The sequence below is a fragment of the Manihot esculenta genome, chromosome 12 (assembly GCF_001659605.2).
Source record: "Manihot esculenta cultivar AM560-2 chromosome 12, M.esculenta_v8, whole genome shotgun sequence".
NCBI lineage: Eukaryota > Viridiplantae > Streptophyta > Magnoliopsida > Malpighiales > Euphorbiaceae > Manihot > Manihot esculenta.
Window position 1 is genome coordinate 26,656,300 of NC_035172.2, and position 72,089 is coordinate 26,728,388.

The 72,089-nt window shown below is 40.4% G+C and overlaps 3 protein-coding genes across 5 annotated transcripts; 1 reads left to right on the forward strand and 2 right to left on the reverse strand.

The window, feature by feature from the left end:
- The first annotated feature begins 35,576 nt into the window (after nt 1-35,576).
- On the forward strand, nt 35,577-36,559 carry LOC110627781. The gene is made up of 2 exons (XM_021774143.2): nt 35,577-36,117; nt 36,214-36,559. Exons 1-2 carry the CDS (start codon nt 35,679-35,681, stop codon nt 36,294-36,296), a joined length of 522 nt encoding a protein of 173 aa, XP_021629835.1. The 5' UTR covers nt 35,577-35,678; the 3' UTR covers nt 36,297-36,559.
- A 3,353-nt stretch (nt 36,560-39,912) lies between these two features.
- LOC110627899 lies at nt 39,913-44,559 on the reverse strand. 3 transcript variants are annotated; one of them, XM_043948568.1, is made up of 5 exons: nt 44,179-44,559; nt 42,460-42,901; nt 42,259-42,351; nt 41,597-41,785; nt 39,913-40,602 (listed from the first exon to the last, which is right to left on the reverse strand). In XM_043948568.1, the coding sequence occupies exons 2-5, from the start codon at nt 42,658-42,660 to the stop codon at nt 40,561-40,563; spliced, it is 525 nt and encodes a 174-aa protein (XP_043804503.1). In that variant the 5' UTR covers nt 42,661-42,901; nt 44,179-44,559; the 3' UTR covers nt 39,913-40,560. The 3 variants fall into 3 exon arrangements, 1 of the variants encoding a protein (XP_043804503.1); XR_006347884.1 differs by lacking the exon at nt 41,597-41,785 and having other exon boundaries at nt 40,419-40,602; XR_006347883.1 differs by lacking the exon at nt 41,597-41,785 and having other exon boundaries at nt 40,424-40,602; nt 42,259-42,901.
- Nucleotides 44,560-63,977: 19,418 nt separating this feature from the next.
- Nucleotides 63,978-65,292, reverse strand: LOC122725287 (cell surface glycoprotein 1-like). The gene is made up of 2 exons (XM_043962324.1): nt 64,548-65,292; nt 63,978-64,051 (listed from the first exon to the last, which is right to left on the reverse strand). The coding sequence occupies exons 1-2, from the start codon at nt 65,290-65,292 to the stop codon at nt 63,978-63,980; spliced, it is 819 nt and encodes a 272-aa protein (XP_043818259.1).
- Nucleotides 65,293-72,089: the final 6,797 nt, after the last annotated feature.

A 72,089-nucleotide genomic window follows, 5' to 3' on the forward strand; every position in this document is an offset into this window, starting at 1 on the left:
TAAGAGAAAGTCCAGGTTGTACCCATTCTACGTCCCTGGCACATTGGTATGTATGATATGTTATGTTAAGAGAAAGACCGGTTGTACCCATTCTACGTCCCGGCACTTTGGAATGTAGAGGACTATCGGTGACAATACCATCCGAGATGTGATTTATTGTGATGTGTTGCATTACATGATGGCATGAGGTTTTAAATGATATTTTCTATTATTCTGCTCACTGGGCTCTTGTAGCTCACCCCTTTTCCTAATCCCCCAGGATTGCAGGTACGGGCTAGACAGAGAAGTCAAGAAGAGTAATGAAGTCTTATGTATGTAATAGTTAGAATGTGGACATGACAAATTGTATAATGATGTATAGATGTGTAATGTAATGATATTGAGGTTTAGAAGTGTGCTTGACCATAGTTATTGTAATCCCTTTTGATATATGATCTTAATGTTTATTGATGACTATGTTTAGCCAACTCAACACATGTTATGCCACCCATTGGGGGCATTGATGAGATCCCACAGAGGGGTCAAGTTTATGATCATGATTATATTTAGTGCATGCACAGGTTGAGTTTGGTGTATGAGGAATGAATGAAGGAAAAGTTTTAATTTTTATGTATGATTGTAGATCATGTATGGGATTAAGCAGGTTTATAGGTTGCATGTCAGGCTTGCTACGGGTCCCGGTGGCCTTAAGCCGATCTGGATCCTAGCGCCGGTAGCGGTCCGATTTTTGAGTCGTTACAGAATGGTATCAGAGCCCTTGGTTCATATGGTCGGACCTAGAGTGTCGGGCTCATAGAGGTTAGAGAAGGTCAAGCACAATAGGAAGATCATGTCCACTAGGATAGGATGTGGAGTCCTGTCTTACATGATGATGTGAAATGCCATGATTATATGCATGTGCATTAATGATATGTGATGTATGTGATGAGGGTTCATGTGTGCCCACATGAACCATATGATGCTAATGTTTGCTTGTTATGTGCTGCCTTTCAGAAAACAGGATGAGAGGAACTCGTCGATCTGCACGATTGACTGGAGTACCACCTGAGGATGAGGGCACAAGCGCCCGTCCTCCTACATTGCCTAGGGCAATGTCTAGTAGGTCTAACAGAGAAAGAGCAGTAAGAGACCCTAGAAGGTCTCTGGATCTGGGTAGGAGCATATCAGTGAGGGGAACAATTCAGGGAGGAATGTCAGAAGACATGGGGGATGATATGGATGTAGAGCAGAGGAGGGATGGCAGTTTGGGAGTTAGCATGTCAGAAGAGGGAATGGGAGAGTCCCAAGGAGGCACTCAGGCCTCGGGATTTGTTCAGCCACCCCACTACCCACACTTCTCACAAAATCCCGGGTATTCGATGGGAGGTACATCGGATTACCCTAGCTTCACCCCTTATCCCACACAGATGCCATACCCACCCTACTACCCACCATATTCACAATACCCAATGTATCCACCCCCACCTTACTATCCAAATCCAGCAAACCCTACCTCAGAAAATGTTGCACCACCTCCACCACCTACAGAACCAGCAGCCCCAGCTACCCAACCTTCTAGACCTAGCTCAGCCACTGTGTAATACCTGGCTGGAGTCCGGCATCGGAATTCTACCTTCTGGTGGAGTCCGGGATGTCGGAAGTCTCTAGAAGGGTTAAATGTATGTTTTTCTTCAATGTTTTGGTATGTTCATCCGTTTTAAAGCCTAAGGAAATGAGTTTTTGAATGAATTGAACCAAGGCAGAAAAGCCAGGTTCGGCCGCCGAAGTTGAGGTTCGGCCGCCGAACATGCATGGCTTTCGGTTTCACGATAGGCCGCCGAAGGTGGTCTGGCCAGCCACCTATAAAACGGCCCTCAGTCGGTTGAAGCGGTAAGAGCACCGTTTCTTTTGTCTTATGAGGTGAGACCCTGTCCTTAGTAGAGTTTTCTTCATGTTTTCATTAAATCATGCACATATTTGATTAGTTTTGATGGTATTTTGAAGGTTTTAAGCAAAAACTCAAAGTTGTGAAGTTTTGAGAGTTTGAAGGAGAGTTGCTCCAAAACTCCACGTTAGGATCCTTCATCTACTTGATTTCCAAAGGTAAGTGAAGATCCTGAGCTTGTTTTTGTAACGCCCCGGAAATCCGGACCGCTACCGGCGCTAGGATCCAGATCGGCGTAAGGCCGCCGGGACCCGTAGCAAGCCTGACATATAACCTGTAAACCTGTATAATCCCATACATGATCAACAACATGCATAAAAATTAAAACTTTTCTTCATACATACTCTCATCAACTAACTCAACCTGTGCATACTCTGAACATATACATAACATAGTCCCTCTGTGGGATCTCATCAAGCCTTAAAGGCAAAACAACCTGTGTTGAGTTAGTTTACATAAACATCATAACATAAGATCATGTATATACAAAAGGGGTTAACAATATATTATGGTCAAGCACAACTCTATCCTCAATAACCTCATTACATAACATCCTGAATATTTTTACTTTTCATCATAATACAATTGTCATGTCCACAAACTAACTATTACATACATATGATTTTTTCTCTTCTCGCCTTCTCTATCTATCCCGTACCTGCAAACCTGGGGGTTAGGGGAGAGGGGTGAGCTAGATGCCCAGTGAGCAGAATAGTGAAAAACATTATATTTTATTTCATGCTTACATGAAATGCAACACATCACAAACATATCACATCAAAGGTAAACCTGTCACCAACTAGTCCCATCGTCATACCTGATGCCAGCGGCGTAGTCAGAGGCTCACTGGTCTTCCATTAAACATAGCATTACTTACACTGCCCCAAGGCCTTATCAGGCACTTGGTCTTGGTGTTCCATAGTGCCAAGGGCGTAGTCAAAGGCTCCCTGGTCTTCCATTTTCTAGTGCCAAGGGCATAGTCAAAGGCTCCCTGGACTTCCATATCAAGGACTAGTGGATCATCCAGCATTTACCCACATCAACAACATAATATGCAATGCAACATATTCGTGAATTCTAATGCAACATCCTAAAAATATCTCATGGCAATCGTGATGCATGAACATGCTCAAAATTAATATTTCATTAATTTAAAATCTTAAGAGTTTATTCTACTCACCTCTGGCTAGCTCTGACAATACTCTGTAGCAGCTGACTCACTGCTGGGGTCCTCGGTTCCTCGGGTCCAAACCTACATAGGTGGACTCCAATGAGGGACCAAACATACATAAACATAGCTCTACTATACTCCCCAAAAACCCCCTAAAACATCATGAAATAATCATAGAAAAATATGCATGAAATGGCTGAACAGGGCACTTTCGGCGGCAGGTTCGGCGGTCGAAAGTCCCTCCAGAGCCGAAGGTCAGGCAGGTTCGGCGGCACTTTCGGCGGCCGAAAGTCCCAGACAGAGACGAAAGTCTCTTTTCGGGGGCACCTTCGGCAGCCGAATGCTGCCTCCACAAGAGGGGTTCGGCGGCCGAATCTCCCTTCGGCTGCCGAACCTGGTTTCTGCCAAACGGGCAGAAACTTGGCTCACATGAGCCTCTTGCCTCCCAAAACCACAAATCATGCATAGACTTGTTCTAAAACATGCATACATCACACACATAACGCCTAGGGGTCTTAAACTAGCATATACCCCAACTACAACACTTCAAACAACACATTTCCAACATACATTGCTCAAAAATCACATAAAACCTAACATAGCTCAACTAACTTAAACATGCATTTCTACCCCAAAAATCAACTTAAAACTTACTTAAAACATGCATTGAGCTTAAGATCGGCTCTTACCTCTTGAAGATCGAGAGAGAGACGATCAAAACTCGGAGATCCAAGCAAATGAGCTCCTGAGTTCCCAAAGCTCCAAAAGTTGTCTTAAATGCTCAAAACTTGCAATGCAAGCTCAAGACTTAAGAAAAATGGTGGGGATTTGGAGGAAGAACAAAAGATTTGGGAGAGGGAGGTTGGAAGCTAGCTGTGGCCGAAAATGGGAGAAAACTCACCCATTTCGACTAAGTCCCCTCTTTATAGGTGGCTGGCCAGGCCACGTTCGGGGGCCGAATGTGCCTCCGAATCCATGCAATGTTCGGCGGCCGAACTTGACTTTCGGCGGCCGAACCTGGACTTCCCTCACTCATGCTTTCGGGGGCCTAACGTGCCTCCAAAACGTATGCATGTTCGGCGGCCGAACTTGACTTTCGGCGGCCGAACCTGAGTTTTCCTCCAAAGACTTTTCATGCAAAAACTCTTTTAAAATCGTATTTAAAATCATTAAAACATGAAAACATTTCATGAAAACATACTTTTACCCTTCTAGAGGTTTCCGACATCCGAGATTCCACCGGACGGTAGGAATTTCCGATACCGGAGTCTAGCCGGGTATTACATTCTCCCCCCCTTAAGAACATTCGTCCCCGAATGTTCCTCAACTAGTACATACAGAGCATAAAGCATATCATACATACTAAACACATAGCACACATAGATACTAACCTTTTAAAAGAGATGGGGATATTGCTGGAGCATGGACTCCCGTGTCTCCCAGGTGCACTCCTCCATATTGTGGTGGTTCCAAAGGACTTTCACCATCGGGATTTCCTTGTTCCTCAACTTTCTGATCTGTGTGTCAAGAATCCGTACTGGCTGCTCTACATAAGTGAGATCCTCTTGGATCTCCACATCAGGCTCACTAAGAACCTTGCCTGGATCTGACACAAACTTTCTCAACATGGAAACATGGAAAACCGGATGGATTCTTTCCATTGAAGCAGGTAAATCCAGCTTGTACGATACACTCCCAATCTTTTGCAAGACTTCGAAGGGTCCGATGTACCGTGGAGCTAGCTTACCCTTCTTACCAAACCGAACCACTCCTTTCATTGGAGACACCCTGAGCAATACTAGATCCCCCTCCTGAAACTCTACCTGTTTCCTGCTGATGTCTGCATAACTCTTCTGCCTGCTAGTAGCAGTTTTGATCCTTTCTCTGATCATGGGCACCACCCTGCTGGTGATCTCTACAAGCTCAGGCCCTGCTAAGGACCTCTCTCCAACTTCTTCCCAGCAAACAGGTGACCTGCATTTCCTCCCATACAAAGCTTCGTATGGAGCCATCCCTATGCTAGCATGATAGCTGTTATTGTAGGCGAACTCCACCAAAGGTAGATGCTGCCTCCAAGAACCGCCAAAATCTAGCACACACATCCTGAGCATGTCCTCTATTGTCTGGATGGTCCTCTCTGACTGTCCATCAGTCTGGGGATGGAAGGCAGTACTGAAATCTAGCCTGGTACCCATAGCACTCTGCAGACTTCGCCAGAACCTGGAGGTGAACTGGGGCCCTCTATCTGACACTATCGAAACAGGCACCCCATGCAGCCTTACTATCTCATCCACGTACACCTGCGCCAATTTATCCACAGAGTAGTTGCTCCTAACAGGAATGAAGTGAGCAGATTTAGTGAGTCTGTCCACTATCACCCATATGGAGTCTAATCTGTTGGATGTTGCCGGTAACCCCACTACAAAATCCATGGCGATATTCTCCCATTTCCACTCTGGAATCGGTAGTGGGTTAAGCATTCCAGCCGGCTTCTGATGTTCCAGCTTCACCCTCTGACATACTTCGCAGGCTGACACAAACTGTGCCACTTCTCTCTTCATAGCTGGCCACCAATACACCCTCTTCAGGTCTTGATACATCTTGGTGGCTCCAGGGTGAATGCTGTATCTTGCATTATGAGCCTCCCTCATAATGTCTCCTTTTAACCCGATGTCATCTGGTACACATAGTCTGTTCCCATAACGGAGGATCCCCTTATCATCAAATCTGAACTCACTATCTTTGCCTGACTGAACAGTCCTGGCAATCTTTACTAACTCTGGGTCCTCATGCTGTTTCTGAGCCACCTGCTCCAGAAACACTGGGGTCACTTTCATCTGGGCTATCAAAGCACCTGTACCAGACAACTCCATCTGTAGACCTTCATCAATGAGCTTATAAAACTCCTTCACCACTGGTCTCCTCTCTGCTATGATGTGGGATAGGCTGCCAAGTGATTTCCGGCTTAAGGTGTCAGCCACTACATTAGCCTTACCCGGATGGTACTGTATCTTGCAATCATAGTCACTGAGCAGCTCTACCCATCTCCTCTGCCTCAAATTCAGCTCTCTCTGGCTCAAGATGTGTTGCAGACTCTTATGATCTGTGAAAATCTCACATTTTACCCCATAGAGGTAATGCCTCCACATCTTGAGTGCAAAGATTACTGCTGCCATCTCAAGGTCGTGTGTGGGGTAATTCAACTCATGCCTCTTCAGCTGTCTAGAAGCATAAGCTATCACCCTTCCATTCTGCATTAGCACACAACCCACACCTACTCTGGATGCATCACAGAACACTGTGAAATCCTCATTGCTGTTTGGCAGAGCTAACACCGGTGCTGAAGTCAACCTCTTCTTAAGCTCTTCAAAACTCTCTTGGCACTGATCGGTCCATATGAACTTCTGATTCTTTCTGGTTAATCTGGTCAAAGGAGCTGCAATCTTCGAGAAGTCCTGAACGAACCTCTTGTAGTAACCAGCCAAACCCAAGAAACTTCTGATCTCTGTCACTGTAGTGGGTCTAGGCCAGTTGGTCACAGCTTCAACTTTCTTGGGGTCCACCTCTACTCCATTCTCTGACACAATATGCCCCAAGAATGAGATGCTCCTTAACCAGAACTCACACTTGGAGAACTTGGCATACAAGCCATGTTCCCTCAAGGTCTGCAGAACTATCCTCAGATGATGGGCATGCTCCTCTGCATTCTGGGAGTACACTAGGATATCATCTATAAAGACAATAACGAAGTGATCCAGGTACTGTCTAAACACTCTGTTCATGAGATCCATGAATGCTGCAGGGGCGTTGGTTAACCCGAACGGCATCACAAGGAACTCAAAATGCCCATATCTGGTCCTAAAGGCTGTCTTCGGCACATCTTCTTCTCTTATCCTCAGCTGATGGTACCCAGATCTCAGATCTATTTTGGAGAAACAACCCGCTCCTGCTAGCTGGTCGAATAGATCGTCGATCCTTGGCAACGGGTACTTATTCTTGATGGTGACTTTGTTCAACTGCCTGTAGTCGATACAAAGCCTGAGGGATCCATCCTTTTTCTTCACAAAGAGTACTGGAGCACCCCAAGGTGAGGTACTCGGTCGGATGAAACCCTTATCCACCAGTTCTTGCAACTGTTCCTTAAGCTCCTTCAACTCTGCTGGTGCCATCCTATAGGGAGGGATAGAGATAGGCCTAGTTCCAGGCATCAGCTCTATTTCAAACTCTATCTCCCTTGCAGGTGGTAGTCCTGGAAGCTCGTCTGGGAAAACATCTAAGAATTCTCTGACTACTGGCACTGAGGCGGGCTCTCTAACCTGACTGTCTAGCTCTCTCACATGAGCTAAGTACCCCTGACATCCCTTCCTAAGCAACCTACGAGCCTGAAGAGCTGATATCAGACCTCTAGGTGTACCCCTTTTGTCTCCTCTGAAGACGACCTCTGACCCATCCTAACATCTGAACTTAACTACCTTGTCTCTGCAGTCCAAGGTAGCACCATGGGTAGATAGCCAATCCATCCCTAGAATGACGTCAAAGTCTGTCAAATCTAGAACCACAAGGTCGGCGGATAAGCATCTTCCCTCTATAAAAACTGGACTACACTGGCAGACTGACTCTGCAACTGTCGGGTCACACTTGGGTCCACTGACCCATAGGGGACACTCTAACCCAGAGACCATCAACCCTAACCTCTGTACGGCTCTCGGTGCAATAAAAGAATGAGATGCACCCGGGTCCATTAATGCATACACATCAAAACACCCAATGATGAGATTACCTGACACCACGGTGTTGGATGTGTTAGCCTCCTGCTGTGTCATGGTGTAGATCCTTGCTGGAGCTGACGGACCCTCACCTCTGAACCCTGCTGAGGAAGAGGCTGACCCTCTCCCTCTGCCTCTGCCACTGGCCTGTGTCATGGCTGGAGCTGTTGGCTGTGCCACACTGCCTGAAGCTGTCTGCTGAGGCTGTGCTGTAGGAGCTGCTCTAGGACACTCCCGTGACATATGTCCCTGTTGCCCACATCTGTAGCAGGCTGTGGTCCCAAACCGGCATACTCCCCAGTGTGGCTTACCACACCTAGCACACACCGCATTATCTGCACCTGAGCTCGAGCCACTGCCTAATCCCAGACCTGACTTAATCTTGCTCCAAAACTTGTTCTTCTTTGACTTCTTGGGGCCTCTGTCCCACTTTTTACTGCCTGAAGCAGCTGCACTCAAAGATGAAGAGCCTGGAGTCTTAGAACCAGAAGGCTGTGCCACTGACTGTTTTACTCTCCCTTCGATGATAACACTTGCCTCCATCCTCCTGGCCATATCCACTATGGCGTGGAAACTTTCTCTATCTGCCGACTGTATCAAGGAGGAATACCTGGAATTGAGCTTCATGATGTACCTCCTTGACTTCTTCTGGTCTGTATCAAGGTTCTGCCCAGCAAATGGCAGCAACTCCAAAAACCTGTCAGTGTACTCATCTACACTCATCTCTTCTGTTTGCCTCAACTGCTCGAATTCTATCATCTTCTGTTCCCTTGAGCTATCAGGGAAAGCCCATCCAGCAAATTCAATAGCGAACTCCTCCCATGATAGACTATCCACCCTCGGTTTCACATAGCCCTTGAACCACTCACGGGCCTTCTTGCATTTTAGCGTGAACCCAGCCATCTGAATGGCTCTACTGTCATCCGCCCCTATCTCATTCGTTATGGTCTTGACCCTCTCCAGATACACAAACGGGTCATCACCTGTTTCATATTGGGGAGCACCCAACTTCATGTAGTCGGTCATTCTCACCTTGCTCCCTCCAGATGAGCTAGGTTGAGGTACTTGGGTTTCTGGTTCTGCTGGGGGTGGAGGAGGTGCAACATTTCCTGGGGTTGGGTTTGCTGGATTGGCATAGTAAGGCGGGGGTGGATACATTGGGTACTGGGAGTATGGTGGGTAGTATGGTGGGTATGGCATCTGTGTGGGATAAGGGGTGAAGCTAGGGTAATCCGATGTACCTCCCATCGAATACCCGGGATTTTGTGAGAAGTGTGGGTAGTGGGGTGGCTGAACAAAACCTGAGGCCTGAGTGCCTCCTTGGGACTCTCCCATGCCCTCTTCCGACATGCTAACTCCCAAACTGCCATCCCTCCTCTGCTCTACATCCATCTCATCCCCCATGTCCTCTGACATTCCACCTTGAACAGTCCCCCTTACTGATCTGCTTCTACCCAGATCCAAAGACCTTCTAGGGTCTCTTGCTACTCTTTCCCTGCTTGACCTGCTAGACATTGCCCTAGGCAATGCTGGAGGACGGGCGCTCATGCCTTCATCCTCAGGTGGTACTCCAGTCAATCGTGCAGATCGACGAGTTCCTCTCATCCTGTTTTCTGAAAAACAGCACATAACAAAGCAAACATTGGCATCATATGGTTCATGTGGGCACACATGAACCCTCATCACATACATAGCATACATAACATAGCATTTATGCACATGCATTCTATCATGGCATATCACATCATCATAGCAAGACAGGACTCTACATCCTATCCTAGTGGACATGACTTTTCCTATTGTGCTTGACCTTCTATAACATCTATGAGCCCGACACTCTAGGTCCGACCATGTGAACCTAGGGCTCTGATACCACTCTGTAACGCCCCGGAAATCCGGACCGCTACCGGCGCTAGGATCCAGATCGGCGTAAGGCCGTTGGGACCCGTAGCAAGCCTGACATATAACCTGTAAACCTGTATAATCCCATACATGATCAACAACATGCATAAAAATTAAAACTTTTCTTCATACATACTCTCATCAACTAACTCAACCTGTGCATACTCTGAACATATACATAACATAGTCCCTCTGTGGGATCTCATCAAGCCTTAAAGGCAAAACAACCTGTGTTGAGTTAGTTTACATAAACATCATAACATAAGATCATGTATATACAAAAGGGGTTAACAATATATTATGGTCAAGCACAACTCTATCCTCAATAACCTCATTACATAACATCCTGAATATTTTTACTTTTCATCATAATACAATTGTCATGTCCACAAACTAACTATTACATACATATGACTTTTTCTCTTCTCGCCTTCTCTATCTATCCCGTACCTGCAAACCTGGGGGTTAGGGGAGAGGGGTGAGCTAGATGCCCAGTGAGCAGAATAGTGAAAAACATTATATTTTATTTCATGCTTACATGAAATGCAACACATCACAAACATATCACATCAAAGGTAAACCTATCACCAACTAGTCCCATCGTCATACCTGATGCCAGCGGCGTAGTCAGAGGCTCACTGGTCTTCCATTAAACATAGCATTACTTACACTGCCCCAAGGCCTTATCAGGCACTTGGTCTTGGTGTTCCATAGTGCCAAGGGCGTAGTCAAAGGCTCCCTGGTCTTCCATTTTCTAGTGCCAAGGGCATAGTCAAAGGCTCCCTGGACTTCCATATCAAGGACTAGTGGATCATCCAGCATTTACCCACATCAACAACATAATATGCAATGCAACATATTCGTGAATTCTAATGCAACATCCTAAAAATATCTCATGGCAATCGTGATGCATGAACATGCTCAAAATTAATATTTCATTAATTTAAAATCTTAAGAGTTTATTCTACTCACCTCTGGCTAGCTCTGACAATACTCTGTAGCAGCTGACTCACTGCTGGGGTCCTCGGTTCCTCGGGTCCAAACCTACATAGGTGGACTCCAATGAGGGACCAAACATACATAAACATAGCTCTACTATACTCCCCAAAAACCCCCTAAAACATCATGAAATAATCATAGAAAAATATGCATGAAATGGCTGAACAGGGCACTTTCGGCGGCAGGTTCGGCGGCCGAAAGTCCCTCCAGAGCCGAAGGTCAGGCAGGTTCGGCGGCACTTTCGGCGGCCGAAAGTCCCAGACAGAGACGAAAGTCTCTTTTCGGGGGCACCTTCAGCAGCCGAATGCTGCCTCCACAAGAGGGGTTCGGCGGCCGAATCTCCCTTCGGCTGCCGAACCTGGTTTCTGCCAAACGGGCAGAAACTTGGCTCACATGAGCCTCTTGCCTCCCAAAACCACAAATCATGCATAGACTTGTTCTAAAACATGCATACATCACACACATAACGCCTAGGGGTCTCAAACTAGCATATACCCCAACTACAACACTTCAAACAACACATTTCCAACATACATTGCTCAAAAATCACATAAAACCTAACATAGCTCAACTAACTTAAACATGCATTTCTACCCCAAAAATCAACTTAAAACTTACTTAAAACATGCATTGAGCTTAAGATCGGCTCTTACCTCTTGAAGATCGAGAGAGAGACGATCAAAACTCGGAGATCCAAGCAAATGAGCTCCTGAGTTCCCAAAGCTCCAAAAGTTGTCTTAAATGCTCAAAACTTGCAATGCAAGCTCAAGACTTAAGAAAAATGGTGGGGATTTGGAGGAAGAACAAAAGATTTGGGAGAGGGAGGTTGGAAGCTAGCTGTGGCCGAAAATGGGAGAAAACTCACCCATTTCGGCTAAGTCCCCTCTTTATAGGTGGCTGGCCAGGCCACGTTCGGGGGCCGAATGTGCCTCCGAATCCATGCAATGTTCGGCGGCCGAACTTGACTTTCGGCGGCCGAACCTGGACTTCCCTCACTCATGCTTTCGGGGGCCTAACGTGCCTCCAAAACGCATGCATGTTCGGCGGCCGAACTTGACTTTCGGCGGCCGAACCTGAGTTTTCCTCCAAAGACTTTTCATGCAAAAACTCTTTTAAAATCGTATTTAAAATCATTAAAACATGAAAACATTTCATGAAAACATGCTTTTACCCTTCTAGAGGTTTCCGACATCCGAGATTCCACCGGACGGTAGGAATTTCCGATACCGGAGTCTAGCCGGGTATTACAGTTTTTATGTTTTCTGAAGGTTTTATGGGGTTTTGGGGGAGAGTTGCATGAATAGGTTAAAAAGAGAGGTTTTGATGATTTTGTGAGCAAAGCTTGTATATGTGTTGTATGTTATGTGTTGTTAGGGTTTTTAGGTAGTTGATGACCCTTTTGAGCATATACATGAGTGTATGCAAGTTGAGGAATTGAGGTGGTTAAGATTGAGAGGGTTTTGGTGCTTTTGGCGAGAGACAGGGCAAGTTTCTGCCCTGCTGATGAACTCAGGTTCGGCCGCTGAAGGTACATTCGGCCGCCGAACCCATGAGGAGGTGGCTTCGGCTGCCCAAGCTTGCCCCCGAGCTTTTGGACTTTCGGCTCTGGAGGGAAGTTCGGCCGCCGAAGGTTAGAGACTTTCGTCTCTGGAGTGCCTTTCAACCTCCGAAACTTGCCCCCGAAAGGGTTCGGCTGTCGAAAGTAGAGATTCAGCCGCCGAAGGTGCTTGAGTTTCGTCTCTGGAGAGGACTTTCGGCCGCCGAACCTGCCGCCAAAAGTGTCCTGTCCAGCTTTCCTTTGCATGCTTTGCATGGATAGTAGAGTAAATTTAAGGGGATTCTTGGGGAGTTTCTTAGAGTTGTTCTTGAGTTAGTTTGGTCCCTTATTGGAATCCATCTGTATAGGTACAGACCAGAGGAACCAGAGAGAGCAGCAGTGAGTCCTACTCAAAGGTTTTCAGAGCCTGCAGAGTCAGTCCAGTTAGCCAGAGGTGAGTGGAACTAAACTTAATCTTTTAATTGTGAAATGAAATGCTTTTAGCATCGTTCATGCATCATGAGTATATAGTAGGTTATGTGCATTAGACTTCATGAATATGTTGCATTGCATTACCTAGTTATGTGTTGATGTGGGTAAAGGCCGAATGATCCAATAGTCTCAGACAGGAAGTCCAGGAGCCTTTGCCTACGCCCTGGCAGGTATAGAGAAGTCCAGGAGCCTTTGACTACGCCCTGGCAGGTATATAGTAAAGACCAGGAGCCTTTGACTACGCCCTGGCAATGGTAAGTACAGAGGTGTTATATACACATATACATATATGACAAGAAGACCAGGTGCTCGATTCTACGCCCTGGCATAGAGTTACTGGGACTATGTGGTGACAGGTTTACCCTTGATGTGAATTGTCTGTGATATGGTGCATTCCATGAGATCATATGTTAATGAGATATTTTACTATTCTACTCACTGGGCTATAGAGCTCATCCCACTCCCTTAACCCCAGTTTTGCAGGTTCAGTATACAGTGTACAGGGACAGTCCAGCAGAGTACAGAAAGAATAAAAGAGCTTGTAATAGTATAGAGTGGACATGTACATTTTAAAGAGATGTAATAGTTGTGTATAAAGTTAGAGTTGTTCTTGACTTAGTTATTTTATGTTGTAAATCTTTTGTTATGTACATGATCTGTATATGTATATATGTTTTACTACCAGGCTTAACAGGTATGAGTTAACCCATCTAGAGCAAGCTCTAGTCAGGGGTACAGAGTACAGAGTACAGAGTACAGAGTACAGAGATAGTGCATGCACAGGTTAAGCCTTGGTACAGAGAAAAGAGTTTTTATTTTCACAGAAAATGTATGATCATGTATGAGATTTACAGGTACACAGAGAGTATAGCAGGCTTGCTACGGGTTCTGGCGGCCTTAAGCCGACCTGAATCCTAGCGCCGGTGACGGTCCATTTTGGGGTCGTTACAGATTGGTAGCAGAGCCCTAGGTTCACATGGTCGGACCTATAGAGAGAGTGTTGGGCTCCTAGAGGTTAGAAGTGGTCAAGCACAATAGGAAATCATGTCCACTAGGATAGGGTGGTGAGTCCTATCTATTTACTGCCATGAGTTATGCATGTGCATTATTGTTATGTGATGTTACTATGTTAAAGTGCTATCTTTTGTGTTGTTTTCCAGAGTTAAGATGCGAGGAACTCGTCGATCAGCTCGATTGACTGGAGTCCCACCAGAGAGTGAGAGACCAGCTGCTCGTCCTCCTGCATTGCCAAGGGCAAGGTCTCAGAGATCTAGCAGGGAAGGTATGTCAATAGACCCTAGAAGGTCTGTAGACGAGAGCAGAATAGGTACAGCTAGGGGAGAAAGCTCAGAGGAAAGGAGGGAGGCTATGGAGAGTGACCAGTCTAGAGATGTTAGCATGGGTGTTGAGGAAGGTATGGGAGAGTCGCAGAGAGGCATTCAGGCCTCAGGTTTTGGCTATCCAGCCTTTCCGCAGGACCCAGAGTATCCGATGGGAGGTATGTCGGAGTACTCTAGTTTTGTCCCATATCCTCCTTATATGCCATACATGCCTTATCCTCCTTATTATTCATCATATCCGATGTATCCACCTTCCCCTACCCATCCAAGTGCAGCACACCCAGAGCCAAATGACCCAGTACCACCACTATCAGAACCAGTAGCCCCTGTTGTTGAAAGACCTCAACCTAGCTCATCTGGAGGTAAAGTGCAAATGACGGAGTACTTGAAATTGGATGCTCCTAAATATAACACGGGAGATGATCCATTTGAATACCTCAGATCAGTTAGGATGATAACTAGTGAGTTGGGAGCTGATGATAGTAGGGCCATTGAGATGGCGGGGTTTACACTTAAATGTAAAAAGGCCAGAGAATGGTTCAAGAATTATGTGGAACCCAGGATGAACAATATGTCTTGGGGAGAGTTCGCCAATGAATTTGCAGGGTGGGCTTTTCCTGACAGTTCTAGGGAGATGAAAGTAATAGAGTTTGAACAGTTGACACAGACAGATGAAATGAGTGTTGATGACTTGACAGATAAGTTCCTGGATTTGCTTCAGTATGTGGGTCAAGCCTATGATACTGATCAGAAGAAGGCAAGGAGATATACGATGAGACTGCATTCCAGGTATTCTTCCTTGATTCTTCCAGCAGAAAAGGAGAGTTTCCACACGATAGTAGACGCAGCCAGGAAAATGGAAGCTAGTGCCAATATTCAGAAACAGGCAAAGGCACAGGCTTCGGGTTCTAAGGCCCCCAGTTCAGGCACGTTAGGCAACAAGAGATGGGATAGAGCAAAAGGAACAAAGAGTAAGTTCTGGAGTAAAGTCAAGTCAGGTCTGGGAATAGGTAGTGGCTCAAGCTCTGGCACAGCTCCAGTATGCAGAAGATGCGGAAAACCACATGGAGGAGTTTGTCGGTTGGGATCTACAGCTTGTTTTAGATGTGGACAGGAAGGGCATATTGCTCGGGATTGTCCTCAGGTGACTTTTGCACCATCCCAGCAGATGAGTTCAGGCAGTGTGGTACAGCCAGTAGCTCCAGTCATGCCTCAGACTAGTGGCAGAGGTAGAGGGAGAGGGGCAGCCTCTACTTCCGTAACAGGTTCCCTAGGTAGAAATCTGGTAGCCCCAGCACGGATTTTCACTGTGACACAGGAGGAGGCTAACACGTCGAACACAGTGGTGTCAGGTAATCTCATCATTGGGTGTTCATATGTGTATGCTTTGATGGACCTCGGTGCTTCTCATTCCTTTATTGCTTCGAGAGCCATAGAGAGATTGGGTTTAATCAGTTCTGAGTTAGAGTATCCTCTCTGGGTTAGTGGACCTAAGTGTGACCCATCGGTGGCAGTGTCAGTCTGTCATTTCAGTCCAGTGTTCATAGAGGGTAGATGCCTTCCAGCTGACCTTGTGGTTCTAGACTTGACAGATTTTGATGTCATTCTAGGGATGGATTGGCTATCTGCATATAGTGCTACTTTGGACTGTAGAGAGAAGATAGTGTGTCTTAGAGATTAGGATGGGTCAGAGTGTGTCTTCAGAGGAGACAGGAGAGGTACACCCAGAGGCTTGATTTTAGCCCTTCAGGCTCGTCGTTTGCTTAGGAGGGGTTGTCAGGGGTTTCTAGCTCATGTGAGAGAGCTAGACAGTCAGGTGAGGGAACCAGCCACAGTACCAGTAGTTCGAGAGTTTCTCGATGTTTTCCCAGACGAACTTCCAGGACTACCACCTGGTAGGGAGATAGAGTTTGAAATTGAATTGTTGCCTGATACCAGACCTATCTCTATTCCTCCCTACAGGATGGCGCCAGCAGAGTTAAAAGAGTTGAAAGAACAGTTGCAGGATTTGGTAGATAAGGGTTTCATCCGCCCTAGTACCTCACCTTGGGGTGCTCCAGTGCTCTTTGTCAGAAAGAAGGATGGATCCCTTAGACTTTGTATCGACTACAGACAGTTGAACAAGGTCACTACCAAGAATAGGTATCCTCTACCTAGGATTGATGATCTATTTGACCAGCTAGCTGGAGCGGGTTGTTTCTCTAAAATAGATCTGAGATCCGGATATCATCAGTTGAGAGTCAGAGAGGCAGATGTGCCAAAGACAGCTTTCAGGACCAGATATGGGCATTATGAGTTCTTAGTGATGCCGTTCGGGTTGACTAACGCCCCTGCAGCATTCATGGATCTCATGAACAGAGTTTTCAGTGAGTTTCTGGATCACTTTGTCATTGTTTTCATCGATGATATTTTAGTGTATTCCAGAGATGCAGAGGAGCATGCCCAGCATCTGAGAATAGTTTTGCAGACACTGAGAGAGCATGGTTTATATGCCAAGTTCTCGAAGTGTGAGTTTTGGTTGAGGAGCATTTCCTTCTTGGGACATGTGGTATCAGCAGAGGGTATTGAAGTAGATCCCAAGAAGATAGAGGCTGTAGCTAACTGGCCCAGACCCACTACAGTGACTGAGATTAAAAGTTTTCTGGGACTGGCAGGGTACTACAGGAGGTTCGTTCAGGACTTCTCAAAGATAGCAGCTCCTATGACCAAACTGACTCAGAAGAACCAGAAGTTTGTCTGGTCAGACCAGTGTGAAGAGAGCTTTGAGGAGCTCAAGAAGAGATTAACAACAGCACCAGTGTTAGCTCTGCCTGTCAGTAATGAGGATTTCACAGTGTTTTGTGATGCATCTCGAGTGGGATTGGGCTATGTTTTGATGCAGCGTGATAGGGTGATAGCTTATGCTTCTAGACAGTTGAAAAACCACGAGTTGAATTACCCCACCCATGACCTAGAGATGGCAGCAGTTATTTTTGCACTCAAGATGTGGCGGCATTACCTTTATGGGGTTAAATGCGAGATCTTCACTGATCACAAGAGTTTACAATACATCTTGAGTCAGAGAGAGCTGAATTTGAGGCAGAGAAGATGGGTAGAATTGCTCAGTGATTATGATTGTACGATCCAGTATCATCTGGGTAAGGCGAATGTTGTGGCAGACGCCCTAAGCTGGAAGTCACTAGGCAGTTTATCCCATATCGCAGCAGAGCGAAGACCAGTCGTGATAGAGCTTTACAAGCTCTTAGAAGAGGGGTTATAGTTAGAGTTGTCTGGTACAGGTGCGTTGATAGCACAGATGAGAGTGACACCTGTGTTTCTAGAGCAGATAGCTCAGAGACAGCACGAGGACCCTGAATTGATGAAAATTGCCAGGACTGTTCAGTCAGGCAACAGTGCAGAGTTCAACTTTGACAGTAAAGGGATCCTCCGTTATGGGAGTCGACTTTGTGTACCAGATAGAAGCAGTGTGAAGGAAGACATTATGAGGGAAGCTCATAATGCGAGGTATAGTGTTCACCCAGGAGCCACCAAGATGTACCAGGATCTGAAAAGAGTCTATTGGTGGCCAGCCATGAAGAAGGAAGTGGCGCAGTTTGTGACAGCCTGTGAGGTTTGCCAGAGGGTGAAACTAGAGCATCAGAAACCAGCTGGAATGCTTAACCCATTGCCGATTCCAGAATGGAAATGGGAGAACATAGCCATGGATTTTGTCGTGGGTTTACCAGCAGCGTCCAACAGGATAGACTCTATATGGGTGATTATGGACAGACTCACGAAATCTGCTCATTTTCTTCCAGTACGGAGTAACTATTCTGTGGATAAGTTGGCACAGGTCTATCTGGATGAGATAGTGAGATTACATGGAGTTCCAGTGTCTATAGTCTCAGACAAAGGACCTCAGTTTACCTCTAGATTTTGGCGAAGTCTGCAGAGTGCGATGGGCACGAGGTTGGATTTTAGCACTGCTTTCCACCCACAGACTGATGGACAGTTAGAGAGGACCATCCAGACCATAGAGGATATGCTTCGATTGTGTGTGTTAGACTTTGGCGGTTCTTGGAGGCAGCATCTACCTTTGGTGGAGTTTGCCTACAATAACAGCCATCATCCTAGCATAGGGATGGCTCCTTATGAAGCTTTGTATGGAAGGAAGTGCAGATCCCCTGTTTGCTGGGAAGAGATAGGAGAGAAGGCTCTTGCAGGGCCAGAGTTAGTAGAGATTACCAGTAGAGTGGTGCCCATAATCAGAGAGAGAATCAGAATAGCTCAGAGTAGATAGAAAAGTTATGCAGACGTTCGCAGAAAGCAGTTAGAGTTCCAGGAGGGTACTTGGGTATTGCTGAAAGTGTCTCCAATGAAAGGAGTGGTTCGTTTTGGAAAGAAGGGTAAGTTAGCTCCACGGTACATTGGACCCTTTGAGATTGTGCAGAGGATCGGAAATGTGTCGTATAAGCTAGATTTACCTGCTTCTATGGACAGAATTCACCCGGTATTTCATGTTTCTATGCTACGGCAGTTTGTGTCAGATCCAAATCAGGTTCTGAGTGAGCCTGAGGTGCAGATTCGTACAGATCTCACCTATATAGAGCAGCCAGTGCGGATTCTGGACACACAGATCAGACAGCTAAGGAACAAGGAGATTCTGATGGTGAAAGTGTTGTGGAACCACCATAATCTAGAAGAATGTACATGGGAGACACGAGAGTCTATGCTCCAGCAGTATCCATATTTGTTTTGAGGTTAGTTTCCTCCTTTTTCTGTGTTACTTGTTTGTTTTAGGAACATTCGAGGACGAATGTTCTTAAGGGGGGAGAATGTAATACCCGGCTGGAGTCCGGCATCGGAATTCTACCTTCTGGTGGAGTCCGGGATGTCGGAAGTCTCTAGAAGGGTTAAATGTATGTTTTTCTTCAATGTTTTGGTATGTTCATCCGTTTTAAAGCCTAAGGAAATGAGTTTTTGAATGAATTGAACCAAGGCAGAAAAGCCAGGTTCGGCCGCCGAAGTTGAGGTACGGCCGCCGAACATGCATGGCTTTCGGTTTCACGATAGGCCGCCGAAGGTGGTCTGGCCAGCCACCTATAAAATGGCCCTCAGTCGGTTGAAGCGGTAAGAGCACCGTTTCTTTTGTCTTCTGAGGTGAGACCCTGTCCTTAGTAGAGTTTTCTTCATGTTTTCATTAAATCATGCACAGATTTGATTAGTTTTGATGGTATTTTGAAGGTTTTAACCAAAAACTCAAAGTTGTGAAGTTTTGAGAGTTTGAAGGAGAGTTGCTCCAAAACTCCACGTTAGGATCCTTCATCTACTTGATTTCCAAAGGTAAGTGAAGATCCTGAGCTTGTTTTTATGTTTTCTGAAGGTTTTATGGGGTTTTGGGGGAGAGTTGCATGAATAGGTTAAAAAGAGAGGTTTTGATGATTTTGTGAGCAAAGCTTGTATATGTGTTGTATGTTATGTGTTGTTGGGGTTTTTAGGTAGTTGATGACCCCTTTGAGCATATACATGAGTGTATGCAAGTTGAGGAATTGAGGTGGTTAAGATTGAGAGGGTTTTGGTGCTTTTGGCGAGAGACAGGGCAAGTTTCTGCCCTGCTGATGAACTCAGGTTCGGCCGCCGAAGGTACATTCGGCCGCCGAAGGTACATTCGGCCGCCGAAGGTACATTCGGCCGCCGAACCCATGAGGAGGTGGCTTCGGCTGCCCAAGCTTGCCCTCGAGCTTTTGGACTTTCGGCTCTGGAGGAAAGTTCGGCCGCCGAAGGTGCCGCCGAATGTTAGAGACTTTCGTCTCTGGAGTGCCTTTCAGCCTTCGAAACTTGCCCCCGAAAGGGTTCGGCTACCGAAAGTAGAGATTCGGCCGCCGAAGGTGCTTGAGTTTCGTCTCTGGAGAGGACTTTCGGCCGCCGAACCTGCCGCCGAAAGTGTCCTGTCCAGCTTTCCTTTGCATGCTTTGCATGGATAGTAGAGTAAGTTTAAGGGGATTCTTGGGGAGTTTCTTAGAGTTGTTCTTGAGTTAGTTTGGTCCCTCATTAGAATCCATCTGTATAGGTACAGACCAGAGGAACCAGAGAGAGCAGCAGTGAGTCCTGCTCAGAGGTTTTCAGAGCCTCCAGAGTCAGTCCAGTTAGCCAGAGGTGAGTGGAACTAAACTTAATCTTTTAATTGTGAAATGAAATGCTTTTAGCATCGTTCATGCATCATGAGTATATAGTAGGTTATGTGCATTAGACTTCACGAATATGTTGCATTGCATTACCTAGTTATGTGTTGATGTGGGTAAAGGCTGAATGATCCAATAGTCTCAGACAGGAAGTCCAGGAGCCTTTGCCCTGGCAGGTATAGAGAAGTCCAGGAGCCTTTGACTACGCCCTGGCAGGTATATAGTAAAGACCAGGAGCCTTTGACTATGCCCTGGCAATGGTAAGTACATAGGTGTTATATATACATATACATATATGACAGGAAGACCAGGTGCTCGATTCTACGCCCTGGCATAGAGTTACTGGGACTATGTGGTGACAGGTTTACCCTTGATGTGAATTGTCTGTGATATGGTGAATTCCATGAGATCATATGTTAATGAGATGTTTTATTGTTCTACTCACTGGGCTATAGAGCTCATCCCACTCCCTTAACCCCAGTTTTGCAGGTTCAGTATACAGTGTACAGGGACAGTCCAGCAGAGTACAGAAAGAATAAAAGAGCTTGTAATAGTATAGAGTGGACATGTACATTTTAAAGAGATGTAATAGTTGTGTATAAAGTTAGAGTTGTGCTTGACTTAGTTATTTTATGTTGTAAATCTTTTGTTATGTACATGATCTGTATATGTATATATGTTTTACTACCAGGCTTAACAGGTATGAGTTAACCCATCTAGAGCAAGCTCTCGGCAGGGGTACAGAGTACAGAGTACAGAGTACAGAGATAGTGCATGCACAGGTTAAGCCTTGGTACAGAGAAAAGAGTTTTTATTTTCACAGAAAATGTATGATCATGTATGAGATTTACAGGTACACAGAGAGTATAGCAGGCTTGCTACGGGTTCTGGCGGCCTTAAGCCGACCTGAATCCTAGCGCCGGTGACGGTCCATTTTGGGGTCGTTACACAGTGGGAGTAAGGTCAAGATGACCGACTACATGAAATTGGGTGCTCCTCAGTATGAAAAAGGGGATGACCCATTTGTGTATCTTGAAAGGGTTAAGGAGATCACAGATGAGATTGGGGCTGATGACAGTAGAGCCATTCAGATGGCTGGGTTCACGCTTAAGTGCAAAAAGGCACGAGAGTGGTTCAAGAACTATGTGAACCCGAAGGTGGACAGCATGTCTTGGGAAGAGTTTGCAAACGAGTTTGCAGGATGGGCTTTCCCAGATAGTTCAAGGGAGCTGAAGATGGTAGAGTTTGAGCAGTTGAGGCAGACTGATGAGATGGGTGTAGAGGAGTTCACAGACAGATTCTTGGAGCTGTTGCCATTTGCAGGGCAAAATCTTGACTCGGATCAGAAAAGGTCAAGGAGGTATATCATGAAACTCCACTCCAGATATTCCTCCTTGATCCAATCAGCAAATAGGGAGAGCTTTCATGCCATAGTGGATATGGCCCGGAAAATGGAGGCCAGTGCCATCGTTCAGGGAACAGTCAGGCAGTCTGTGGCACAGCCTTCTGGTTCCAAGACCCCAGGCTCTTCTTCTTTGAGTGCAGCAGCTTCAGGTAGCAAAAAGTGGAGTAACACCACTAGGAAGCCCAAGAAGAACAAGTTTTGGAACAAGGTCAAATCCAGTCTGGGACTAGGGAGTGGCTCGAGCTCTGGTGCGGATAATGCAGTTTGTGCAAAGTGTGGTAGGCCACATAGGGGAGTTTGCCGGGCTGGGACAGCAGCCTGCTTCAGATGCGGGCAAGAGGGACACATGGCTCGGGAGTGTCCTAGGGCAGCTTTTGGAGCACAGTCTCAGCAGACAGCTTCTGGTAGTGTGGCTCAGCCAGCAGCTCCAGCCATGACACAGGCCAGTGGCAGAGGCAGAGGGAGAGGGCCAGCCTCTTCTTCAGCGGGTTTCAGAGGTGAAGGTCCATCAGCTCCAGCACGGATCTTCACAATGACTCAGCAGGAGGCAGATGCATCTAACACCGTGGTGGCAGGTAATTTAGTCATTGGTTGTTCAGATGTGTATGCCTTGATGGACCCTGGTGCATCTCATTCTTTTATTGCTTCGAGAGCCGTCCAGAGGTTGGGGTTGATGATCTCTGAGTTAAAGTGTCCTCTCTAGGTCAGTGGACCCAAGTGTGACCCATCAGTGGCAGAGTCAGTCTGCCAGTGTAGTCCTGTGTTTGTTGAGGGAAGATGCCTTTCCACCGACCTTGTGGTTCTAGATTTGACAGATTTTGACGTCATTCTAGGGATGGACTGGTTATCTACCCATGGTGCTACCTTGGACTGCAGGGACAAGGTAGTCAGGTTCAGAGGTCAGGATGGGTCAGAGGTTGTCTTCAGGGGAGACAGGAGGGGTACACCTAGAGGTCTGATATCAGCTCTTCAGGCTCGTAGGTTGCTTAGGAAGGGATGTCAGGGGTATTTGGCTCATGTGAGAGAGCTTAGCAGTCAGGTTAGAGAGCCCGCCTCGGTGCCAGTGGTTAGAGAGTATCTAGACGTCTTCCCAGACGAGCTGCCAGGTTTACCACCTGCTAGGGAGATAGAGTTTGAGATAGAATTGATGCCTGGAACCCGACCGATCTCTATTCCTCCCTACAGTATGGCTCCAGCCGAGTTGAAGGAATTGAAAGAGCAGTTGCAAGAGCTGGTAGAAAAGGGCTTCATCAGACCGAGCACCTCACCTTGGGGTGCACCAGTCTTGTTTGTGAGAAAGAAGGATGGATCCCTTAGGCTTTGTATCGACTACAGGCAGTTGAACAAAGTCACTACCAAGAATAAGTACCCATTGCCAAGGATCGACGATCTATTCGACCAGCTAGCCGGAGCAGGGTGTTTCTCCAAAATAGATCTGAGATCGGGGTACCATCAGTTGAGAATCAGAGGAGATGATGTGCCAAAGATAGCTTTCAGGACCAGATATGGGCATTTTGAGTTCCTTGTAATGTCGTTCGGGTTAACCAATGCCCCTGCAGCATTCATGGATCTCATGAACAGAGTGTTTAGCCAGTACCTGGATCACTTCGTTATTGTCTTCATAGATGATATCTTAGTGTATTCCAGGAATGCAGAGGAGCATGCCCATCATCTGAGGTTGGTTCTGCAGACTTTGAGGGAACATGGCTTGTATGCCAAGTTCTCTAAGTGTGAGTTCTGGCTGAGGAGCATTTCATTCTTGGGGCATGTAGTGTCAGAAAATGGAATAGAGGTGGACCCCAAGAAGACAGAAACTGTGGCTAACTGGCCTAGACCCACTTCAGTGACAGAGATTAGAAGTTTCTTGGGTTTGGCAGGTTACTACAGGAGGTTCGTTCAGGACTTCTCAAAGATTGCAGCTCCTCTGACCAGGTTAACCAGGAAGAATCAGAAGTTTATGTGGACCGACCAGTGCGAAGAGAGTTTTGAAGAGCTTAAGAGGAGGTTGACTTCAGCACCAGTTTTAGCTCTGCCATCTAGTGATGAGGACTTTACAGTCTTTTGTGATGCGTCCCGTGTGGGACTAGGTTGTGTACTGATGCAGAATGAGAGGGTGATTGCTTATGCTTCTAGGCAGCTGAAGAAGCATGAGTTGAATTACCCCACACATGACCTTGAGATGGCAGCAGTAATCTTTGCACTCAAGATGTGGAGGCACTACCTCTATGGGGTAAAATGTGAGATCTTTACAGATCATAAGAGCCTGCAGTACATCCTGAGTTAAAGAGATTTGAATTTGAGACAGAGGAGATGGGTAGAACTGCTGAGTGACTATGATTGCAAGATTCAGTATCATCCGGGTAAGGCGAACGTCGTGGCAGACGCCCTAAGCCGAAAGTCACTTGGCAGTCTATCCCACATCACGGCAGAGAGGAGACTCGTGGTGAAGGAGTTTTACAAGCTTTTTGATGAAGGTCTACAGTTGGAGTTGTCTGGTACCGGTGCTTTAGTGGCCCAGATGAGAATGACACCTGTGTTTCTGGAGCAGGTGGCTCAGAAACAGCATGAGGACCCAGAGTTAGTGAAGATTGCCAGGACTGTTCAGTCAGGCAAGGACAGTGAGTTCAGATTTGACAGTAAGGGGATCCTCCGCTATGGGAGTCGATTGTGTGTACCAGATGACATAGGGCTAAAAGGAGACATTATGAGAGAGGCTCATAATGCAAGACACAGCGTTCACCCCGGAGCCACCAAGATGTATCAAGATCTGAAGAAAGCTTATTGGTGGCCAGCGATGAAGAAAGAAGTGGCACAGTTTGTGTCAGCCTGCGAAGTGTGTCAGAGGGTGAAGCTGGAACATCAGAAGCCGGCTGGAATGATTAACCCGCTACCTATTCCAGAGTGGAAATGGGAGAATATAGCTATGGACTTCGTAGAGGGGTTACCGGCGACGTCCAACAGATTGGACTCCATATGGGTGATTGTGGACAGACTCACCAAATCTGCTCACTTCATCCCTGTCAGGAGTGGCTACTCTGTGGACAAGCTGGCGCAGGTATATGTGGATGAGATCGTCAGGCTGCATGGGGTTCCTGTTTCAATAGTGTCGGATAGAGGACCCCAGTTCACCTCCAGGTTTTGGCGGAGTCTGCAGAATGCCATGGGTACTAGGTTGGATTTCAGTACTGCCTTCCACCCCCAGACGGACGAACAGTCCAAAAGGACCATCCAGACTATCGAGGATATGCTTAGAATGTGTGTGCTGGACTTTGGCGGTTCTTGGAGGCAGCATCTACCTTTGGTGGAGTTTGCCTACAATAACAGCCATCATGCTAGCATCGGGATGGCTCCATATGAAGCTTTGTACGGAAGGAAGTGCAGGTCACCTGTTTGCTGGGAGGAAGTTGGAGAGAAGGCCTTGGCAGGGCCTGAGCTAGTAGAGATTACCAGCAGGGTGGTACCCATAATCAGAGAGAGGATCAAGACTGCTGCAAGCAGACAGAAGAGTTATGCAGACATCCGCAGAAGACAGGTAGAGTTTCAGGAGGGGGATCTGGTATTGCTCAAGGTGTCTCCAATGAAAGGAGTGGTTCGCTTTGGGAAGAAGGGTAAACTAGCCCCACGATACATCAGACCCTTTGAAGTCTTGCAGAAGATTGGGAATGTGTCGTACAAGCTAGATTTGCCTGCTTCAATGGAAAGAATCCATCCGATTTTCCATGTTTCCATGTTGAGAAAGTTCGTGTCAGATCCGGGCAAGGTTCTTAGTGAGCTTGATGTGGAGATCCAAGAGGATCTCACCTATGTTGAGCAGCCAGTACGGATCCTAGATACCCAGATCAGAAAGCTGAGAAACAAGGAAATCCCAATGGTGAAAGTCCTGTGGAACCACCACAATATGGAAGAGTGCACTTGGGAGACACGGGAGTCCATGCTCCAGCAGTACCCTTATCTTTTCTAAGGTTAGTTCCTTGTGAGTTTTATGTGCTTTGCATGTATGTTATGTGTATGCCATGCTATGTGCTAGTTGAGGAACATTCGGGGATGAATGTTCTTAAGGGGGGGAGAATGTAATACCCGGCTAGACTCCGGTATCGGAATTCCTACCGTCCGGTGGAATCTCGGATGTCAGAGACCTCTAGAAGGGTAAAATCATATTTTCATAAAATGTTTTAATGTTTTTGATGATTTTAAATGAAAAGGAAATGAGTTTTTGTATGAAAACAACTTTGGAGGAAAACTCAGGTTCGGCCGCCGAACCTCAAGTTCGGTCGCCGAACATGCAGGCATTTCAGGTGTGCCTTAGGCCCCCGAAAGCATAGGTTGAGGAAAGTCCAGGTTCGGCCGCTGAACCTCAAGTTCGGCCGCCGAACATGGCATGCATGCGGAGGCACGTTCGGCCCCCGAACGTGGCCTGGCCAGCCACTATAAAAGGGTCCCTTAGCCGAAAATGGGCGAGCTTTTCTCCCCATTGTCGGCCAAGGTGAGTTCTCCGCCGTTCCTCACCAATCTTGAGTCTATTCCTTCAGATCTTTCAAGATTTTCACAAGTTTTTACTTTCCTTTGAAGATTTTCAAGTTTTGAGCAAGTTTTGGACTTGGAGGCCCAAGGAGCTAAATCTCTCCCAACTCCAAGTTAGATCGCCTCTACTCTCGATCTTCAAGAGGTAAGAGTCGATCTCGAGCCTACATTATGTTCTAAGCAAGTTTTATGCAAGTTCAGGGGGTAGAAAATGCATGAGTAAGCTTAAGTTGACTTTATGGGTTTTTGATGAGTTTTGAACAATGTGGCTTGTAAATGTATGTTTGATGTGTTGTAGTTGGGGTTTAAGGTAGTTTGAGACCCCTAGGAGCTTGTATGCATGTTTTGGTTGAGCTAAATGCATGATGGTATGAGTTTGGAGGCATTTGTGCATGTTTGAACCAAGTTTCTGCCCTTCGGGAGAAACCAGGTTCGGCAGCCGAAAGGGCTTTCGGCCGCCGAACCCTCTTGTGGGAGCAGCCTTCGGCTGCCGAAGCTTGCCCCCGAAAGAGGACTTTCGCCTCTGTCTGGGAGTTTCGGCCGCCGAAAGTGCCGCCGAACATGCATGAGTTTCGCCTCTGTCTGGGAGTTTCGGCCGCCGAAGGTGCCGCCGAACCTGCCTGACCTTCGGCTCTGGAGGGACTTTCGGCCGCCGAACCTGCCGCCGAAAGTGCCCTGTCCAGCCTTTCTTTGCATGTTTTGCATGGATGTTTTGAGGTGTTTTTGGGGGTTTTTGGGGGATGTTTTTAGAGTTATGTTCTAGTTGTTTGGTCCCTCATTTGAGTCCACCTGTGTAGGTTCGGACCCAAGGAACCGAGGACCCCAGCAGTGAGTTCAGCTGCTTCTGAGTCAGTAGAGCTTCAGCCAAAGGTGAGTAGAATAAACCTTTATGTTTTAAAGCAAATGAATTATACAATTGAGCATGTTCATGCATCATGAATGCCATGTGATGAATTAGGTTGTTTGCATTAGAATTCACGAATATGTTGCATTGCATTTATGATGTTGATGTGGATTGGTTATTGAATGATCCTTTAGTCCTCATATGGCATGATGATGTTACGGCATGATATGGTATGGAAGTCCAGGTTGTACCCATTCTACGTCCCTGGCACTATGTAAGAGAAAGTCCAGGTTGTACCCATTCTACGTCCCTGGCACATTGGTATGTATGATATGTTATGTTAAGAGAAAGACCGGTTGTACCCATTCTACGTCCCGGCACTTTGGAATGTAGAGGACTATCGGTGACAATACCATCCGAGATGTGATTTATTGTGATGTGTTGCATTACATGATGGCATGAGGTTTTAAATGATATTTTCTATTATTCTGCTCACTGGGCTCTTGTAGCTCACCCCTTTCCCTAATCCCCCAGGATTGTAGGTACGGGCTAGACAGAGAAGTTAAGAAGAGTAATGAAGTCTTATGTATGTAATAGTTAGAATGTGGACATGACAAATTGTATAATGATGTATAGATGTGTAATGTAATGATATTGAGGTTTAGAAGTGTATTTGACCATAGTTATTGTAATCCCTTTTGATACATGATCTTAATGTTTATTGATGACTATGTTTAGCCAACTCAACAATGTTATGCCACCCATTGGGGGCATTGATGAGATCCCACAGAGGGGTCAAGTTTATGATCATGATTATGTTTAGTGCATGCACAGGTTGAGTTTGGTGTATGAGGAATGAATGAAGGAAAAGTTTTAATTTTTATGTATGATTGTAGATCATGTATGGGATTAAGCAGGTTTACAGGTTGCATGTCAGGCTTGCTACGGGTCCCGGCGGCCTTAAGCCGATCTGGATCCTAGCGCCGGTAGCGGTCCGATTTTCGGGTCGTTACAATCCATATAGGCTTCCTCCCTTCTTTCGGGATCCATTTTTTATGCCACTTTTCAAGCCTTATACTACCCGAGAGTAGCCTGCAGCCTTTAGATGTACTGGAGTATCTGTTCATTGTTTAAATTATTGAGCTTTGTTTCATTGATAACTGGGAGCATTCTGTTTCATTGACAACTGGAAGCATATTTTCTGTATTGTCAAGGGTGGAGGAAATGATAACACCCTCGTTGGTAGCCATATTAGTAGCAACTCGCGAACTTTAGGCCATCTTAAGAGAAAAAGGAGAGATTTCTTTCTACGAGTAAAAGGACAGAAGACCAATTGTAATCCAAAATAATAGTGAGAATTCCATGGATTTCCCGGCAACTGCCTCAAATGATGTTACTGAGATTAGATGGGTGACATGGCCGGAATGGAGTTACGCTGTGATTAGTTATGACCTACGAAAAAAAGAAAGTGAGGTGGTGGTAGGTGTCCACGACAGCCACTCCGATACTCAAGTCAGTATATCGAAAAGTAGAGAAAATGTAATGAATTGCTTAGAGTTTTTGTGTCAAAGAATAGTATACCTTTATTTCTATGATCCTTCTCCTTTTATACAGTAAGAAGGTGGAAGTAAATATGGCATTTTCCGATAATCTAGCAGTGATGTTGTTAGCTGCTTGATATGGAATATCGCTAGCTAATAAATTAGTAATTTCGCAATTACAGACATAATGAGAATACGCCGAGTTGTGCTTGGTAACGGTAACTTTATGCTGAAACTCGTCCTCTCATGGGAAGGATAGGTCTCGGAAGATAAATCGGGTGTTAAGGTGTCTAGGTCTTTTTTTTTCTAGGGTTGAACAGCATTTTCTACACATCATATCCTTATCATGTGGCCATGTGTTGTAGTAACAGATCATGACTTATCTTGAACGATTGTTATATAGTATCAATTATTAATTACTAATTTTTTTTTCAAAATTACTAAAAAACTATAAATTCATTATTATTATTATTATTATTATTATTATTATTATTATTATTATTATTATTATTATTATTATTATTATTTATGATGCAAGTATTTTGCATTAAAAGGCTCAAAAAATAAGTCTGAACAATAACCCAACAAATAAAATATCAAGCCCAAACCCAAATTTGCAGAAGTTCAACCTAGATGACAAGCCCAAGCCCTACACACATCCCAATTCAGAATGCTGAGATCATCTGAATACCGAATGCACCGACTCCATAATCCAATGATTAAGTGTACCGTACCGACATTGTTTCTGCACCAATAACACATTGATCATCCAACAAGACAAGCACAATAGCAAAGTCAACGAGCATCCAAAATCATATTCACATCTGCAAATCAAAACAAGACCAGAAGGAAGAAGCGAACATAACACATAAACTTGAATAGTATGAGTCAGCAAGGACCCATCTCTCAATTCCGGCCACCCTAGACTGAGTAACAGCCATGCATCCAAAGAACTCCCAATGAATCTGTGCAAACAAGTGCTAAAAAAGAGATTGATTTATAGCATTTTCAATTTAATATAGCTATAAAATCACTTTTAAAAGCTAGCTATGAGTTCCGTTACTAATATTCATCAACCCTTAATTAATAACTCGACGAGTGCATGGGTAGAGCTTAAAATCCAAACAACACAATATCTACCCCGAATCAGATCAACACCAAAGCAACAACACAAAACTAAAAAAAAAAAAAAAAACAAAAAAGAAAAATATAAAATTTAATTAGACATCCATCACCCGAAGGCGAAGGACTTACCAACAAGCACCAAAACCTCTTCTATTACTCTTTATAAGAAAAGTAAAAAAATAATAATAATAAAATTTATTTATTAAATTATAAAAAATATAATCACTAAAATAAATTATTAATTGTTTATTGATAAAATGTTATAACTATACTTTTTTATAATATTTTTCTCTTTCTATTGTTTCGATGAATTGCTTATTTATACCCTCGAATATCACATTTGCTTCTATTATTTTGTTAATTTATAGTTTTTTTTCTTATTATTTTTCGTTGTATTATCTTTCCCTTTCTATCACTTTCTTCTTGGTCTTTTCCTGCCTATGATCTTTACTTTCCTTCATTTTCTTCCCTCATTATTTTATTTTTTTCTCCATTAATTTTTTTTATTTTCTTTCTTTTTCTCTCTCCTTTTTTACCTTTCTTTCCTTCTATCAATTTTTTTCTATTTTTTCTTCCCTAATGGTTTTGATTTTCTCTCACTTTGTTCCATTTTATGTCAATTTATTTAGTTTTCTTTTTTTTTTTCTCATTATTTCTTTTTTTCCTCAGTTTATTCACTTTTTCTTTACCCCTTTTATTTTTATCATATATTTTCATTTTTCATGAATATAACATTTTCCCATTTCATTTCATCATTTTAATTTTTTTCTTTTCAAAAATTTATAATCTATTTCTAATATCGAACATAAAATAAAAATATATTCAAGATAAGGAAATAATTTTAAACATCAAAAGATAATCTAAAAAATAATTATAAAATTTATTATGGTTAATTGAACGTATATATATTTATTTATTGATTTTAAAATATATATATATATGTATATATATAACGGATTTACTAGTAATTAAAATACATAAATAGATAATAATATCTAACTTTTATTTATTTTTTATTTTTCTTCTCAATTTACCAATAAATTTCAAATTAGTTGATAATATATCAAAGGGAAATTCGTTGGTGAAAACAGTAACAATGAGGTTTTATCAGCCAACCTAATTCATTACAACACATTTGGAAGGATTGTAATTCTTAAAAATATTGTACTTTGAAAAATATAAAAAATTTTAATATCAAAGGCATTTTAATTATTTTTTATATGATTTAATAGTCGTTCAAAATATATTATATATTGCCAATCTAGTGTTTGTCTACATGGCAACACCCTTATACATAAGATACACGGATGTTATGATTGAGCCACTTATGATATGAAGATAAAGTTGACCATAGGAAAGATGTTCGGTTCAGTAAAGACTTACTCTATAGAGCTAACCGAGTCTCTTAGAATATTTTATTACCTTTGAAGGACATTACAAAATAAATCTATAGAATACCTACTATTACAGGATCTCTTATCCACTAACTGATGCTAACCAGATTCTTAAGGACACTACTAACTGACCCTCTTTTCTTACAATATAAAAGCAATATGGATACATGTTAAGGTATACATTCTTACACACTCTTCCTAAACTTAAGTAATCTACTAACACTCGCTCTCTTTGATAACTTACTGACTTAAGCGTCGGAGTAACTGCCCATAGATGCTATCCACCTCACTTTCTCTCTTTGGCATAGTGACATATTGTTTTCAACTCCTTTTTCAGCCACATAATTTGATTCTATTGTTAGGATCCCATTGAGTTTTTCTTATTCATTTAGTATAAATCCAGCCTAACATTTCTATTTACCTTTTCATTTCTCACACTTAACTCTTAAAATTGCTGAAAATTCACGAACTGTAACTACGCCTGCTGCCAATAGGAGAGTCATCATCCCCTCTACCCCTAGAAGTGGATATGACATTCCTCCTATGGTCAATAAGACAGACCTCAATAATCTGAACAATAAGCAGATGGTGCAATATATCAAGAAGTTACATGCAACTCTCGAGCAATATAAAGTTTGGAAAGATGCCTCATTCGTGGCTCTAGAATAAGAGAGAAAGCTTCCTTCGAGACCCCAAAGACTTGGACAGAGACAATTCACACATAGTCTAAAGAAAAGGCCAAAGTGGAGGATTAGGAATCATTGGACGATGCCCCAAAAGACGTTGACTGGAAGTTAGTTCATGTCGTACAAAGGTACTAAAAGGAACAAGAGAAAGATTATGATCGAGATGATGCCTCGCCCCTGTCAAAGGACATCCTCACAGAGACTTTTCCCACAAAGTTCAAGCTGCCTAGTTTAGACAACTACGATGGGATGACAGACTCCAGGAGCCTTCTGGTTATCTTTTAGACTATGATGCAGCTCCAAGATGTTAATGACTTCGTATTATGTCGAGCCTTCCCATCCACTGTCACAATTTTGGCCTAGAAATGGTACCAACATCTGATTTCAGGTTCTGTCAATAGCTTTACTCAACTTGCTATGCTTTTTAAATTCAAATTTATTACCTGCATACCTCCTAAAAAACTCTCTTCAGATTGTGTAAAATTCAGCAAAATGAGGGCGAGTCTTTAGGAAGTTTTATATCACGTTTCAATGTTGAAGCGATACAGAGAGAAGAGTTGAATCATGAAATAGCCTGCAATGCATTGAAGAAAGGAACTCAAAATATAAAGTTCACGGACTCTTTGATCAAGAATCCAACAGCCACCTATCAGCAGTTGATGGATAAGGCCCAGAAATACATACGGCTGGACAATAAAGTCCAAATGTTAAGAGAGGATAAAAAGATAATCCATAATAAGACTTAAAAGTCAGATAAGCAAGACTATGAAAGTGAAAGGAATTACCCAGTATCATATAGTAGAGATGACCGAGGTAAGTTTAGAAATTATACACTATTAAATGACTCACGAACACACATGCTTATATGGATCTGAAAAAGTGACAAAGAAGTCAGATGGCTTTCCAAGCTTAATCCAGACAAAGCAAGCATACGAGACATAACAAAGTATTATCGATATTATGAAAATCATGGACACACTATAGAAGAGTGCAGGCAATTAAAAGACGAGATTGAAAGACTCATTAAAGATGAAACTCTGAGGAGGTTTGTTAGAAAAGACAGGGAGGAAAGGAGATTAGAATCTGAAGTAAAAATACTGGTCAATTATGATGACAATGAACCTGTAGGGGTTATCCACTCAATTGCAGGGGGACCAAGTGGCAATAAAGAAATAAACATTTATCATGATAAGCGTTTATAGAAATAAAATCTCACGGATATTAAACAACCGAGTCAAACTTCGATGCTTTAATATAGAGGATCTAGTCCTTAAACGGTTTGATGCCACAGGCGGAGATGTCGTGTCTAGTATGTTGGGCGAGAACTGGAAGGGACCATATAAGGTCTCCAAAGGTATTCATCCTAATACTTATAAGTTGGCCAAGTTAGATGACTGTGTCATTTAACTTTCCCAGAATATTTATAATTCACGAAAATATTATCAATAAAGTTATGATTTATTTTTCAATCTTTTAGTGATTGAATGAGAATTATCAGAAATGATGGATTGTCAAAGGCAAGTAAACTGCCAGGAAAGTCTTCAGATATTAGTCTTAAAAGATAATTAAAGACAAGTTTCTGCCAAAAAGCGCCACAAGGCGAGTAACCGCAGGGTGAGTTACAAGGTGGATAATCGCCAAACAAGTCTTCAGGTGTTAGTCCCAAAAGATGATAATTAAAGACAACTTTCGGCCAGCAAGTGCAACAAGGCGGGTAACCACCAGATGAGCCATAAAGCCGATAACTGCTAGGCGAATTTTCGGTTGTTAGTTCCAAAAAACTATGATTAAGGTAATTTTCGCTAAAAGACGACAAAAGGCGAGTAATCGCTAGATGAATTTTTGAGTGTTAGTCCCATAAGACTATGATTAAAGTAATTTTTTACTTAAGGCTATAAGGTGGAAAACTGTCAGGCGAGAAATTGGGTGTTAGTCCCACACTATTATTAAAATTTATTTTTTATCAAGTAATCGGCACAAGGTGGGGAACCGCTGGGCAAATATTTGGTTATTAGTCGAACAATATTAAAGCTAAATTTTTTTCAAGTTATATTTTGCTGTCAGACGATGTTATGAGTACCAACTCTTAATAACAGTTAGCAAAAATTCAAAAATTAGGAAAGATGAACAAAAGCTAAATACATTTCATTATAAAGAGGAAAGACAAGGAGAGGAGAACAACCATCCTCCCCAAAGGAAAGATTTATACTACTGATATGACAACCGGTTCTAATGAACCTTGAGAAGTGAAGAGTCCCAAGCATGCGAGGTGACGTGAGATAGGAAGCCAATTTAGTAGTGCCATGTTTCTAGGTAATGTATACTGGCTGTAGACTTTCGAATCTGAAAGAACCGAAGACTTATGGGGAACTTCTAATATGACTTAGTACTCACTCAAAATATGTTACATATTGGCGACCTGCTATTGGTCCACATAGTGATACTCTTACACTTAAGGTACACAGACGTCATGACTTAACCATTTATAATATGCAGACAATAGGAAAGATGTTCGGTTCAGTAAAGGCTCGCCCCACAATGCTGGCCGAGTCTCTTAAAACATCTTGTTAACGTTGAAGGGCGTTACAAAGCAGATTAATTAAACACCTATTATCATAAAATCTCTTATCTACTAGTCGGTACCAATCGAATTTTAAAAACACTACTAACTAGTTCTCTTTTCTTACAATATAAAAGCAACTTGAATATAAATTCAAGGTATACATTTTTATATATCCTTCTTAGAATAAGTAATTCACTTACACTCACCCTCTTTGATAACTTACTAATTTAAGCGTCGGAATAGCTATACATAGTCGCCAACCACCTCACTTTTTCTTTTTTATAAAATGACAGATCATTTTTATCCCTTTTTCGGCTACATCAATTCTTTAATTAAATAACAAATAATTGATAAAAATTTAAATCAAATAACTTAAATGTTGAATTAATATAACCTCGAAAACTAAATATTTGAGTTTTAAAAAACTAAGACACCTAACATAAAGTCGAGATTAAAAAATATTTTGCTCTTATTTTTTACCTTGAAAATTGAATTACCAAAATAAAAATCCAAAATCATTCTTTTGTTGAACAAATGTCAAAATATGGAACAAACTAATAAAACACATGAATAGAAATTAGGCCTAAATTTGAATTTGAATACATAATTAACCACTAAATTGAGGCTAATTGACAATTTCTAACTTTGGCTTATTAGAATAACCATAACAATCATTGCAAAAAAAAAAAAAATTACATTATTGGAAAGTAATTGACTTTTTATTTTTATCCTTTCATTTGTAGCATTTTATTTTATAAAAAAATATTTAAATAAAATATTACATAATTATGCATGATTTTTATTTTTTATGGAAATTTTTTTCAAATTTAAAAAATTGAAATATTTTGTTAAATAAAATTATTGATAAAAAATAATTGAATTAAATTTTTAAAAATTATTCTTTATAAAAAGGAGTAATAATTAATTATTGTTCAGACGTCATATGCACTATAAGCTTTTGGTCTTAAGAAAAATCAACACCAAAATTTCCCTGTATTTTCTCGAGAAGCAAACAGAAATTATCAATAATTAAACAAAGAAGGGCCATTAATCTTCTGGCAAAACAAAATTTAAAACTTATAAAGAAAGGAAACGACAGCTCATCATGACATGGACCAACCAAAACCAAGTCTCTTCCGGTCCCACCACCCACCACCTCACCACCATATAATACACTCATCCCCATCATCTTTCTCTCCAAGTTGAAAATTTTTTAACATTATTTCCTTTTAGCCATAGCGCTCTCTAGTCCACCGGGCGAGGTCCCCGGGCCTCCGCCGCACTCCCCAACTTCCGGGGCTGTGCCTATGTCCCTCAACCAGTCCCACGTCCCACCACACCCCCCACCGCAGCATCTATTTCCACGTCCAGCTTTACAACCACGAAAGCAGCTGCTGGCTCCATCTCCACTTTATAAGCAGCACTCTTGGTCACCGGATATTTACCGGGATGAAGCTTGGCTTAGGCGTAAAGGAAAGAGCAAGAATCGGAGAAGCAAGAGCGTTACTGATGAAGATCTCGATGAACTCAAGGCTTGCATCGAGTTAGGTTTTGGGTTTGACTCACCGGAGGTGGATCAACGCTTATCTGATACTTTGCCTGCTCTGGGCCTTTATTATGCTGTTAACAAGCACTACTGCGACACCATTTCTAAGTCAGTCACGGCGACGACGTCGTCTTCGTCCACGGCGTCTGACTGTGACTCACCGTCTCCCCTGGGCAGTCCCCACACCATCTACGCTCCAGGTATATATAAGATTTTGTTCTTCTTTTCGTTTTTTTTTTTTTAAGTTTGTTTTTCTTACGAGAGGAGTGATTGCTTCCTGGGAAAATGGAATACAGGAGACAATCCTCAGACGGTGAAGACAAGGCTAAGGCAGTGGGCGCAGGTGGTTGCTTGTTCGGTGCGGCAATGTTCAAGGTGATGATGGTGATATTGATATGTAGCTAACTAGACATGATCAGGGTTTAAATGGGAACAAAACTAGAGTCCTCAAAAGTAACCAAGCAAATCAACATCAAGATTAATCATCAACTTGTTTGATACGATAACGATCTTCTCCCCACCAACTTTGTATGTTTGGACTGATGGGATCTTTAAATGAAGAAAGAAAAGGAAAAAAAAATATATATATAAAGCAAAATGTGAAAGTTAAACCCCATCTGGCCACCATTTAAAGGGCAAAAACAAAAAAAAAAAAACAAAACCCTAGCTTGTACTGTTACTGGATTGACTTGTTCTAGCTGTTTCTGTTCCATTTTCACTAGTTTATTACCTGAGATGATTCTCTGAAATATTTAGTTAAAGATAGTGTGTACATATATATATATATATATATATATATATATATGTACGAGAAAAACAAAAGATGTTTGCGGCTGTGATCTAATGAACTTGTTTTTAACTTTTGCTTTAAAAAAGTTGAACTAAGGAAACAAATGGCATAATATAAAGCTTCTTTTTATTTTTGGTCTTTTACGAGTATCCTACCGTCCGTCTTAGATAAGATTAGTCTCTTAAGATTTGTGGCAGCCTCTCTCAGTAGTATCGTCTCCAATAATCGAATTTACATTCTCCCTTTAGCAGTGCATTTAGTTTTACCATTGCATCCGATACTTATGAATTAAAACTTTTTCTTTTCATTTACATTAAAATGGGAATCCATCAAAGGAACTTGATGGATACAGCTTTTGTTTAATCTCTTTCTTTGATGGGTAGCAATCGTTTTCTTCCCTCCAAGGCAAGGTATTTCATTTATGACTCACAAAAAGATTCTAAAATCTGTCTACTTATAATTAAAATCTTATTTGATTGGAATAAATTAAATCAGTAATTTCAAGTACTAAGAAAATTAATATATTCAACTTATTTGATTGTTATTTTATTTAACTTTCATATGGATTTAAAGAAGTTACTAATTTAGATTTTGTTTGGTTGGAATAATTTAATTCAAGAACTTCAAGTTGACAGAAAGTATTAATTTTTTTTTTTTGTTTGGTTGGCATGTATTTCTTGACTTTTTAAAAAATCAAAGTAATTTTTATTTTTGATTTAGAGGAAGTAAGCTATTTTCTCTAACCCTACAAAGTTTATTTTAGAAAGTGAACTCCCCAAAAATAATCTATTTAAACTAAATAATGTTTTAATTATTTATATTTAAAGTAAATAATTTCCTTGAGAAATAAATAAGAAATTTGAACAAATAAGGTTTAAATCAGACATGAATTAAGTGGTAAAGTTCTTGTATCAAGAAGCTGAGGTTGATATCTATTCATGGATCTGGAAGCTGCTAGAACTTATATGTGCCTACGAGTAGAACTATAGCTTTTGTGATGGATGAAGTTGAAGAATGGCACAGAGAGTGAAAAGGGCAATTGATATGCGATGGCAACTGGCCACTAAAATTGGTCTGTACTCCTTTTCTTATACTATTATAATTATATCACCACTACCAAATTCCTAATCAATATATTTTTGTTCATTGATTATGGGACAGCTGCCACTGTGATCAATTCTCACTTCAAATCCCATTTTCCTTGCTGATCATTTAAAATTTTGAGTCATAATCTAGGTCAACTTCAAATCCCATTTTCTTGCTGATTATTTAAAATTTGAGTCATAATCCATGTCAAATATTAGAAAATTTCTCACAAATATGGCCTAATAAATTTGATTTCCAGGAAAACTTGATTTGAATAAAAAAAAAAGAAAAAAGAAAAGCTCTCCATGGAGTTGGATCCCAGATTTTTTTATGTTCAAATTAATGTTCAGTTTCAGGCTTGAATTTATTGAGATGTTCAATTTAATATCTTTTTAACTACCTATCTAAATTAGTTTAGAAATTTCAGTTAAACTCAATTCAGCACAAAAACAAGAAGTTTATAAGTAAGAAACTCAGCTCAAAGTTTAAAAAAATTGAATTTCTTACTAAATAAAAAATAAGAAATTAAGAAATTTAGAATATAAATTTTTATATCTATACTAATCAAAATTGAGTTAAGTTTAAAATATTTAAGAAATACTTATACGCATACAGATGCACAAATATTCAATTACTAAATAAAAAATAATTAAATTAAAAATCACTGTAAATTTTATATTTAATTATATAAAATTCACCGATAGAACTAAGTGAATAAAATGTAATTAAATATAAAGTTTGTGTTTTTTTTTTTTTCTTTGGGTTGGTGCAGCTAACTATTACTGGGCCACATGACATGGTTGAATTGCGACCAGATATGGTCCATTTGGGGCCAATATAGACCCATTGGTTGACCCTACGTAATCAATTCCATAATCCCAACATCAATGGGCTACATTTTTACTTTGAAAACGTAATCATTCAGCCCAATGAGCTGGGTCCAGTGCCATGTATCTTTCCCATAATTTCTCTGCCCTAATTTTTTTTTTAATGAAAATTGAGGATTAAAAGTGTAGAATGCGAAACCTTTTAAATCTATTTAAATGTACTCATTACCGTCTTAAACCTAAGTGCTAATCTCTTGATTTTAACTTTTAACTTTTTAACCTTTTCTATTTTTATTTTCTTTTAAAATAAATATATTCCATATTATTTTAAACTCGAATAATAGTTCAATTACGTTGATAATTATTATTTTTTCATTCTTTAATTTTTATTTATTTTATTTTTTAAATAAATAATATTTTTATTAATTTTTTTAATAAAACTCATTTTAAAAATATTAAATTTTATTAAATATTAAAAAATATTTTTAAAAAATGAGATAAAATTAAATAGGAATCCATCGAGCAACTTATATATTATTATAATGAAAATAAAGAAAAGTAAAAATTTTAAAATAATAAAAAAATAAATAAAATTATGAGAAAAAATTATTAAAAATTTAAAATTTTCAGAATATTTGATGAAGTTGCTATTATTTTATATCATCTCTATAATTTGTGTTATCTTTCATTTTGATTTTGTTTCTTAATTAGACTATATCATCTTATATAATGGTCATGCATAAAACGGTGCATAAAAGTTAAAAATGACATGATTTGATTCGGCTCTCTCGCCATGTATCCTTACCTAGAGCATATAACACATACATCAGAATACATTATAGGATGAATTATGATCAAATGGTGGTGTTTTTAGGAAATTTATTAATTTAAAATTAATCTATTAAAATATTTTTATATTTTTATAAATTTAATTTTTTTTATTTTTATTAAAAAAATATTAAGTGTCTTTAATATTTATACTATTTTTTATAATTTTAATTATATATTATTTAATTTTTATAATTTTAAATATTTATATTATTTAATTTTTTAATTAAAAATAAAATAAAATAAATCAACTAACAATTTTCTTCTTTACAAAATAACTTAAATTTGATAAAATATCGAGTTAATAATGTACATTTCTCCGTTCATACAGAAAGTTAGAAAGATAGTTAAATTTAGAAGTAAGCAATATTTAATTTAAATCAAAATAATCATTTGAACCATTCAAAATTTAAAATTTAATTTAATTTGATCGATTTAATTTAATTTTAATAAAAAAAATATCAAAAACGAACTAAACAAATTTGAAAAACAAACTTAAAGAAACAACGTGGTCATGATTAGCCTTCTCCTCATTAGATATAGAAGTGTAATCAAACCGAACCGATCTGAACTTTGTAAAACTCAGTCTCGTTTATTAAAAAAGTTTGGAAGTTCGAGCTTAAACTCGAACCCTAATATTTGATTCAATTCAGCTCGAGAATTAAATATTATAATCGAGCTCGACTCGTGAAAGGCTCATTCAGTATAACAACGAGCCTAATTCGAGTTCGAACTCGAAAAACTTGATTAAAAAACTTGTTAATAAAACTCGAACTTGAACTCAAAAATCTCGATTAAGAAACTCGTTAAAAAAACTCGAGACCGAACTCGAAATTAAAAAGTTCGATTTGAGCTCGAGTTTAGGCTCGAGCTCGAATTAATAATTACGCTTTAATAAGTTTTAATCATCATTAATATAAATAATATAAAAAAAGAGAGTGCACACATAAAAAAAAGTACATAACACAATTCATAATTAAAATAACACAAATAAATACAAATTCAACAATATAATAGAATTACACACAAAATTTAATATCAAATGAATAAAGTTGATTCCAACTTCGAACAGTTAAAACAAACTAATATAATTTAATCATTTTCATGTTTGCTCAACTAGTCAACTTGAATTTCAACTTCAACGTCCATATAACCTTCAAAATAATACCAAAAAAAAATTTTGATTAGCAACATAAACAAATATGTCATTATCTAATTAGTACTATAAATTAAAAATATAAAAAAAAATTAATTTGTACTTGAAAAATAATTATAACAATAAAGTTGAATGTTAATGATTCAACCATTAAGGTAATATGATCTCTTGAATATCATCTTTATCCTTTAATAATAATAAAATAATAAAAAAAGATAAAACAAATAATGTGTTATTGAACTTCTTTTTTCTCTTGATGCCTATAAAAGGCTCGCCACCAATCAGTTCCACAAATTAAAACTTGAACAGTTTCTGCTCCCAATGATGCTCAATATGGATCGATAATTCTACCTCCAGCACTAAAACCATATTCTAAAACAACAGTTGTTATAGAAATTGATAGTATGTCATGAGCTATCTTTGATAATATACTAAATTTTATGTTGTTCATCTTCCATCATTCTAAAGTATCAAAATTAGAATCATCTTGACAAATATGAACACCTTCTTCCAAATACACATCTAATTCAGACGTTACTTCTCAATCACACAATCAACGTTCCTAATATAACTATAAAATTGTGTTCTTCCTCTGATTTTCCTTTTCCCACTTATAGTACAATTAAATCCTTCTTTTTGAGTTTCACTACTACTAATTTCTGATCCAATACTTTTTGTTTTATGAGCATCTACATACTCATTATAAAGTGTGCGCAATGTCTCCATCACAGTTGTAATATGCTCATCAGAATCAAACTTAGAATATATTTCTGGAAAACTTCATTCAATCAATTTCATCTTATTCCTTAGATCCAATACAGCTGCTAGAGAAATCAACAAATTCCAATCACCCCAATACTTATTAAATTTAGATTTCATCTTACCAACCATGACTTTCATATAAATATCTACATTTTCATGTGCTTCATCTAATAATTTTTTTATTAAATGAAGTTCAAGAAGAAATAAATTTAAAATTGGATATTCAGTACCTGAAATGACATTAATAACTTCATTAAATTCTTCAAGAAAAGAGCACACTTTCTTAACCTTTTGCCAATCATCCTCACTAGACAAATATGTATAACTTCAATCTCTTTGCTGATATCGAGGGAAGAGATATTTAAACTCCAAAGCAGGTGATAGCATGAAATAAGTTGCATTCCACCTTGTGCCACAATCTAAAAGAAGCTTCTTGGAATGTAATTTCAATTACTTTGCAAAATTAAACAGTGAGACTCAGAAGCAACAAGATGTTTTACACTTTCACGCACATTTTTAATTATATCTGCAATCTCAGACAAATCATCTTGCACCAATAAATTCAAAATATATTGACAACATCTCACATGAAATAATTTACCATGAAGTGCAAGACTATTCTTGTAAGCAAGATTATCCTTCAACATCCTAACAGCAATATCATTATAACTAGCATTATCAACACTAATAGTCCATACCTTATCTTCGATGCCCCATTCAACTAAACATTTTTGTAGCACATCACATATAACAACTCCTATATGAGGTGGTGGAACATTACAAAAATTCAAAGTACGTTTTCTAACTTCCATTCAGAGTCCACAAAATGGGCAGTAACAACCATGCATGAAATGCGCTGCCTAGACTTCCATAAATCTGTGGTCACACTAACCTTATTAGTGTCCTTCATTAATGCTTTCACTTTCTTCTTCTCAATTTCGTATGCAGAAAAACAATATTTGCTTGCAATTGCATGACTAGCCTTCTGATAATATGGAGTTGCAGTTCACATTAACAAATTAAAGACCTCATACTCTACAAAGCCGAATGGCAACTCATGAATAAGAATCATATGAGCAATGACTCCTCTTACTTTTGTATGGTCATATTTAAAATTCTTCACAGACGTCACACTTTCTGTCTCAGTTATGGTTGTTGTGATGTTGAGTTGTTGTTGCCCTTTCAAATTCATCTTCCTTCTTAGGAAACTATTTAAATGTCTAAGAAAGTGTGTTGTGGCACCAATTTTGCTTACTCCAAGTTGGTGCCTGCAATGAATACATTTTACCTTCATTGTTCCATCAGAAAGTGTAATTTCCTTAAATTCAGTCCACACTTTCGAAGTTCACTTCCTTTTCTTCGGACAAAATGGATTTTCCTCATACTCTTTTTCTTTATTTTGATTTGATTCATCAATATTTGTAGTGGCATTATCCATGACTGGGCTTGTAGATGAATCTTGAGTAGAAAGAAAAATAACAGAAGGCACTTGATCAATAGGAGTACTTAATTCATTCGAATTTGCGTTTGACATTCTGTTAAAAAAAACTACATGTTAGTTTTATTAAATACACAAGTTCATTTTACAATAATATATCATATTAATTATGTATTCATAATTAATGAACATACAATAAATATAGATGATTCAAATTAATAGAAATAATTTTATCCAATAGTATACAAACAAAGCTAATAGAAGGACAATAGGAATCTTGAAAAGAAAGTATTTTAATATATATAATGTAAACAAAACACATGCATGTGAGTCTTGTTCAGGATAATTAACACAACCAAAAAAAGAAACAAACTCTACCCAAAATTTTCAATTTTAGAAAAAGTTGCTACAGAGCATTTCAATCTCTCTCTCTTCCTACAGGGCATTAAGAAAATATTTTTCTAATGGATTTCCTATCTTTTGTAAAAAAATAAAAAGGGATCTTGAGACTAACTTCATATCTGTTTTGATAGTGAGGCTAACCTAACTTCATATCTGTTGAATGCACTACTTATTCTATTGTTATAGGAGCTCCTATCCTAACAGATGAAGCACTTGGGACCAATAACATCATTAACAATCAATATTTCTGATGACACCCTATATTCAGCTTCCCTTGATAAAAGGATAAAAGTATGAAGATTATCTGTTAAAAGTTTTTATTTTATTGCGATTAATATATTATATTAAAGTTGTAGAAAATTAAAAAGTAAGATACTAATAGTAATGGTTAGAAATTAAAAAATCAGATACAAATTGTAACAATAAAGATAATAAATTACATTTACATTAGACCCGGCAGCTCCACCATCCAATTTACCATACCTCAACAACAAACAACATACCATTACCCAACAACATTAAACAACTGTCATTTAGCAGTTATTCCAACCTTGCAAGGTAGCATACGATTACCAGACTTCAAATGCATTGAAGACTAAAAATCAATTAAACAAGACATATTCTACTTAAATAAACTTGACTAAAAATCAATCAAATAAGACATATTCCACTTGAATAAACTTACTGGTTAACTGCAAAGATGTGGACAATAAAGATAATAAATTACATTTACATTAGACCCAGTAGCTCCACCATCCAATTTACCATACCTCAACAACAAACAACATACCATTACCCAACCACACTAAACAACTGCCATTTAGCAGTTATTCCAACCTTGCAAAGTAGCATACGATTACCAGACTTCAAATTCATTAAAGACTAAAAATCAATCAAACAAGATATATTCCACTTGAATAAACTTGACTAAAAATCAATCAAACAAGACATATTCCACTTGAATAAACTTACTGGCTAACTGTAGAGATGTGGGCGTGCGGCGGGATAGCGGGGCGTGGATGCAAACAACAGTCGTCGGTGGCTCACGAGTGCGAGATGCAGCAGAATGGCGGGGCGTGGCTGCAAACGACCGTCATCAGTGGCTAAGGAGTGCGAGATGCAACGCGCGATGCGGCGGAATGGCAGGGCGTGGCTCACAGGCAGTCGTCAAAATGCACGATGTAGCGGTGGAGCTGTGAATTCATGTGGTCGACGGCTACGGGCCTCCAACGATGTCAACGAGTCTCTAGAGGCGACGGTGAATGGGGCGATGCAGTAGCAGTAGAGGGTGAATGGTGCGATGCGGCAACAGCATAGGGTGAATGGCTGATTTGGCATTTGGGTGATTTTGGAAATTAGGTTACTATTATCAGTTAGGTTATTATTAGTTACACATCAAAACTACCCAATTTTAATGAAAATGTATTTATTTATAATTAATTAATTACAGAATTTAATTAATGGGTTATAAAAGTAATTTTTTATAAAATTATTTTTTTAATAATTAGAGGATTTCATTTAAAATTATATTATTTTAATTAAAATTATAAATTTTAGTAATAATTATTTAAATATATTAATAATGATTAGTTAGATATTTATAGTAGTATCTAGTTTAAAAATATTTTTATAATTATACTTTAATTTTAAAAAGTATCTAGTTTTACAACTCAATCTATCATGTAATACTACTTGAATAATAATATTAAAGAGTACTTATTATTATTTGTGATTTCTAAAAATGTGATGTTTAATTATTTATAGTCTTGATATAGGACTGATTAGACTCCGTTGGGAGTTTTAAGTTAAAACTTTTAAGTAATAATACTTGATTAAGACGAAATTTGAAACCGAAAACTCTTGTTGATAATTAAAAATTACTTTTAACCAATAATGCTTTGATACTTTAACCAATAATGCTTAGTTAAAACTTTTAATTAATAATGCTGTGATACTTTAATCAATAATATTTAGTTAAAATTTTTAACCAATAATGCTTGGTTAATATACATTGTCTATCTAATTAATTATTATTAATATACTTTGATAATTATTATCATCTTTTATATTGTATACTTAGTTATATACAAAAATTTTTTATAATTATACTTTAATTTTAAAAAATATATAATTTTGACATCTCAATTTATCAACGATAATTTTAATGAATATTTATTATAATATTTAATATTAGTTATTTGTAATTATACATTAATTTTAAGGAATACTTATTATAATAGTTATATAAAAAAAATTTATAATTATACTTTAATTTTAAAAAATACTTATTGTAATAGTTAATCTTAGTTATTTGTGATTTCCAATAGTATAATTTTTAAGTATTTATAATAATTTAAATTTTATAATCTTATAGTTATTTTTATTTTCTTAATAATGTATGAACTTGTTCATGAGTTTAGTAAACGAATTAGTTCACGAGTTTATTTAAAAGATATTACAAATGGGCCTTTTTAACAAGGCAGCTCGCGAGCCTCCTTAACAAGCCTAATACTATTGAGTTCAAACTTGGCTCGTTTAGGTGACGAGCCTCAAAATTGAGATCGAACTCAGCTCGTTTAGAAAACGAGCTGGTTTCGGTCGAGTTTTTATCGAGCGGAGTCTCGAGTAGTTCACGAATAACTTGGTTCATTTACACCCCTAATAAGATATGAGAGATCCTTTTGCCTTTTCCGTCCAGATGAAAACCCACCCATCAGGTCATATTACCTTCTTCCTCGATCTCTCTCCCTTCTTGATCTCTCACTGAGCCATGCCGCCACACCTACCTTCAAGCTGCATCCAATCTTTCTTGCTCGATCTCTTTTCCTTGCCATCGATCACCGAGATTACAGCAGTTATTCCTTCCGCGACCCTATACTGCTGCTTGGTATCACCGCTTGCTAATCCAGAATCACTATTTGTCATGCTTTTGAGATTAGAGCAATTCATAGCAAGTTTTGATGCTTCTTATTAATTTTATTTTTTTTTTAATTAGCATCAATTGAATTGATTTTGCGATTCCATGTTGTTGTCTGTTGCTTAGTTTTGACACTGGTTTAAATTAGTTTTATTTGTTTCATGCTTTACAGATTTATGGCTATGGAAAGTAAACTGTTGTTGTGGTGTAATTGGTGTTATGTTCTTGTTTATATTGAATGCTTGATCAAGAAAAAATTGAACAATTTAATACTTAATTAAGGGGATGCTGGTTTGAGTTTGAGAACATTTTTTCTTTAGGTTTGATTGGGATAGAGTGACGGAGGGATTGAGAGAGAGCATAAATTAAAATTTGATTGGATATATATATATATATATATATATATATATATATTTTGTTAATTTACTCTTAAATTTTTGCTTTTTATGTGTAAATTACTTGTGGAAAATCTCACTGAATGCAAAGTGTTGCATATATATTTATTTATCAAACATATTTTTATTTTAGTTTACCTTCAAATTAATCAAATATAAAACTATTTTTTTATAAACATTAAAACTCTTTTAGAAATAGGTTTCCTACTGTTGATGATTCCCATTAGAGTATCAGCTCTTGTACCCTTGTTTTAGGGTGACTAGAATTTTATTTTCATTGAATAAATTTATTTATTTCAATTTTTGATTTTATTTTTTTATTTTTTTTATATAGAAGGAGAGAAAATAAAAAATAGCAAATAAATTAATATTATTTATTTACAACCTATTAGAGTCTTAATCTCAGGGAGACCAAAAACAAAATCAAAATTCAGTTACGTAGCTTGCACATGGGAATTCATATCATGTACTTGTGTAAATTTTCCCTTCTCTTCTGTATTTTATGTAACGTATTTATGCTTTACAATAAGCATATGATGATTAATTTTTAATTTATAGATGGCTCAACAAAAGGCATTGCATGTTCCTCCCTCGGACAACATCTAACTTCTCAGCTTCAAGCCACATTGAAGCTGGCAAGCTAACTTTTAAAATGAAGAGGAAGAGCATAAGGACTATATCCGCTGATATAATCATTTCATTAAGTTTTTTTATGATCTAGGATTTCAAAAAGGCAAGTGTAACTATTATAAAAAAAATTATTGTGACTTGAAAAAAAATGGCACCATCATTTAAACATAAAAAATCCCTATAGTGTGATTATAAGGTAACCACAATTATCTTTACAACCAACTTTTAGTACGCAAAGGGAGGTGAACTCTCATTTACGTTTGTGAAAGAGGAAGGTTTAAGGAATGGATTGAGTGCATACAACCTAGATTTAGAATCCCATCTCATTAAACCATTTTAAGAGATTGTTTTGACTTGTACTTAGAAGATAAGAAAAAGTTGAAAAATTATTTTAAAAAGCCTAGTCAAAGGATTTCCATTATCATAGACACATGGACTTCATTGTAAATGATCAATTATATGTATATCACTACACACTATATTAATGATAATTGGACACCACATAAGAAAATCCTTAATTTTTGTCCAATTACAAGACATAGGGATAATGATATTGGTATGGCAGTGGGAGGTTATTTGTTTGATTGGGTAATGATAATGTTAGTTTAAATGGCGTTGTTGTTGCCTACTTGAAAAAAAAATTAGTTGGAGAAATATCACTTTAAATTATAAGTATCTTCATATGAGATGCATCACCCATATAATTAATTTGGTTGTAGTTGATGGGTTGAAGACAATATTAATCCAATTACAAAGGTCACGAAGCAGTGATATATATGAGGCAATCTCCTACTAGGTTACAAAAATTCAAATCATGTTGTGAAATGGAAGGGATTAAAAATAAAAGTTCTTTGTGCATAGGCGTGTTCACTTGGTGGAACCCACTTATTTGATGTTGAAAACTGCATAAAAGTTTCTAAATGCATTTGATAAATATGCAACTGTTGATTTATACTTTAGACTAGATCTTCTTTTAGAAGAATATGCTAGTGTGCTTGAAAGTTCAGATTGATAATATATTAGACGAGTTGTAGAATTCTTGGAGCACCTTTATGATCTTATATTAAAGATTTTAGATTCTCGATATGTCACTTCTAATATATTTTCTTATGAGATCAATTCAATTGATTGCTTGTTGCAAGAGTGGAAAATGAGTGATGACTTTGCTTTGGCAAATATGGCTGAAAAGATGAAATTAAAATTTAATAAATATTGAGGAAATCCTGATAAAACGAATAAAATTATTTATATCGTAGTTATAATGGATCCTATATATAAAATAGAATTTATGCATTTTGTTCTTTTTGCTGTATATGGGAATGAAAAGGATTTGAAATTAATACAAAAAATTTGAGCGGTTGTATATGAGTTGTTTGATGAATATAAGAAAATATTTGCTACTGAAAATGCAAATAATAGTAATATAATTTCAATTTAAAATGAAAACTTTGATGAGGAATGATAAAAAAGAAGCAAGATTGAAGTTGGATTGTCAATTTTTGAAGCATAAAATTGATATTAGAGAAGCTAAAATCAAGTTTGATTTGGATTGCTAACTTAAAGAGAGTATTTCAAATGAGATTTTCAATCCTTTCCCATATAGTTAGAGGGATTTTGATAGTTTGCATATCTACCATTGCATTAAAATGGACAATTAGTATAGGGGCAGAATACTAGATCTTTTTACAAGTTCTTCGACTCCTAAGATTGTTGAAGCCTTTATATATATGTGAGATTGAAATTGAGGAAGTTATAAAATGCCATATTATTAATAATACATACATTTAATGTAACGACCCAGAAACCGGACCGCTACCGGCGCTAGGATCCAGGTCGACTTAAGGTCACCGGGACCCGTAGCAAGCCTACTATACATCCTGTACATTAGATAAAATCCCATACATGATCAACATTTCATAAAAACTTTAAACTTTTTATACACCAAGCTTGACCTGTGCATGCACCATAACTGAAAACATAAAACCCCACACTAGAGCCCTCATCAAATGCTCTAGCGGGATAACATATCATATGTCAAGCCTGATTCAACATAACTCATCATTAAAACATTTCATATAGATCATGTACAAAAGGGGGATTAACCATACATTAGGGCCAAGCACAATACTAATCCTCATTACATCACTGGACAATACCTTATATTACATTGCATTATTTTACATATCATGTCCACTACTAATCTATTACATAGACATAGCTTTTACCCTTGACGACTTCCCGGTCTATCTTGAACCTGCAAACCTGGGGGTTAGGGGAAAAGGGTGAGCTACCAGAGCCCAGTAAGCAGAATAATAAAACAGTTTATAAACATATGCCATCATGAAATGCATCACATCACAAACAATTCACATTACGAATGGATTTGTCACCAATAACCCTCTACATAGTCCAATTGTGCCAGGGGCGTAGTGCAGGCCACACCTGGTCTTTCTCTTACATATACATATCATAACATTATCCAACCATGCCGGGGGCGTAGTGCAGGCCACACTCGGACTTTCTCTTACATAATGCCAGGGGTGTAGTGCAGGCCACATCTGGTCTTCCACATCATAACATAGCATATTATATCGAGGGCTAATGGATCATCCAACATCCATCCACATCTACAGCAAATTATGCAATGCATCATATTCGTGAATTCTAATGCAACAACCTATAAACATGGCAATCGTGATGCATGAACATGCTTAGAAGTTTAATTACTTTTAAAATAGAAAGTAGTTCTGTTCTACTCACCTCTGGCTGACTCTGAAACAGCTAACACTGCTGGCCTCCTCGGTTCCTCGGGTCCGAACTTACACAGGTGGACTCAAATGAGGGACCAAACAAACTCTAAACATGACTCCAAACAACTCCCCAAAACCCTCCTAAAACATCATGAAAAATGCATAGAAAACATGCAAAGGAAGGCTGAACATGGCACTTTCAGCGGCAGGTTCGGCGGCTGAAGGTCCCTCCAGAGCCGAAAGTCAGGCACTTTCGGGGGCAGGGTTCGGCGGCCGAAAGCCCTTCCAGAGCCGAAAGTCACAACCTTCGAGGGCAAGTTCGGCGGCCGAAACTCCCCTCCATAGCTGAAAGTCCAAACTTTTGGGGGCGAGCTTAGGCGGCCAAAACTGCCTCCACAGGCAGGTTCGGCGGCCGAAACTGGCTTCGGCGGTGGAACCTGGGCTCTCCTAAAGGGCAGAACCCGATTCTGCCTTGCATATCTAACCACCCTCAACAACCCAACATGCTTCAAACTATACTAAAACATGCATAAACACATCTCCAAGCATATAGGGGCATAAAACTAACCTACACCCCAACAAACATCACATTTAGCATAAATTTAACATTTGACTAACATAAACCCTAACATTTTACAACTAGCCTAAACATGCATCAAAACCCCTTAACCCTTCATAAAACTTACTTAAAAACATATGAGAAGATAGGATCTATACTTACCTCTTGAAAATCGAGAGGAGAGGTGATCCAAACTTGGAGATTGGGAGAAATCGAGCTCCAGGGGTCTCCAAGCCTCAAAACTTTAATCTTAGCTAAAAAATCTTCAAAACAACGTAAAACTCATAAAAAACTTGAAGAGATTGAAGGAAAACACAAAATCAACCAAATGAGGGCGAAATCTCACCTATGCCCAAAAATAGAGAGAGAAACTCGCCCATTTTCGGACATGGGGCCTTTTATAGGTGGCTGGCCAGACCACCTTCGGGGGCCAAAGGTGCTTCCGCAAGGGCACCATGATCGGCGGCCGAACCTGGACTTTTCCTCCTTGGTCTTTTCTTTCAAAACTCAGTTTCTTTTTTCATTAAAACCATAAAAACACATAAAAATATTTTAGAAAACCTTTATTTTACCCTTCTAGAATGCTCCGACATCCGAGAAATTCCGGATTCCAACGGAGAGTCCGCCGGAAGGTAGGAATTCCGGTGCCGGGGTCTAGCCGGGTATTACATTTAATGCTTATCAATATTGAGTTAGTTTTTTCTCTTTTATTTTTCAACATTTGCAAATTGTAAAATAAGTAACGGCGCTAATGAAAACACCGTAAATTTGGATAGTTGACATGACATGAAAGGTAAATATTTTATTGTTACTATTGATTTTTTGTTAATAATTTTATTATTTATTCTAATTCTAATTCTAATATTTTTTATGTGTCTATATCAAGTATTAGTTAGCCTTTGAAAAATTTGTTGGTTGAGAACTTGCCGGCAAAGTGTGGAATGTAGATTTTTTTTTTTGTATTATGCTACTTTATAAATTGTTTTTGTATTTGAATTTTGTACTTTGAGTTGTAATATTTATATTTTGCAGTGGATTTTGAATTGTATTACTATTTATTGATAGTGAACTATATATTAATATATGCTAAAATTTTTATATTATGGACACATTAATAGCGTTGACTATATAATGGTATATGCTAAAGTTTTTATATGATGGAGATGAATTTGAATAGTTTTATAATTATATGTATCGATGAATTGTATGAATTGATGGAGTATAGGTATGTTTTAGAGTTTTATAGTTTTGAATTTGATGTTTGTTATTTATTTTATTATTATATTATTTAATAATCAGGTAAAAACTATGTTTGAAATAAATTTAATTAAAAAATGATGTTATTTATTGTATTATTATATTGTTTAATAATCCAGGTAAAAACTATGTTCGGAATAAATTTAATTAAAAGATGAAATACTATACAAATAAGATGAAATACTATACAAATAAAAAAAATCAAAATCATGAACCGATCAAAACAAACAAGGCAATTCGGTTCAGTTTGATTTTTCTCTTACTTCATTTTGATTCAGTTTTCTTAAATTGCATTTTGGTTAATTTAATTTTATTAGTTTGGTTTGATTTTGAACCGAACTGCCCCAATGTTCACCCCTAGTTAAAGTACATCCAATACTAATATGTTAACCCAATCAATTGTACTCTTCTCCCACAGAAAAAAATTAATCTATTTAAGATAGAATCTGAGAAACAAATAAAAAAAAAGACTCGTAATAAGATTCAATACCTTATTCATAATAATTATATTTTTTTATTAAATAAAATTAAAAAGTTTAATTAATTTTAAAAATATATTAAAATAATTTTAATATTATAGTTGCAAGACTGAAGGTCTGCAACTACATAAAGTGGGTAGTGGACATAACTTTCCACTAGCCCTTCTAAGATTTAAAAGGATTATTTTTTTATTTCTCAAAAAAAGTGATCAACGGTTTATTTGACAATATTGATTTAGAGTTTTACTTCCTCTGAAAAAGTCTACCAAGAATCAAAATATTCTTTTGAAATAAAATTTTGATTCTTGATTAATTTATCTTTGAACTATTTCCTGTGTGACGTTATGCTTTTCTATGTCGAGCGACCTCCTATATCCATAAGGAATGAAATGTTGTCGACTATTGATATCCAGGTATGTTATTGGATTCTTAAAGAGTTAGATTTGTCTTATCGTAAAATTACGCTACAATAGATGTAATGTTTAGACTGACTAAAATGTATTATTAGATTTTGTGATTATGCATGAGACTATGGCTACATGGTGTTATTCCAACCTTGGTATCAGAGCCTGTTGGTGTACACTATAGTTTGTTTTTTTAGAATTTTTTTTATCCAAGTATGTTTTAGGTAGACATATTTAGTCTTTTATATCTTACTGTATACTTTTTTTATAAAATGTGTAATTGATATTTTTGGAAGTCTTTTGAAATAGGGTTTCCAATTATATTTTATTTATTTTTTTGAGGTATATTGGTTGATATATGAATGATCAAATATGTAACTCTATTTTTGTTTATAAAATATCAGTTTTAGTCACACTTATTAGTTAAGAGAACTCTATAGCGACCTAGAAACCGGACAGCTACCGGTGCTAGGGTTCAGATCGACTTAAGATCGCCAGAACCCGTAGCAAGCCTACTATGCATCATGTATACCTGATAAAATTCCAAACATGAACATACATTTTCATAAAAAATTTTAAACTTTTCATATACCAAGCTTGACCTGTACATACATCATAATTGTATACATAAAAACCCCATACTAGAGCCCTCATCAAATGCTCCCGTAGGGTCAACATCATAAACATCAAGCTTGGTTCAACATATCTCATCATTAAAACTTTTACATAAAAACATGTTCACTGGGATTTACAATATAAACTAGGGCAAAGCACAATTCTAATCCATTACATATTACATGTCCACTACTAACTATTACAAAAACATAAACATCACCCTTGCCGATTTCCCGTGCTATCTCTGACTGTAAACATGGGGGTTAGGGGAAAAGGGTAAGCTACAAGAGCCTAGTGAGCAGAATAGTAAAAACAGTTTAATAAATTATGCTCATACGGAATGTATCACAACACAAACAATACACATCAAGGATGGACTTGTCACCAGTAACCCTCTACATATCCAAATAATGCCTGGCCCTCGACGGAACTCCTCAAGACTTCCTCTTAAACATAACATAACATGTCCAACTGTGCCAGGGGAGTAGAATGGGCAACCATGATCTTTCCCTTACATCGTGCCAGGGGCGTAGAATGGGCAACCCTGGACTTCCATATCATATCATATCGTATCATGTCATATCGAGGGCTAATTGGTCATCCAATATCCATCCACATCAACAGTAAAATATGCAATGCATCATATTCGTGGAATCTAATGCAACAACCTATAAACATGGCAATCGTGATGCATGAACATGCTTAAAAGTTTGGTTACTTTAAAACATAGTTCAGTTCTATTCACCTCTGGCTGATGCTTGACTAACTCTGAAGCAGCTGACTCACTGCTGGTCTCTTCGGTCTCTCAGGTCCGATCCTACACAGGTGGACTCAAATGAGGGACCAAACATACTCTATAAGGACTCTAAACATCTCCCCAAAAACCCCTCAAAACATCATAAAACATGCATCGAAAACAGGCAAAGGAAGGCTGGGCAAAGGACTTTCAGCGGCAGGTTCGGCGCCCGAAAGTCCCTACAGATCTGAAAGTCAGGCACTTTCGGGGGCAAGGTCCGGCGGCCGAAAGCCTTCACAGACCCGAAAGTCACTAACCTTCAGGGGCAGGTTCGGCAGCCGAAACTCCCCTCTAGAGCCGAAAGTCCTTGCTTTCGGGGGCAGTTTAGACGGCCAAAGGCTGCCTCCCCAGGCAGGTTCGGTGGCCGAAACTGGGTTCTCCAGAATGGCAGAACCCGATTCCGCCCTATGCATTTCAGCCTCAAAACTCTCCAAAACATGCACTTAGCTTCCTACAACATTCATTCTCACACCCACATGCATAAGGGGCACAAAACTAACTTAAGCCCCAACAACCAACAATAAAAACATCACAAGGGCATACATTTAGCATAAAGCTAACATAAACCCTAAAACATAGATCTAACCAAAACATGCATTATAACCCCTTAAATCTTCACAAAACTTAATTAAAAACATGAGAGAGGCAAGGATCAAGGCTTACCTCTTGGAGATCTAGGAGTGATAGCAACCCCAACGTGGAGATGAATCAAACGGTCTCCAAAGCTTCAATACTTCGATTTAAGCTTAAAAACTTCAAAAACAAGATAAAAACTCATAAAAAACTTGAGAGATTTAAAGAAAAAATACAAGATCACCAAGGGGTGGCGGAGACTCACCTTGCCCGGAAATGGAGAGAGAAAACTAGCCCATTTTCGGACATGGGGCCTTTTATAGGTGGTTGGCCAGACCACCTTCGGGGGCCAAAGGAGCTTCCGAAACCGCCCCATGTTCGGCGGCCGAACATGAGGTTCGGCGGCCGAACCTAGGCCTTTCCCTCAATCTCTTTTCTTTTCTTCTTTAAAACTTTTAACTCAAAACAAAACAATAAAACCATGAAAATCATTTTGTAAAAACATATTTTACCCTTCTAGAGGTTCCGGTGCCCGAGATTCCAAATTCCAACGGAGATTCCGTTGGAATGTTGGGATTCCGACGCCGGAGTCTAGCCGGGTATTACATTCTTCCCCCCTTTAAGAACATTCATCCTCGAATGTTCAAACAACACACATGCAAACAAAGACATTAAGAAAACACATAAAACTTAAAACACTAACCTCAAAAGAGATAGGGGTATTGCTGGAGCATGGACTCCCGTGTCTCCTAAGTACAATATTCCATGTTGTGGTGATTCCAAAGGACTTTCACCATCGGGATTTCCTTGTTCCTCAGCTTCCTGACTTGTGTGTCTATGATTCGTATTGGCTGTTCAACATAGGTGAGATCTCCTAGGATCTCCACTTCTGGTTCGTTAAGAACCTTACTCGGATTCGACATGAACTTTCGTAACATGGAAACATGGAAAATCGGATGGATTCTCTCCATAGAAGCAGGCAATTCTAACTTATAAGATACATTCCCAACCTTTTGCAAGATTTCAAAGGGTCCGATGTACCTTGGAGCTAGTTTACCCTTCTTTCCAAAACAAATCACCTCTTTCATAGGAGACACCTTAAGCAATACCATTTCCCCCTCCTGGAACTCTACGTGCTTCTTGCGGGTGTTTGCATAACTCTTTTGCTTGCTCACAGCTGTCCTGATTCTTTTTCTGATAATGGGCACTACCCTGCTGGTGATCTCAACTAACTCTGGCCCTGCTAGAGCTCTTTCTCCCACTTCTTCCCAGCAGACAGGTGACCTGCACTTCCTCCCGTATAGAGCTTCATAAGGAGCCATCCCTATGCTAGCATAATAGCTGTTATTGTAGGCGAACTCCACCAAGGGTAGATGTTGCCTCCAAGAACCGTCAAAATCTAGCACACACATTCTCAACATGTCTTCTATGGTTTGGATGGTCCTCTCTGACTGTCCGTCAGTCTGTGGATGAAAGGCAGTGCTAAAGTCTAGCCTCGTGCCCATAGCATTCTACAGACTCTGCCAAAACCTGGAGGTGAACTGGGGTCCTCTATCTGACACAATAGTTACTATAGCCCCATGAAGCCTGATGATCTCTTCAACATAAAACTGTGCCAGCTTGTCCACTGAGTAACCACTCCTGACAGGGATGAAGTGAGCAGATTTGGTCAGTCTGTCCACAATCACCCATATGGAGTCTAGTCTGTTGGACGTGGCTGGTAACTCCATTACGAAGTCCATCGCTATATTTTCCCATTTTCACTCTGGAATCGATAGTGGGTTGAGCATCCCAGCTAGCTTCTGATGCTCTAGCTTCACCCTTTGACAGATCTCACAAGCAGACACGAACTGTGCCACTTCTCTCTTCATAGCTAGCCACCAATAGACTCTTTTCAGATCTTGGTACATTTTGGTGGCCCCAGGGTGAACACTGTACCTAGCATTATGAGCCTCTCTTATAATGTCTCCCTTCAAACTTACGTCATCTGATATACATAACCTGTTCCCATACCAGAGGATCCTTTTGCTGTCAAAACAAAACTCCTCATTCTTGCCTGACTGAACAGTCCTGGCAATTTTCACTAACTCAGGATCCCCGTGCTATTTCTGCGCCACTTGCTCCAGAAACATGGGTGTCACTCTCATTTGAGCCACTAGTGCACCTGTACCAGACAACTCTAGCTGTAAACCTTCATTGATAAGCTTATAAAATTCCCTCACCACCGGTCTTCTCTCTGCTGTGATATGGGATAAACTGCAAAGTGATTTCCGGCTGAGGGCATCTGCTACAACATTTGCCTTCCCCGGATGATACTGGATCTTTCAATCATAGTCACTAAGCAGTTCTACCCATCTTCTCTGCCTTAGGTTCAATTCCTTCTGACTCAAGATGTACTGCAAACTTTTATGATCTGTAAAGATCTCACATCTTACCCCATGCAGGTAATGCCTCCACATCTTGAGTGCAAAGATCACGGCTGCCATCTCTAGATCATGTGTAGGATAATTCAACTTATGCTTCTTTAACTGTCTAGAAGCATAAGCAATTACCCTCTCATTCTGCATCAACACACAACCTAATCCCACTCGGGACGCATCACAAAACACTGTGAAGTCTTCATTACTGGTAGGCAGAGCTAACACCGGTGCTGACGTCAACCTTCTCTTCAGCTCTTCAAAGCTTTCTTCACACTGTTCTGACCAAACAAATTTCTAATTCTTTTTTTGTCAACCTGGTCATAGGAGCTGCAATTCTAGAGAAGTCCTGAACGAACCTCCTGTAGTAACCTGCCAAACCCAAAAAGCTTTTGATTTCTGTGACTATAGTGGGTCTGGGCCAATTAGCTACTGCTTCTACTTTCTTAGAGTCCACCTCGATTCCCTTTTCTGATACCATATGCCCTAAGAAAGAAATGCTCTTCAACCAGAATTCACACTTGGAGAACTTAGCATACAAGCAGTGTTCTCTCAGGGTCTGCAACACTGTCCTCAGATGATGGGCATGCTCTTCTGCATTTTTGGAATACACTAAGATATCGTCAATGAAGACAATAACGAAGTGATCCAAAAGCTGCCTAAAAACTCTGTTCATGAGGTCTATAAATGTTGCAGGGGCATTGGTTAACCCGAACGGCATCACTAGGAACTCATAGTGCCCATATCTGGTCCTGAAAGCTGTCTTTGGCACATCTTCTTCTCTGACCCTCAACTGGTAGTACCTGAATCTCAGATTTATCTTGGAGAAACAACCTGCTCCTGCTAGCTGGTCGAATAGATCATCAATCCTGGGTAACGGATATTTATTCTTGGTAGTGACCTTGTTCAACTGTCTGTAGTCAATACAAAGTCTGAGGGATCCATCCTTCTTTTTCACAAACAGGACCGGAGCACCCCAAGGTGAGGTACTAGGTCGGATGAAACCCTTATCTACCAACTCTTGCAACTGCTCTTTTAACTCTTTTAACTCTACAGGTGCCATCTTGTAGGGAGGAATAGAGATCGGTCTGGTTCCAAGCATCACTTCAATTTCAAACTCTATCTCCCTAACAGGTGGTAAACCTGGCAGCTCGTCTGGAAAAACATCTAGGAACTCTCTGACTACGGGCACTGAAGCTGGTTCCCTAACCTGACTGTCAAGCTCTCTAACATGAGCTAGATACCCCTGACAGCCCCTCCTGAGCAACCTACGAGCCTGTAGGGCTGATATCAAACCTCTAGGCATACCTCTCCTGTCTCCCCTAAAGACAACCTCTGACCCATCCTGCCCTCTGAACTTGACTACCTAGTCTCTGCAGTCCAAGGTAGCACCATGAGCAGATAGCCAGTCCATCCCTAGAATGACGTTAAAATCAGTCAAGTCTAGAACCACAAGGTCGGCTGAAGGCATCTACCCTCAACAAAAACTGGACTGAACCTGCAGACTGACTCTGCCACGGATGGATCACACTTGGGTCCACTGACCCAAAGGGGACACTCTAACCCAAAAGCTATCAAACCCACTCTGTCTACGGCTCTCGGAGCAACAAAAGAATGAGAAGCACCGGGGTCCATAAGAGCATACACATCAGAACATCCAATGCTGAGATTACCTGACACCACGGTGTTTGATGTGTTAGCCTCTTGCTGAGTCATAGTGAAGATTAGAGCTGGAGCTGATGGACCTTCTCCGCGGGAACTTGCAGAAGAAGAGGTTGACCCTCTCCTTCTGCTTCGACCATTGCCCTGAGTCACAGTTGGAGCTGCTGGTTGAGCCACACTGCCTGAAGCCGTCTGCTGGGACTGTGCCAACAAGGTCGCAGTGGGACACTCACGTGCCATGTGCCCCTCCTGTCCACATCTGAAGCAGGCTGTAGTCCCAAACCGACAAACCCCTTTGTGCGGCTTTCCACACCTCATGCATCTTGAACTGTCTGAACTAGAGCTTGAGCCACCACCTAATCCCAGACCAGACTTCAACCGGTTCCATAACTTATTCTTCTTCGGCTTGGACCTATTCCACTTTTTGCTACCTGAGGCTGCTGCACTCAAAGAAGAGAGATCAAACTTTCCTGAATCTAGGGTCTTAGAACCCGAGGGCTGTGCCACCTGCTGTTTCACTATTTCTTGGATGATGGCACTAGCCTCCATCTTTCTGGCTGCATCCACTATGGTGTGGAAGCTCTCTCTCTCTGCTGCTATAATTAGGGAGGAATACCTAGAGTGAAGTCTCATGGTATACCTCCTGGCTTTCTTCTGATCAGTATCATACGCCTGACCCACAAACTGCAGCAACTCCAGAAATTTATCCGTGTACTCATCGACACTCATGTCCTCCGTCTGCCTCAGCTGCTCAAACTATAATACCCGGCTAGACTCCGGCATCGGAATTCCCACTTTCCAGCAAAATCTCGGATGTCGGAACCCTCTAGAAGGGTAGAATATGGTTTTCTAAAGTGTTTTCATGTGTTTTTATGGTTTTAATAAAGAAAGAAATTGAGTTTTGAAAGAAAAAGACCAAGGAAGAAAACCCAGGTTCGGCCGCCCAACATGGGGAGTTTGCGGAAGCACCTTTGGCCCTCGAAAGTGGACTGGCCAGCCACCTATAAAAGGCCCCTTATCCGAAAATGGGCGAGTTTTCTCTCTCTATTTTCGGGCAAAGGTGAGATTTCGCCCTTCCATGGTCAATTTGTTGTTTTCCTTCAATTTCTTCAAGTTTTTAATGAGTTTTTACTTTGTTTTGAAGATTTTTAAGCTAAGATCAAGTTTTTGAGGCATTGGAGACCCCCGGAGCTCGATTTCTCCAAATCTCCAAGTTTGGATCACCCTCATCTCGATCTTCAAGAGGTAAGTGTAGATCCTTCTCTTCTTTCATGTTTTAAGTAAGTTTTTTGAAGGGTTAAGGGGTTTTAATGCATGTTTAGGCTAGTTGTTAATGTTAGGGTTTATGTACCCTTTATGTTAAATGCATGCTTAATGTCATGATTGTTGGGGTATAGGTTAGTTTTATGCCCCTATATGCTTGAAAATGTGTTTATGCATGTTTTAGTATAGTTTTGATGCGTGTTGGGTTGTTGAGGGTGGCTGGTTTGGCAAGGCAGAATCGGGTTCTACCCTTTGGGAGAGCCCAGGTTCGGCCGCCGAAGGCAGTTTCAGCCGCCGAACCTGCTTGTGGAGGCAGTTTGGCCGCCTAAACTCGCCCCCAAAAGTTTGGACTTTCGGCTCTGGAGGGGAGTTTCGGCCGCCGAACCTGCCCCCGAAAGTGGGTGACTTTCGGCTCTGGAAGGACTTTCGGCCGCCGAACCCTGCCCCCGAAAGTGCCTGACTTTCGACTCTGGAGGGACTTTCGACTGCCGAACCTGCCGCCGAAAGTGCCCTATCCAGCCTTTCTTTGCATGTTTTCTATGCATGTTTTGGTGATGTTTTAGGGAGTTTTTGGGGAGTTATTTAGAGTCATGTTAGAGTTTGTTTGGTCCCTCATTTGAGTCCACCTGTGTAGGATCGGACCCGAGGAACCGAGGAGGCCATCAGTGTTAGCTGCTTCAGAGTTAGTCCAGAGTCAGCAAGAGGTGAGTAGAACAGAACTTCTTTTATTTTCAATGCAATGAAATCTTGTTAGCATGATCCATGCATCACGAATGCCATGATATGTATTAGGTTGTTTTGCATTAGAATTCACGAATATGATGCATTGCATTAATTATTGTTGATGTGGATGGTTATTGGATGATCCATTAGTCCTCGATATGATATGATATGATGTGATACGGAAAGACTAGGGCTGTGATAGGCGGTTGTCGAAACCGTCAAAAATAAACCTATTAAACAATCAACAATAAACTTGTAGATAGTGGCAATAGGGTCGAACCACAGGGAATTGACACCAATGATTTTTCTAATAATGACTAGGTCAAGTAAATAACAAGTAATTAAAAGAGGGGGGTTTTGATTTGATGATTAAAATTAAATAGCAAAAGAAAGCAATAATTTAAATAGATGAGAATTTCAATGAGAAAGAGATTCTAGCTGAAGTGTGAGTCTAATTCAGTTTGTTCAGAATTGATCATTGATTATTAAAGACTCCTATTTGATTTCAATAAATCAGTTTTGGTTGTGGAAGACGCTTCTCACAATCCAAATTCTTCCTTAGTTCTAGTTTGATTAGGAAACGTTCGCTAATCAAACACTAATCAACAAGTTGCCAAGGAACGTCCTTGGGGCATTGTAGCATCGAACAACTGTTGACTGCATTAAGACTTAGAAAAACCCAATTCTATCCTTGCCAACCGCGTGGTCAAGTTTAGATTATGCAACTTGATTAAATGTGTATTTGAACAACCTAAGCAATTACGGACCTAAATCATTCAAACAATATTACTTAAGCAATTTAAAAGCAATGGGCCCTTATTGATTCTAAAAGCAAAGTAATAATTATGGAAAAGATCAGTTTGCATAAATATTGAAACAAACAAGAGTTCAACAATGGAGTATTAAACCTCCCAATTCATCACAAATCTAAATATTCTCAACTTCAACTAGAAAAGGAAGGAAATTAGCCACTCATGGTGGACAAAATACACAAAGAAAAGATGAAAAGAAGAAAAGAGAATTTCTGCAGAGTTTCTGGTGCTGAGAGATGATGCTGAGTTGCTGACCAGATGATGATTTTGCTGGTTTGGAGGCTCTCCTTTTATAGCTGCAGAATTTCTCTCCATCTAGGGTTTTGAAATCCCTCTTTGATTTGGTGTTTGACTCCTCTTTTGATGTTGATTTTAATTGCAATTGGAATTCCTTGGATGAGAGACTCTTTCGTGGCTCTTGGTTTTGTGTTGGAAGTGATTGGATTGGATTTGGACTTCTGAAAATTCGGATTTCTGTTTTCTGCCCATTTTCCCGCTCTGCTGTAAGTTTCTGCTGTCAAAGTGATTTGCCCGGTGATTTGAGTATTTTGGAAAAATCACTGCCCCAATCACTTCTCTGTGAGTCAGTCCTCTATGTCTCTGCGAGTGATTTGGCCAGTGATCTTCGAGTGTCTTGGGCAAATCACTTGCCATATCACTACTGCCTGTTGCCTCCGGGTTTCTGCTTCAGTTGGATCTGGGCAGTGATTGGAGCAGATTATCTGGTGATCTTGGGCAAATCACTGGGCAAATCATCCTTTTGTAAATTTTCTGCACTTTTTCTTCCATTTTCCAATTTCTTCCTTTTCTGTAAAAACAAGATAAAAACCATAAATTAAACTGAAAAATGTGTAAATAAGCAATAATAATTATGATAAAAATGTGGCTAAATTATGCTTGATCAAATACCCCCACACCTAGCTTTTTGCTTGTCCTCAAGCAACAAATAACTTAGCCAATCAAGTCCCCTTTTTCCTTAGAGCCTAAGTACCACTTAATCAGCCCCCCCTAGACTCCTAATCTGAATTATCACAGTATAGAGTACATGCACTAAGGTCATCCTCTCCTTTCCTTGTTTCCTTTCACCTACCATGGTCAAGAGAAAGGTTTTTGAATCAATTATGCTTAATCCTTTATGTTAGTTTTAATGCAACCCCTAGGAGTGACTTGCCCCTTTTCTCTTCTCTTTTTTCTTTTTTTTTTTTATTTTTATTTTCAGCAGCACTTATTCTTATCCTTGCCTGAAAAAGTCACTAACCTTTTTACGCGATTGTGTACATGGGTGATACACCCCCGGTTACTCAGTTAGTCACTTGTTCAAGTGGCTACTAGCTCTGTTCATAGTCTAGACCATCGAAACTTATTTGCTTGAAAAAGTCACTGACCTTTTTACGCGATTGTGTACATGGGTGATACACCCCCGGTTACTCAGTCAGTCACTTCTCCAAGTGGCTATTAGGCTCAGTTCATAGTCTTAGACCATTGGAACATGTTTATGATTTGTGCTTTATGCTGGTTTTTCATGATATTTTGGGCAAATCAGCTCTTAGGGAGTTACACTAACTTTGTGTTTGCATGTATTTGTATTTTTATTTCCCTTGACCTTAGCAAATTTGAGGATTCAATTCAAGAGAAAAACTCCCTAAGTGAAGGTAACATACTGTGAATGATTCAATTTAAGCTTAAAGGGGTGGCAAATCAATGGGGTCATGAGATAAGGAAACTCTTTCAGCCTTGTTATCTATGTTGAGTAAAGCAATTAGCTACAAAATTCTGTGTGTGTGCGCTAGGAGTGTGAAAAAAAATTCTGGTGTGTGCAAAAAGGGGTAAGAACAATGCAAAAAGAAACAAAAAGAAACAACAAGAAGCAAAAAGATGGTGTAATCAATGAATAAATACTCTCCAGTACCCCCACACCTAACCCAAATATTGTCCTCAATGTTTGAATAAATATATAGAAAAATGGAGGAGAAAAGGGAAAGTGACTTCCTGGCATGTGAGTAATTTGACCAGTGACTTGGGCAAGCACTGGGAAAATCACTGGGCAAATCGCTATCTGTCACGGTGCTGGGGCAGAAAATGGTCTACCAGCAGGTCCAACAAGTGCTCCATCCTTTGCATTCGGTCCTCAATCCTACTGAGACGAGCCTCTACTGTCTGGTTGGGGGCTTCGTCTTCAGGTGGCTGAGGAGCATCTTGCTGGGGGGCTGCTGGAGGAGTATTTGCTGGTTCTTGCCCTGTTTCCTGTGCTGTCTCATCTATAGGAGCTGCTATGGAGGCTGGCTGCTGAGTGGTGGTGTTTGTGGTGGCTTTCTTTCTTCTGAAAACACGCTCATGGCGTGGCGTTACTGGACCTGCAGGTGCAATGGAAAAAACATCCCCCACCTTGCAAAGCAACCCCATATCATCTAATGTGCGTAGGTCCAAGGGGGTTGTTTTGGGGGTGGGGGAGAGGTCAGTATGTGCTGGGTGCAATAATTTGAGATTCACTGCAATGGCAGTGATCAAAGGACCAAAAATCAAGGGCCTGTTATATTGTATGATGCTGGATAGTTGGGTGGCAACCCAATATCCAAGATGAATCTTCCTGCCCCTGTGCATGCACCAAAGGATATACAACTCAGTTCTGGTTAGGATGTTGGAGGCATCCTTCCTCCCAGAGAATGTATAGGCCAGGAATCTGTGGAGGTATTTCAAACTGGGGTTGCTAAGGTATAGGTCCTTGGACCTAGTGGGTGAGTATGAATATGGGGGATTATCACTTAATTCCAAGTACATAGAGCTTGGATCAAACTCAGCAGGGAAGTCCCAGGTGGACTGAGGGCATTCACAGCCCATGGCTATGCCGAATTCCTGCAGGGATAAGCGAAATCGCTTCCCCAATAACCTAAATCCAATAGTGCCTGGTGTGTGTATGTTATGCATGGCAGGTTTATCAAAATAGAACGTGGTGAAGAACTCATGTGTGAGTTCAAGGAAGGAGGGCATGCGCAGGAAGAAAAAAGTGTCCCAGCCAACAGCAGAGATGAGGGAACGTACCTGGGAATGGAGTCTCAGTGCTCCTAGGGTGCCATGGTGGATATACTTACCTGGGTGATATGGTAGAGATGAAACTTTAACCAGCCTGATGCGCTCAGAAATTTTGTTGAATGTCAGGGCTTTAACGATGTGATCTGGGTATACTGGCTTGGGCAAATCGCTGGGCAAATTGCTGGGCATATCACTGAGTGTGTCGCTTGGTAAGTCTGTGGGCGCATCAGTGGGCACATCAGTGGGCACATCACTAGGCATAGCGTTTGGCACATTGCTGGGCGCATCAGTGGGCATATCACTTGGCATAGCGCTTAGCAAATTGCTGGGCGCATCAGTGGGCGTATCACGAGGCAGGTCCGTGGGCGTATCAGTGGGCATATCGCTGGTGGAGGCAGTGGGCGTACCACTTTCTTTGTGTCCTGCAGGATGTATGGCAATGGTAGGTTCTGGTTCTGATCTTGGTGGCGGAGGTGGCGACTGTATTCTCGGCCGTTTCTGGCCGTGGCCGGAGGAAGTGGTGGCTTCAGGTAGCATTTCGCCCGCAGGGTTTGCCTTCGGGGCTATTGTGGATGGTGGTGGCGGCGTTCTTGGCCGTTTCTTTTGCCGGCGATATGTCTGGACGGCCGGTGAGTCGGTGCGTCCTGTTGCTGTACTTGTGGTCGGTGGTGTCTCGGTGTTGGTGGTGGCCGGTGGAGCTGTGTCCCACGTTTCATCGTCACTGTCAGAGGGGATGGGTTTCGGCAGCCCTAGTTTCTTCCACATGAACGGTCCGCCTGTAGCCTTCATCTTGATTCTTACCATGGTGGTCTTGAGTTTGCCGGTGGGTGAGTGGTGGTCGGAGAGGAGAAAGCTTGAAGAAGAAGAAGAGATAAAAAAAAACAGTAGTTTAGCGTAAAAAGTAAAAGAATAAAAGAAAAGAACTACTTAAAGTGATTTAGGTATGTGAATCTGCCCTGATCATTTAATGCTGGCCCTCTGGATTCTTGACAGGGTGATTTGCCCAGTGATTTGGACAAATCACTTTGGCCAGATCACTCCTCCTTTGCAGTTGCTGGGCTGGTACTGTTCACGCCCTTTGCTGATGATGTGCTTGCTTTTGCGATGGGACCGGTGATCTGGTCACATTATCAGGGCAATTGGGCATATCACTGCCCCGATCACTTATGATTCAGTCGATTTGCCCGACAATTTGGGCAAGCAGTGGGCAAATCACTGCCTCTGGGCTGCCTCCCAGTAGCGCCCTGTTTTCTGTCTTGGGCTGGACTTCAGTGCTTTGCTCAGCAATCTTGGGAAGGGGGATCCAAGGGGACCTCTTCCACAACATGAACAGTAAAACCTTCATAGAATCTCTTCAAGCGATGCCCATTAACTTTGAAAACTTTGCTTGTTTGTGGGCTCCTAATGTCAACAGCTCCATGTGGATAGATATGTTCAACCAAGAATGGTCCAATCCACCTAGACCGAAGCTTCCCAGGGAATAATTTGAACCTGGAATCAAAAAGCAAGACTTTATCACCAACCTGGAAGTGTTTTCTGGAGATATTCTTATCATGGAAGGCTTTAGTCTTTGCTTTGTAATCCCATGAAGCTTCATAGGCATTACGCCGGATCTCCTCAAGCTCTTGAATCTGTAATTTTCTGTTAACTCCAGCTTCTTTTTCATCAAGATTATAGCTCTTCACAGCCTAATAGGCTTTGTGTTCAAGTTCCACAGGAAGATGGCATGCTTTTCCATAAATCAGCCTATATGGAGACATTCCAATTGGAGTTTTATATGCTGTTCTATATGCCCATAAGGCATCATTTAGGCGCATACTCCAGTCCTTGCGACTTGGGCAGACTGTTTTCTCTAAGATTGACTTGATCTCCCTATTTGACACTTCAGCCAGCCCATTTGTTTGAGGATGATAGGCGGTAGAGGTTCTATGGATGACATGGTGCTTCTTTAGGAGAGTTTCTACCACCTTGTTGCAAAAATGGGTGCCTCGGTCACTGATTATGGCCTTGGGCAGTCCAAATCTTGAGAAAATGTGGGACTTTACAAAATCACATACTGTTTTTGCATCATCAGCCCTTGTTGCCTTGGCCTCAATCCACTTGGACACATAATCCACAGCAAGAAGTATGTAGGTGTTGCCAAAGGAAGGTGGGAATGGTCCCATGAAGTCAATGCCCCATATGTCAAAGATTTCACACACCATGATGGGTGCTTGTGGCATTTCACTTCTTTTGCCAAGGTTTCCTGTTTGTTGGCATCTTGCACATGACCTACAAAATAAATAAGCATCTCTAAATATGTTAGGCCAAAATAATCCACTTTCAAGGACTTTCAAGGCTGTCTTGCGTGGCCCAAAGTGACCTCCACAGCTGTAAGAGTGGCAGAAAGTTAGGACAGATGTGATCTCATGGTTTGGGATGCATCTCCTTATGACTTGGTCTGCACAATGCTTCCATAGGTAAGGCTCATCCCACACATAATACCTTGCCTCTTTCTTGATCTTGTCTCTTATGTGTTTGGGCAAATCAGTGGGCAAATCACCTATGGCAAGGAAATTAACAATATCAGCATACCATGGTTCCTCTTCTTGGACAGAAAAGAGGTGCTCATCAGGGAAGGTCTCATTGATGGGGCATGTCTCTATCTCGGTCAGAATTCTGCTGAGGTGATCAGCCACAAGGTTCTCCTTGCCTTTCTTGTCACGGATCTCCAAGTCAAACTCTTGTAACAGCAATATCCATCTCACCAGCCTAGGTTTGGACTCCTTTTTCTTGATTAAATACCTTAGTGCAGCATGATCTGAGTATATAATCACCTTTGTACCAAGTAGGTAGGGTCTAAACTTCTCCAATGCAAACACAACAGCCAGCAACTCTTTTTCCGTGGTGGAATAATTGCATTGTGCAGCATCTAGGGTGCGTGAGGCATAGTGAATGACATGAGGAGAGTTACCTATACGCTGTCCCAATACTGCACCTATAGCAAAGTTGCTGGCATCACACATGATCTCAAATGGAAGGGTCCAATCAGGTGGCTGGATGACTGGGGCAGAAATTAGGAGTGATTTGATCAAATCAAAGGCTGATTTGCAGCTGTCATCAAAGTTGAAGGGTACATCCTGCTGTAACAATCTGCAAAGAGGCTGAGTTATTTTAGAAAAATCCTTGATAAACCTCCTGTAAAAACCAGCATGTCCAAGGAATGATCGCCCTAATGCTGGTTGGGTAGGGCAGATTTTTGATGGTGTCAACTTTGGCTTTGTCCACCTCAATCCCTTTTGCTGAAACAATATGGCCTAAGATTAAGCCATGGCTGACCATGAAGTGGCACTTCTCATAGTTGAGAACCAAGTTTGTCTCCAAACACCTTTGAAGTATCTTCTCCAAGTTGGCTAGGCATTCATGGAATGAGTTGCCATACACCGTAAAGTCATCCATGAAGACTTCAATGATCTTCTCCACATAGTCAGAAAAAATGCTCATCATGCACCTTTGGAAAGTGGCTGGTGCATTACAAAGACCGAAGGGCATCCTCCTAAATGCGAATGTGCCAAATGGGCATGTGAAAGTGGTCTTCTCTTGGTCTTCAGGTGCAACGGGGATTTGATAAAACCCCGAATATCCATCTAGGAGGCAGTAATGGCTTTTTCCAGCAAGTCTCTCAAGCATTTGGTCCATGAAGGGCAAGGGAAAGTGGTCCTTCCTTGTGGCTGTGTTGAGCTTCCTGTAGTCCATGCAAACTCTCCACCCATTTTGCACACGAGTGGGTACTAGCTCTCCTTCAGAATTAGGGACAATGGTAATCCCGGTCTTCTTTGGTACCACATGGATGGGACTTACCCACTTACTGTCAGAAATGGGGTAGATTACCCCAATATCTAGGAGTTTCACTATCTCCTTCTTCACAACCTCCATCATTGGTGGATTCAGCCTTCTTTGTGCCTCACGAACAGGTTTGCACTCATCCTCCATGAGAATCCTATGCATGCATGTTGATGGTGAGATACCCTTTATGTCCTCCAATGTCCACCCAATTGCCTTCTTGTGTTTCCTCAACACATCCAGGAGCTTTTCCTCTTCTTCTTGGCTGAGCTGGTTGGAAATAATTACTGAAAGTGTATTTCCAGCTCCCAAGTAGGCATATTTGAGGTGGTTAGGCAAGGGTTTCAGATCTGGTGCATTCTCTGTCTGCTGGTTTTCTGTCTGCTTACTGTCTGATTTGGTCTGTGATTTGAGCAGATTTTCTGGTGTTCTGGGCAAATCGCCCACATCCAGCAAGTTACAGCAGTCTGCTGTTTTTTCTACTTCAGTGGTGTTGCTGTCCACTTCTTCTCTCCTGCAAAGACCTTCATAAAGTAAGTTTTCTTGATCAAAATCAAAAACTTCTTGACTTAAATCATCAATAACATCAAGGCCATAAACAGGAGAAACATCATTGGGGAATTTCATGACATCATAAACATTAAATTTGATAACTTCCCCTTCAAATTCCATAGTCAATGTGCCATCATGCACATCAATTTTTGTTCTTGCTGTGCTCAAGAATGGTCTCCCAAGTAAGATATCAGAGGTGGTGTTGCTCTTGTCTTCCTCCATATCAATAATATAAAAATCTGCTGGAAAGACTAATTGGTCCACTTGCACCAACACATCTTCTAGTACTCCCTTGGGGTAGACAATGGATCGGTCAGCTAACTGGATCACAATGCTGGTGCCCTTGAGTGTACCTGCATTCAACAAGTTAAAAATAGACAGAGGCATGACATTTATTGAAGCTCCAAGGTCACACATGGCCTTCTTTATTCCCACATTGCCTATTTTGCATGAAACCGCAAACATTCCTCTATCCTTGCATTTGGTTGGAAGTTTCCTTTGGATGACAGCTGAAACACACTCCCCCACACTTACCTTTTCACGTTCAGCAAGTTTCCTTCGGTTGGTGCATAGCTCTTTGAGAAACTTGGCATACCTTGGAATTTGCTTCACAGCATCAAGTAGGGGAATGTTGATTTCCACTTTGCGGAGTGTCTCCAATATCTCTTTTTCCTCTTTCTCCTTTTGGGACCTTGCAAATCTCTTTGGGAAGGGAGGAGGTACCTTGAATTTCTCCATAGGTTGCTGTTTCTGCCTTTGACTTGATTCTGCCTGGTCTGTTGATTTGGGCAAATTACTTTCTGCCTTCTCTGGTGAATTGGGCAAATCACTGCTGGACAGCTTAGTTTGCCCAGCGATCGGGTCAGTTCCTCCGAGTGAATTGGGCAAATCACTGCCCTGATCACTTTCTGGCAGAATTTCTTCCATGGTCTGTTTTTGCAATTTTTCAGCCCTATTGTCTTGCAACTCCTTTCCACTCCTCAATGTGATGGCACTAGCATTTTGCCTTGGATTTATCTCAGTTTGGGAGGGTAGCTTCCCTTGAGACTCATATTTGCTCATTGAAGTGGCCATTTGGCTCACTTGTTTCTCAAGATTTTGCACCGTATTTGCTAAATTCTTCACAATCTCCTCAAGAGGTGCATTGGAGTTCTGAGGTGCAGCTTGAGCTTGATTCCTTTGCTGGTAGCTTGGATATTGATTTCCCCTTGCATAACTGAAATTTGGATGGTCCCTCCAGCCTGGATTATAAGTATTTGCATAGGGATCATACCTTCTTTGCCCATTGAAGCCTCCAACAGCATTGACTTGCTGGTCCTCCTCTTGAAGGGAAGGACATAGATCAGTAGGGTGGTTGTTGGCACATATTCCACATGTCTTGGGCTGCTGAATCTGCTGGACTTGTTGGGTTTGACTAACAACAAGGCTACGGATAGCATTGGTGAGTTCAGAAAGTTGGGATGATAAAATGGAATTACTCACCTCATTTACATTCCTTGTTGGCAGCTCTTGGTCTCTAAATTGTTGAGAAGCTGCAGCCATGGAGGAAATTAAGTCCCTCATCTCTCGAGGTGATTTTTTTTCAATTGTTCCTCCACAGGCTGCGTCAATAAATTTTCTCTCTGAGGGTAGCAAACCTCCATAGAAGTACTCAATGAGAGATTGGTCAGAAATATCATGCCGAGGGCAGCTTGTGCACAACTTTTTGAACCTTTCCCAGTACTCATACAAGCCTTCAGAGTGCTTTTGCTTTATGCCACTTATTTCTCGACGGATGCCTATGGCTTTTGAGGTTGGAAAGAATTTTCTCAAGAATGCTCTTACCATATCAGCCCATGATGTGATGGATCCGGGTGGTAAGCAGAATAGCCATTCTTTGGCATAGTCTTCAAGGGAAAAAGGGAAGGCTCTAAGCTTGATATTGTCTTCTGGAATGCCTTGGGGTCTCATGGTTGAGCACACAACGTGGAATGCCTTCAAATGCTTGTGAGGACCTTCATTCTCTAGGCCTCTGAATTTAGGAAGGAGATGAATCAGACCTGTCCTTAGCTCGAATGGTGCTGTCAATAGGGGATATTCAATGCATAAGGGTGCTTGATCTCCTGCTGGTTCAGCTAACTCTCCAAGAGTTCTCTCCCGTGGCTGTGGTGCTTGGATGGGCACGTTCCTTGCTTGATTTTCAGCTTCTACATGTGCAGCAGGTGGTGCTGCCATTGCTGGATTTTCTGCCATGACCAGAAATTCAGTTTCTGGTAAAAATTCTGCTGTAGCAGGTGCAGTGGTGGAAGTTTCTGCTGGTGCAGAAATTTCTTCAGCAGGGGCAGTAGTTGGTCTGTGAGGTGGAGTTGTTGATGAAGATGGTTTTGAGGCTTGGTTCCTCAAATTTGCTTGCTTCCTTAAGCTCTTGGCAGTTTTCTCAATCTCCGGGTCGTAAAGAAGAGTGTCTTTACGGCCAGACCAGGTCATAAAGGGAAAATGCGTTAGTTTAAATCAATTCCCCGGCAACGGCGCCAATTTTTGATAGGCGGTTGTCGAAGCCGTCAAAAATAAACCTATTAAACAATCAACAATAAACTTGTAGATAGTGGCAATAGGGTCGAACCACAGGGAATTGACACCAATGATTTTCCTAATAATGACTAGGTCAAGTAAATAACAAGTAATTAAAAGAGGGGGGTTTTGATTTGATGATTAAAATTAAATAGCAAAAGAAAGCAATAATTTAAATAGATGAGAATTTCAATGAGAAAGAGATTCTAGCTGAAGTGTGAGTCTAATTCAGTTTGTTCAGAATTGATCATTGATTATTAAAGACTCCTATTTGATTTCAATAAATCAGTTTTGGTTGTGGAAGACGCTTCTCACAATCCAAATTCTTCCTTAGTTCTAGTTTGATTAGGAAACGTTCGCTAATCAAACACTAATCAACAAGTTGCCAAGGAACGTCCTTGGGGCATTGTAGCATCAAACAACTGTTGACTGCATTAAGACTTAGAAAAACCCAATTCTATCCTTGCCAACCGCGTGGTCAAGTTTAGATTATGCAACTTGATTAAATGTGTATTTGAACAACCTAAGCAATTACGGACCTAAATCATTCAAACAATATTACTTAAGCAATTTAAAAGCAATGGACCCTTATTTATTCTAAAAGCAAAGTAATAATTATGGAAAAGATCAGTTTGCATAAATATTGAAACAAACAAGAGTTCAACAATGGAGTATTA

What these genes read in the sequence shown, in the direction of transcription:
- LOC122725287 (XM_043962324.1), bottom strand. Translation starts at nt 65,292, where the DNA reads ATGGTAAGAATCAAGATGAAGGCTACAGGCGGACCGTTCATGTGGAAG. An exon ending in ATCTCTACCATATCACCCAG is followed by an intron (nt 64,052 to 64,547) that starts GTAAGTATATCC and finishes GTGCATGCACAG; the next exon opens with GGGCAGGAAGATTCATCTTG.
- LOC110627781 (XM_021774143.2), top strand. Translation starts at nt 35,679, where the DNA reads ATGTCCCTCAACCAGTCCCACGTCCCACCACACCCCCCACCGCAGCAT. An exon ending in CCACACCATCTACGCTCCAG is followed by an intron (nt 36,118 to 36,213) that starts GTATATATAAGA and finishes AATGGAATACAG; the next exon opens with GAGACAATCCTCAGACGGTG.
- LOC110627899 (XM_043948568.1), bottom strand. Translation starts at nt 42,660, where the DNA reads ATGAAGGTAAAATGTATTCATTGCAGGCACCAACTTGGAGTAAGCAAA. An exon ending in TTAAATATGACCATACAAAA is followed by an intron (nt 42,352 to 42,459) that starts GTAAGAGGAGTC and finishes CCATATTATCAG; the next exon opens with AAGGCTAGTCATGCAATTGC. An exon ending in TAATGAAGGACACTAATAAG is followed by an intron (nt 41,786 to 42,258) that starts GTTAGTGTGACC and finishes AGCTTCTTTTAG; the next exon opens with ATTGTGGCACAAGGTGGAAT.